General features: G+C 38.4%; 3 protein-coding genes across 3 annotated transcripts in view; all 3 read right to left on the bottom strand.

Moving 5' to 3' along the window:
- Positions 1 to 9,742: 9,742 nt before the first annotated feature.
- LOC121376877 (zinc finger protein 862-like) lies at positions 9,743 to 10,816 on the bottom strand. The gene has a single exon (XM_041504697.1). It carries the CDS (start codon positions 10,814 to 10,816, stop codon positions 9,743 to 9,745), a length of 1,074 nt encoding a protein of 357 aa, XP_041360631.1.
- A 13,659-nt stretch (positions 10,817 to 24,475) lies between these two features.
- On the bottom strand, positions 24,476 to 26,616 carry LOC121376786 (ATP-sensitive inward rectifier potassium channel 12-like). The gene is made up of 2 exons (XM_041504593.1): positions 26,380 to 26,616; positions 24,476 to 26,260 (listed from the first exon to the last, which is right to left on the bottom strand). Exons 1-2 carry the CDS (start codon positions 26,614 to 26,616, stop codon positions 25,184 to 25,186), a joined length of 1,314 nt encoding a protein of 437 aa, XP_041360527.1. The 3' UTR covers positions 24,476 to 25,183.
- A 30,367-nt stretch (positions 26,617 to 56,983) lies between these two features.
- LOC121367807 overlaps positions 56,984 to 72,089 on the bottom strand; it is an 18,602-nt gene continuing 3,496 nt past the window's right edge. Inside the window, exons 2-4 of the mRNA XM_041492188.1 lie at positions 64,479 to 64,657; positions 62,725 to 62,808; positions 56,984 to 58,519 (exon numbers count right to left, since the gene is read on the bottom strand). Coding sequence (XP_041348122.1) covers positions 57,611 to 58,519; positions 62,725 to 62,808; positions 64,479 to 64,657 — 1,172 coding nt within the window. The 3' untranslated portion in view covers positions 56,984 to 57,610. The remainder of the gene's footprint in view (positions 58,520 to 62,724; positions 62,809 to 64,478; positions 64,658 to 72,089) is intronic.

Genomic DNA, 72,089 nt, shown 5'->3' with positions numbered 1-72,089 from the left:
CTAAAATATATTTTTTCGTACGTACGAAATTATTTGAAGACAAAATCCAGTTTGAGCTTCTTACAAATATTAAGACGACCTGAAAGATATTGAATATACAGACACTGATATTCTAAACAAGAAAATATATTTAATATGTAAGTTTAATCGTAGAAATATTTTATTAGTCTGAAGATTCTTACAATGCAGCATACTCAGGACTGTCTCTTTAATAGATCGTGTAGGGGTGCCGACCGTCGGGACCCCAACGTTACGCATGTCAAGTAGGCCTATGACATACGCAGCTAAGTTGGAGACCGCCAGCATATGTAATACATGTTGCTTTATCGGCTTCCCCCAAATATCTTATCTATAAATAGACTTTGTTATTATTATTTACAAATAGAAGGTGATTAATGTCAAGCTCTCCTATCACACACACACACACACACTTCTTCAAATTCAACGATATAAATCGTTGATATAAGTTAAGTATATGGAACTTAAGTACGTTACGTTTTAAAATTCCCAAAGTAAATATGGGCACCAAATATCTATGTATAATATACACCCGCATATTATTTAAGTATGAACATTTTTATATTTACGCTGGGATATATAAAGTTGATAAGCGTCCAGAAGCATGTGGTGGTAAAGTCAGTCAGGAATATCCAGAGTTCCAGATTTATTATAATATTAAAATATATCCATTTGGAATTAATAGCACATTAAGACGGATCCACTTGGAATTAACATCACGTTAAAGCACATCCATTTGGAATTAACACATATTAAAGGTACACTGAATCCAAGAACACAAGATGGTGAACACTTTCATCAATGATGAAATATCCGAAGAATGGTTATATAACAATCACCTGTAATAATTAATGACATTTATACATATGTAAAAATCATTTTCTTTAATCACTGTTCAAATAGCACAACACAGTGACCTTTTGCATCCAGTGAAAGACAACTATGCCATCTCTGGTCTCTAGAAGTTACCACCACATCCTCTGTGAATGGGCATGTATAGTGTACCAGTTGCCATTGTAACTCGCTCTTCTCCCGCTCCAACTGGCGGACCCCCTCTCTCTCTCTCTCCTCCTGGATGACCTGCCCCAGAAGATTCTTCAGGTCTTCACCAGTGTTTGGCAGCGTGTCAAAAAGAATGCTGGTACGGTGCTTGCTGAGATTGGCAGGTTTGCCTGGACTCCCTGTTGACTGACCTCCATCAGTGGTGTCTGGGAGACTGCATCCTTGGCGGTTGGGATTCCACACTGCTGGAGCACATCCAGGAGAGGAGAGGGCGATGCTGTCCGGCAGTTGATGGTGTTGATTTTGGTGCTGGCACTGATGTTGTCTCAGATGTAGTTGCCGATGCTGTCGAAGGTCCATCCACTGCAGGGGCTCCCAAACCTGGATAGGAGAATGGAGCTGGGTCCACGAAGCTCTTGCTTGGCCTTGTGACTTTAGCCTTGATGACCCGGTCCAAAGCTTCGCTGAAATCCCTCCCCTACGGCCAATGGACACGGCGAAGATGCCGTGTGGCATACGACAGCCTCTTGTGGCTGGTACGGCAAAGATGGCATGGGATATATACGCAGATCCTGGCGTGGACTTCGGCCCAGTGGACGATGTACTACTTCTTCTTGAAGAAAAGGGCCCTGGAAGTACATCGGTCCACTGGGCCGGCGACCTATTCAGCAGGCTGTTTTACGGCCGACCCATCACCGAACAGCAGGTTCAGTTCTTCTTGCGTCACAAGCAGATCCAAAATATCCATATCCATTCCTGTAATAACCAACAAATAATTAATATTTTATCTAATTACTCTATTTAGTTGGAGATATGTCCCCTGTTTAAAACTAGGGAGAAAACCTAACGTCAGGTGAGAGAGTCTGCACGTCTCGAGTACTTCCTTCACTGTAATCAGTGTCGAAGTCCGTCCAGCTTCCTCCCTCACGTCTACACCAACTTCCTCCCCCATGTCTGTCCCTTTGGCTGGTTCTTCCGGTCCCCCATTGAACACATCTGTCTCCAACCAGTTTAGTGGGAAATCATTTGAAGAAGTTTGCTCACTGAGCGCTGACCTAATCAAATTCAGTGGATAAGTAACGTTTTAACACTGGCTTTTTCACTGTCAACACCATTTTTATTTTAATAAAACGGCAATCGCGAGCCAGTTCGCTCAGAATATGGAACTTTAACCATTTTTCTACCCGAAAATAGGTTTGTTATATTTTTCTGTTTGATTTTTCCACTGTCATTTTTCATGTTTTTAAATCGTTTAAATTTCATTCCTAATGGAAAGGGATTCCCCGTGTCAAGCATTTTGACAGGAGGCGGTTTCATCCCAGTTGGCTAGCCAATTAATGCCCGAGATACTTACCGAGCTTTCAGTGTAAATATTTTTTTGATTGGTGCAGATTATAATCCGTCATTTTTTAATTGAAAAAAGTGAAGTTTACGAACTTTCTCTCAGCGCATGCGCACTCCATATGTCTGCTGTTGCGAACTTAGTGAAAACGTCAAAGTTTGTAACAAATGTATCAATTTCTCGATTTTATGGGCTCTTATGACATTGGGATTGATTGTAGATTATGCTAAATGTTAATATATGTAATTTTTGTCTTATAAACGACACGAAGGTGTTTTTTGTGTGTCTTTTGTCTGGTAAACATCCGACATGCGTGGGCTGTACCATTGCTGCTGATGCAAGGTGTGGATGAGTTGTGTGTTCTGTGCATTTCGTGGGCCTATACCACAAACAGCTAGCAGTCTTGAGTAGGTGTTTTTCCTTTATTATTTTAGTTTGGATCGACATTTTGGAAATAACAAAAACAATATTTTTTTTCTGTGAATTTAAATAAAATTATTTCAAATATTAAAAAAATAGCGAAAGAAAAAACAAATTTGTAGGCAATTTTCCACGGTCATTTTCATAACCATAGCAACCACAAACTTCAATTAAAAGGTGGTTGTGTTTTGAAGATTTTGACGAAAACGCGATATTTGACATTTTGTGTGAAATTCATAAAACTCAAGCCTCCTAAAGTGACAAATTTTAATACGTTATATGAATTCTTTATTTATTGCAAAGGAGTAAAGATATACTATTATACTATAAATTTCGTTAAAAACAAATCCAGGGCTTGTTTTTTATTCTTGAATATTTTAGTTTGGGACGACATATAGTCAAAAAATTAAAAAAGTTTTGGAAATTTTAAAAAAGAACTATTGTTTCTTTTAATTTAAATTAAATTATTTCAAAAATTAAAAATAGGAGCGATTTTTTTTTTAGAAGTAAAGTTATTGTTGAAAACGTAGGACCGGCCTCGGTGGCGTAGTGGTTAAGCCATCGGTCTACAGGCTGGTAGGTACAGGTTCGCAGCCCGGTACTGGCTCCAACCCAGAGCGAGTTCTTAAGGGCTCAATGGGTAGGTGTAAGGCCACTACACCCTCTTCTCTCTCACTAACTACTAACCAACTAACAACTAACCTACTGTCCTGGACAGACAGCCCAGATAGCTGAGGTGTGTGCCCAGAACAGCGTGCTTGAACCTTAATTGGATATAAGCACGAAAATAAGTTGAAATGAATGAATGAAATGAAAACGTAGGTGCCGATTGCCGTGACGCGAACGATAATGAAGTGTGTGCAAGAGTCAGGTGAAGTATAATTATTTCAGTTTGCATGTCAGTCTGAAAGAAAGAACAAACTAATTGTAAACTGAAATAAACAAAATAAAACATTATGTACAGATTAAAATGTCCCTGTTACACAAACAATCAACTCCGAGTGTCAACGTGCAGCAGTATTGTACTGTAGTGCACAGGTAAATATTGTATGATTACACCCCTTCTCTGTAATGGTCTAGTCCGGCTCGGTCACAGACAGTCAGATAACTAGTCTATATTTAGACGGATGCGCGTCATAAATGATTTTTTAATCTAAAAATAGATCGCCACGCCAGCAAACTTCTAATGCAAAACATGTACAACGCTTAAGGTGATCTTCATGGATTGTTATCGGTCTACATCGTTTGTTTATCCGAAAGCCTTTTTTTCACCAGATAGAGACCAGTCCAACCGTTGCCCAGTTTTTGTTTAGCATCTGGGGGATACCAATACCACACCCATTCTCCCACTTTATAGGATCTTTTCTTTAGCTTTAAGTCATAATGCCATGTTTGACGTAGAAATTTTTTTGATAGGTTGTCCCTAACAAATTCTTGGGCCTCTTCCGAAGCATCTTGAACCCATTCCACATATTCAGTGGGCCAGGGCGGGTCTGGTTCCCCACTAAACAATCAATAGGAAGGGAGGTTTTCTACCAAGCATTAGTATATTTGGTGAGTCGAGGCCCTATATGCCATCATCACATAAGGTAGATGTTCATCCCAATCCCTGCGGTGTTCGTCTACATACATAGACCGCATCGGCTTTTCAATGCAGTTAAACTGCTCAAACATCCCATCAGACTGAGGCCTGTAAGGGGTGGTCCTGGTTTTTGGAAATCCCCAACAGTGAACAAATGTCTTTGAACAAATTACTTTCAAATTCGCGCCCCTGATCAGTGTGAATTTGCAATGGACTCCCAAATCTACAAATAAATTCGGTTACAAGTTTATCAGCCACTTCTTGAGCAGTATGATCGGGCACTGTGTATGGCTCTTTTCATTTAGAAAAATTATCACCCACAACAATAATGTACTCGTTATGATTATACGTTTGGGGGAGTGGTCCAAGTATGTCAATAGCTATCTTTTCCAGGGGTGACCCAACCTCTACTTGATGCAATGGTGCTTTCCCTAGCCAGGACCAGCTTTCTTTCGGGGGGGGGGGGGGGGGGGGGGGGGGGGGGGCACTATACTCTTTACGCCACTGACTAACATCTTCTGACAGACCAGGCCAATTAAACTTCTGGTTTATTTTATCTAGAGTTTTGTCCCTCCATAAATGTCCTGAACAGCTTTCGTTATGCAACTGTTTCATTATTTCTTTTCTTATACTTTTAGGACAAAGTAGTTGCAATGTAGGAGGTACTGCTTCGACCCGCTTATACAGCGTATTGTCTCGAATGTCGAATTCCTCCCACATCTCCACAATGTTTTGACATCCGAGCTATATCGGGCTATCTCGGATCTGTCAGTTTTATCATCTGATTCTGATTTTAATCTAAGAACAACCAAGTTCCTCCCACATCTCCACACTGTTTTACACCACTGACTAATATTTTTGACAGACCAGGTCAATAAAACTTCTGTTTTATCTTATCTAGAGTTTTGTCTCTCCATAAATGTCCTGAACAGCGTTCGTTGTGCTCCTTAAAATTTCTAATCCATTTAAGTGAAACATAAAAAAGTTTGTAAAGTTTGTTTTATTTAACGACGCCACTAGAGCACATTGATTTTTAATCTTATCATCGGCTATTGGACGTCAAACATATGGTCATTCTGACACTGTTTTTAGAGGAAACCCGCTGTCGCCACATAGGCTACTCTTCTTTACGACAGGCAGCAAGGGATCTTTTATTTGCGCTTCCCACAGGCAGGATAGCACAAACCATGGCCTTTGTTGAACCAGTTATGGATCACTGGTCGGTGCAAGTGGTTTACACCTACCCATTGAGCCTTGCGGAGCACTCACTCAGGGTTTGGAGTCGGTATCTGGATTAAAAATCCCATGCCACGACTGGGATCCGAACCCAGTACCTACCAGCCTGTAGACCGATGGCCTGCCACGACGCCACCGAGGCCGGTTTAAGTGAAACATGGTCTGTCCTAAGCAGGAATGGTCTACCCCGAAGATAATGTCGGAAATGCTTTACAAATGTGACAACGGCCAATAATTCTCGATAGGTAGTGCAGTACTGGCCCTGCGACATAGACAAAGTTTTACTAGCGTATCCTATCACATTCTTTTCCATCTTTCACTTGCGACAATACGGCTTCTGTCCCACATAAACTAGCATATGTATCCAAAACAAAACTACCCTCCCTCTCAGGGTAGGCCAGGACTGGGGACCCTGTGAGTAGCTCCTTCAGCGCCTCGAATGCTTTCTCACACCCATCTGTCCACACAAACTTCCTTTTCTTATGAGTCAAGGAAGTAAGTGGAAAGGGAATAGTAGCAAAATCGGGAATAAAGCGCCGATAATAGAGACTAAACCCAAGAAACAACGAACTTCTGAAGCATACTGTGGGAGCGGCCATTCCTTAACTGCGGCAACTTGACCCGGGTCGCACTTTACCCCATCAGCTGATACTACATGACCTAAATAAGACACCTCTTTTTGGAACAATGCACACTTGGACGCTTTTAACTGTAAGTTCGCACCTCTCAGTTTACTTAGGACCAACCTAAGGTTATCTAACGCTGGACTATCATATCATCTATATACACTAAACACTTCTCCCAGTGTAAACCTCTTAGAACTAGATCCATTAATCTTTCAAACGTTGCAGGGGCATTAGACAGACCAAAGCTCATCACACGAAACTGAAACAGTCCTTTGTGTGTAGCAAAAGCTGTCTTTTCTTTATCTTCCTCTGCCATAGAAACTTGAAAATACCCACTAGCTAGATCTAAAGTACTAAACCATTTCGCACCAGCAAGAGCATCGATCGAATCGTCGATTCTAGGAAGAGGATAAGCATCTTTATGAGTTTACACAAAATCTGACGCTACCATCCTATTTGTTAACTAAACATACAGGAGCTGACCAAGGAATAAAACTGCGTTCAATAATACCTTCCTTTATCAGTTTGTCTATCTCTTTTTCAAAGACTTCCTTCTGAGCTATAGGTAATCGACGAGGGGGCAATTTAATGGGTTTAATATCTTTACTTGCTAATGCAATATCCTCCATTTGTAAGTTGGTTTCGAATTTATGTGATCCGTTTGAACTTTTTGTTGCGACTACTGGACAAACAGGAGACCTAACATCGTCAGTATCACAATCTTGGTTATATGGTTTCTTGCTTATCTGAGTACCCTCAAATGCTTCAAACTCAACAACTAACCCTATAGCCGAATCAAGAGATTTTGGGTGTCCAAACTAAACATGTCTTTTAACATCAAGAGAACCCAACCCACTAGTAAACTGATCAGTGATCATGTCTTCCCTAGCAGACCAAGGTATTTCAGGAAATGCGCGACTAGCCAATCTACGGAGGGCATAACCGTACTCGGCCTCACCCTCCCCTTTTGAACTTTTTCGGTTCCTGAATTCACAACGGTGGGCGGCTTCACGCTCCATCGGAATAAATCTACTCCCTAAGGCAAACTTTAAAAATTTGGCGATTTGGGTCGCAGACAGATCACCAAGTAACCTTTGCGCTGTCCCTCTCAGACCGATAGAAAGCTGTAGAGCCTGTTCATTATCTGACCAATTATTCAAAAAAAAGTTACTCGTTCAAAATGGGTTATGTAATCTATCCACTCAACACTTTTTCCGTCAAATGTATCTGGTTCTTTTTCTTTTCTCTTAAGGGGATTTCTTACATACCTACAGTCACGTTAAAATCTACACCCCATAACCCTGATTCTACTCTTTCCTTGTCTGAATATTTGACATTTTCTTCCCTGTTCCTACACAATGGGCTTTGAGACTGTTGGTAACTTTTGGCCCAACCCTCGTGTTATTTCTTTATTTATCTGATCAGGAGAGGTCTGTTGTAAACCCAAATCACCGAAATTATTTGTTTTGAAATTAGTTTGGCAAGGCGCTCCCGATGTCACTTGACCGTGAATCGTCGCGTTTTCTGGTGAATGAATGACGTCATCACCCGACCTGCTTTCATCGAGAACCATGTGGTCATTTCGATATTGTGAAATGTGTACAACTTCACAACTGGGATAATTTTTAGTGTACGTGTAGCCTTTAGGCGTTTCATGAAATTCTTTGAAATGATTTCGGTACGGAAAACCATCGGCTGTACCTACTATTTCGGAACATTCATGTTCCGTATTTCTAAAGTCGAGGCTTCGGCGTGGTGTCGTGAGCATCATGTCGGCGCTCTCTTCTAGGCCTATGTCAAAAGTGTTATCGTGCTTTCTGTTCGGAATATTTACAGAATAAAATGTTTCATCATAATTTAGCCATTTCTTGTTGATCGTTTCCGAAAAAAGAACATTCTTACCACGGGAAAATACATGTATCGGGCTCGGCGGACCTTGTAGTGTGCAGAAAATATTCGAGCAATTATTATTTGAATTACAAACAATAACCCTGTGTGATATTTCTTTAGGATTTGGATTTAAGTCTACAGCAGGTAGGTGACATTCAGAACTGACAGAACTACTTTCAGTCACCATTTTGTCGGAAGTAGCGAGTGGTTCAGTGCTTTCGGGAGTCAACTCGATACGAGTCTGTCCCGTTATCGTAAACTACCTTGCAAAACTTGTCAATATATTTTTAATAAAAGCCATGATTTTAACAGCAATAAAGCAGACACATTTATTTGATAAATAAATATATATATATATATATATATATATATATATATATATATATATATATATTCAAACAGTCTACTGTGTGGTGTATGTATTCATACGCCTTGCCTTCATCAACTGGGCCAAATAAAAACCGAGAAACAAAAATGGTTCTTCTTAATATTATATGGCAGGGCTAGAAATGAAAAAAAATCTACATTCACCAGGTGCATGCTGAAAAAAAAACAGTTACATGCACCATTAAAATTCTGCATGCACCAAAAATAAGGTAAATCCTGTTAACAGTGAGGAAAATAATATTTTAATTACCTTGATTACAGTGTTGATTATCATTTTCTTTTTAATTTAACTGTCTTAATTGTCACTATCAGTATCACTGTCTGACATCCATGCTGGATCACAGTCACTGTCGAGGAGGGGTCGTTTTCCAAGGGGAACCGGATTCAGCTTCCTGCCTCTTTTGCCTGAAGTCATCCAAAGAGCTATGGCATTATCTGGATTAAAGTCAGTAACGCTTTCTTTGCACAAGTACAAAGCCACGAGTTCAGTCAGTGACTCATTTGTCAGACTGTTTCTCCAGTCGGTTTTTACCATTTTCATTAAGGAAAACCCTCTCTCACATTCCGCTGTGCTGATTGGAAGGCACAAGTACAGCTTGATAAGTGCAAGTATGTCCCTGTACTCCCCATCATCTTGCTGCAAAAGCCTCTGCCATAGGTCAAGGTATTTCATCCTTTGAACATGAAGTATTCTCATTACTGTTTTCTTCAACCCAGTCCACTGTGTGAGAGCCCTTGACAAAGCATAGCCCTTAATAGTTACGGGTTGTTTGTAGTGATTAAACATAATCTTTATTTCTTTGTCTCCATAGTCAGATAGTGTTGTTGGTTCACTTGGCAATTTTTTTGGATCTAGCACATATGTAGATCCAACTATATCATGTTCAATGATTTCTTCAAACCTGCTGACTATATTGTCATGAGTCTGTCTCAGAATTGACTCCGCATCTCTAAGTGCTGAATCCACTTCAACTGTAATATCCTGGGCGGATCCTCCTCTAGTATTCCTCTCTGACTTGCTCAGCTGTACATTCTGATAAGAATATGCACTGTCGTTCACCTCCAGCCCATTCATCATCAGGCTTCTAAGCTTTTCACGGTCAGTTAATGCTGACAAGTGCTCCCCAGCAGTGCTAACTGCTTCATGAAATGTATGAACTCCAGAGTCTTTCCTTTGGAGTGTAGTGCTGAGTGCGGACAGAACATGCAGAAATTTAAAAACATCACAAATTTGACAGACTACAAGTTTTTTAGAATACTCCTGGCCTTTTCTTTCTGCTCTTTGTTACCTGATCTGGCAGTGTTCTCTAGATGAGTTGAGTACACCTGATAAGACACCTCCATGGACTTAACAGCTCTCTCGTGGTGTGGTAACCATCGGGTCCCATACAGATTGACTGGCCTCATTAATTTGCAGTTCAGTGCATTTGTTGTTTGTCTCAATTCACTGAAGTTCTTAGCAGAGTTCTTGTAGTGCTTGAACACAGCTTGAAGAACTTCATCAAACACACTCATGTAGCTAACCATCTTGATGGTGTCCTTGACTGCAAGTTCTAGTCTATGGGCAGAACTATGGATACTAATAAGATGTGGCACGGATTCCCTCAGTGTAATAGACACCCCATTCCTATGTCCCATCATCACAGATGCCCCATCGAAAGATGCACCTATCAAACCAGACTTCCATCCAATAGCATCTCCTGACAATCTCAAATCATTTTCAAAGACTTCCACTAATGCCTCTTTGATGTGCTCTGCGTCTGCCTTTTCCACACACTTCAAAGTAATAAACTGAGTTTGTGGTCTTCCGTGTCTCAGAAATCTAACATACACAATCTCCTGTTCTCTTGTGCTTACATCTGTTGTACCATCACACAATACAGAAAAGAATTCACTTTCTTCCAAGTCTGCCACAACCTGTTGATTCATCATTTTATGAATAAATGATATAAAACATTTTGCTTGTTTGTCATTTTTGTAGCTGTCACTAATAGGTTCTCTAATTGCTTGAAGTAATTCAATTATTCTTGCAAAGTCTGTGTATGGACTGCCCTTCTGGGCTAACCAGAAAGCTATTTTAAACAATATTCTCATGTGTACTTTTTGATTTTGTTCCATTTTTAAGACTGCTTCAATTATTGGTAATTTATTGGGGGCACATACTGAGGCTAGTTCCGCCGCCTCTGATCGGACGTGTTGCTCACTTGCCTCATGAACTTTAACTTCTTGTAGTCGAATAGAACCGCAACCTGGATTACGAAAACTGTTTCTTTTGCCCGATTTATCGAATTTTTCACAGAATTTACAGTGCATTTTAACATTTTGTTCGTCAAATAATAACCACTCACGACCCTGTTTTCAATCCTCGTTAAAAGTGTACGTTTTCTTCTTCTTTGCATTAACATTGGGTACAGTGGGGCTGGGTTTCCTCTTCGATTCACTCTCAGAGAAAAACGACCTGATCGATGGTTGCTTTGACGCCATTTTTTCAAATGACAAAAGTTTAAAGAATTAATTAATGACCGCGCGTGCGTCATGCAACTTCGTTTTTTTTTAGTTTTTTTATACGAAGCTATTAGGAATTATTCGGCAATACCTATATTTATTTATTAACAGTACCGGAATGTTATACAACTGCGTTTATTACTGATTCTTGATCAAATTTGTAAATTTCACCCAAGGTAAACGCCTTACAGAAATCTATAATAGGCCTATTACAAAAACGTACGAATATTTGTGTTTTGTATTAAGCAAGTTGTCAACTTTTTTAACTCGATAAGATCTGTTGGTATAATATAAATTAGCCTACGGAATTTGACGAGAAGTTGCGATTGAAATAATCACTGGCTTACTTCGAGTCAACTACGCGAGTAACGCACCTGCACGTTCGCAATCATCTGATCAAGTGCCCATATCTGAGGTCGAAAATGTTCACGGCAGTTACAGTACTTTGTAGTGATCACAGATCTGGCGGAGTTCAATTTGTCAGTGACGACAACAACTGTGTTATGCGCGTGGATACCCCAAAGTCGGTCTCGACCACCTTCCCTAATACCGTTCACGGATATAACCGAGATATTGCCGGCAATTTTCGCAAATATATTTCACGGAAATGACCGAAAGGGAGCCATTGTTGTAAGTAGGATTATGGATACAAAATGGATGCGCCCATAAGATAAAAGTTATCGTTTTCATGTGGCGAACAGATTACGAAATGCATACGCTAAATTCAACAACTTAAGTCTGAATCTGGTAGACAACAGGATACTAGTATACGCAATACACAGTACTTGAAAAATATTAGCATGCACCGCGTGCACCCAGTTTTAAAAGTTACATGCACACGCAAAAAGCAGCATGCACCGGTGCATGGACTAACACTGCATTTCGAGCCCTGTATGGCCTTTATGCGCCTCCATACAAGCCGTAACACGTCATTACAAAAAAATTCGGCTGGTCAACTGACAAGCCCAAATAACAGACGATAGGCCTGGGACACATAGAAAGGCGGAGAGTGAATTGGAAGGAAATAATAAACATTTTTGCAAGAAATTACGATTTCAAGGTTTGTGAAAATGGAGCATGACTTATATTTGGCTTTTTTTACTTACAAGAGAACTGAACATTTCATAATGATTTGTTCGCATTTGTTAAAAACATACTTCCTTCTGTCTCTTTGCAGATGCCAACAAACGCTAGATGGCGCTTCCAAATGTTTATTCCAAAAATCGCCAAGCCCGCGGTAACTGCTATCCCGACTATACTAACTTACTTTTCACGTAAATCTACGTCTGTTGTCTTTTGCAACTCGTTTAGCAGAAATTTGACATCTAAAGCCGATTGTTAATAAATCAGTGTGCTCTAGTACGGTCGTTACATAAAACAAACTTGCAACCTTTAAAGGGACATTCCTGAGTTTGCTACATTGTAAGATGTTTCCGACTAATAAAATATTTCTACGATTAAACTTACATATTTAATATATTTTCTTGTTTAGAATATCAATGTCTGTATATTCAATGTGTTTCTGGTCATCTTAATATTTGTAAGAAGCCCAAACTTGATTTTGTTTTCAAATAATTTCGTACGTACAAAAAAATATATTTTAGGACATAAAATGAAATTTAACCTAGTACAAATAGTAGAACGATCAGAAATACATTTAATATACAGTCACTAATATTTTATGCACGAAAATATATTTGATATGTAATTACAATCGTTCAAAAGTCTGTTAGTCGATAACATCTTAAAAATTGCAGCAAACTCAGGAATATCCCTTTAAAGGAAAGAAAGAATAAACTTGATAAAGTTTGGAAACCACCATTTCCGGTATACCAACACATGGTTGTACTGTACCAAATAAAATCTTATAGGCGACAAAGTTAATCTATGTAGTTAAAAACACTATATTATGGGCCAATTCTCTATATTTGGACATGTCGATATGCACTTTCAGAAAAGAAAAAAAAACTTTTTATGGTGATTTCAATTCGTGTTGCCTGATAGCATTCAATTAAGACGAGTCTGCATATTTTCTGATATATGCAAATGCATGTAGCAACAAACCAGACGATATTTTTTCCCCAGTACCATTTCCTGTACCAGCAGGGCCGTACCGTGGTCTGAACATGGGGATGTCGTAAACTGTCCTCAGTGTGAGCACTGTCCGTGTACTCGACGGTACGCCACATTTTTGTGGAGTATAAGCATCATAAAGAAACTCGAAAAAATATATTTAGACAACGAAATGTGATGGAATCCTTTGGATTCCATAGAACATATTAGTTTCTACATGATACTGATTTTTATTCTAAATTTTAATATTATCTATCTGTGAAATTTGTATTTTTACAGTTCTTTACTCTGTTTTTATTTAACTGTTGAATTTTTATATTGATGTGGACCATTACTAAGTTTTGCTTTTATCATAGTTCGACACCCAATAGCCGATGTATTTTTCGTGTTTGGGTGTCGTCAAACATTCATTCATTTCATTTAATATATTTCTACCTACAACGGCAATAAGGAGGCAAGAAGTTTAGAAGCATATCGAAAAACAACAACAAACAGCAATAACGAAATATCGTGGTTTTAGTTATTTTCTTCTTTTTTTTCATTATTTTACTTAAGACACATTGACATATCAGCATTCTTTCGTGTCTTTTTGTCTTGGAGTAATGTCTTCATCTGAAAATATCAAGTAAATGAATGAATGAATGTTTAACGACACCCCAGCACGAAAAACACATCGGCTATTGGGTGTCAAACTATGGTAATGGGAAAAACAAAGTGATGATCAACACCAATATAAAAATTCAACAGTTAAAATAAAAACACAGTGTAAAGGACTGTGTAAAAATACAAATATCACAGATATATATAATTAAAATTTAGAATAAAATTCAGTATCACGTAAAAATTGTAAAATCGTTCTGGATGGAATCGAAAGGATCCCATCACAGTTCGTGGTCCAAATATATCTTTTCGAATTTCTTTCAGATGGGTACACTCCACCAAAATGTAGCGTACAGTCAGAGTAGAAAATATCAAGTAGAACATATATATATATATATATATATATATATATATATATATATATATATATATATATATATATATATATATATATATACATACTACTAAAACAAGAGGATTTGGAAATTAAATAAAAGAGGAATTAAAACTCAGCAAAGAGACGTTCAAGCTGGAAAGACGGGAGACCGGGACAATTACAAAAATTAGAACTTGAGATACAAATCTACGCTGATGATGGAACTGTTTTAAAATGTGAAAAAGACAACGTTAGTTTTGAACATTTTAATACATGTCGATTATTACAACAGGACGTGAATAAAGTTATGATTGGCAAGCGTTAAATTGATTTTTATTGATATACATTATTAATATTTCCAGTTAATTTAATAACTCCATCGGTTGTACAGGTCCTGGGTGAGCGATTCTGTTATTAATAGTTTGTCGGGATAATATTTTAGTTTCTTCTTGTTTTGATACACAGACTTTAGCGTTCAATATGTGACGAAACAACAATAAATTTATGTTTACCATCTTTTGGTTTCCCCAGTTTATGACTTCAGCTAATGCCTGCTGCATTGATATTCATTTGAAATGGGTTTTTTTTCATATGTCAATTACTTCTTGATTGTCTGTGACGTGTCGCGTAGTTTCACGTTATGAAACTTTAATTAAACAGTTCCTACGTGAATACTGCTCCTGTTCGTCTAATCTCTCATTTAATAAATCCATATCTTTAGTTCTTTACCAACTTCGTGCCCTGTAACTCTGCTTTTAGCTCGTTTTTATTTTTGCAAACTTATATTTTAGTGTTTCTGGTCATCCTGGTGTTTTCATTATCACAAAATGCTTTTTTCGTATTTTTTAAAAACGCACTTGCGTCTGAGAAGTCACGGTTATGGAGTCAACTTTTAGTCTATATTTTAAATGACATTTCATTGTTTCAACGTCACACACTTGTTTCACTCTGTTGTAACCTTATCCAAATGTGTTACAGGTTTGTTTGATAGGTGGGCAACTGCTTTAACGTTGTCATGTACCACAGAGGTTTCGAACACGCCTACCACGAGTCCGGTCTCTGATATGACCAGGGACTCTGGTTTTCGGATTAATTAAACTTGTCTCCAATTTTCACGGGTTGAAGCTAAGGTTTGCGACTTTAAGAATTTGTTTTTATTGTAATCCAAGAAATTGCGATATTATTTTACCAAATGTCCACTTGATAAAAACACGAACCTCCGACATAGCTTTGTTGAATTGCTGCTCTTCTAGATCTGTTAGCACCTCGATAAGGAGCCATATCGTACAGGATAGCCTGGGTCACCGTAAATGTGAAATATCACCATCACTAATTATTGTCATGTTACGTTCTTCGAGGTCTGGTAGTGATCCTCTAGGCCGAGTAAGTACTCTGCCGTTCGAGAGCGATCATAGCCGTCCGTCTAGCTCTCAAACGGCAGAGTACGCGGTCTAGTGGACAGCCATTCCGTGTTTTCGCTATAGACATATCTCTAAATGAGAGAGCGATCATAACCTTGCAAATGTCCGTCTAGCTCTCAAACGGCAGAGTACTCGGTCTAGTGGACAGCCATTCCGTGTTTTCGCTATAGACATATCTCTAACAGAGAGAGCGATCATAACCGTCGAAATGTCCGTGTTTTCGTTATAGAGATATCTGGCTGAGAGAGCGACCATAACCGTCGAAATGTTCGTTCAACTATTTGTTATCATACCACTGGGAGCGGCGACGCTTTAAAACTTAAGACCATGTACTCTTTTGTGACCATACTACTTCATTTGACAATATCTTGACTTGAAATTTTTATTTTATACTGATTTTAAATGTTGAACTGTTGTTAATAATATTATCGAAGACAATTAAACACTATGTGAGCTTATTTGTTTATTCTTCCATTACTTCAGTTCAAAATGACTATCAAAGTAACCTAATTTTTAAATAATTCTGTTTCTATGTGAAGTCTTCAATTATATCAAATGATAAGCACTATGTGTATTCCGTTTGGGGATACAGGGATGCATTACGCAAAAATAAAGAAAAAGATAATTAAGAAAGCCAGTTAAATTTATTATGTTAATGAGAACTGAATATATTTCTTGACGGTTTTTGGCAATCAAAACTATAAAATTAGCAGAATTCTTGAAAGTTGTTGTAGATGTTATGTCTCATTGTTCTTTGTTATTGCAGCAAACAAATTGGCTTAGCTGCTTCAACATTCTCCACACCCAGTAGGACAATTGAGACCAGTTTTTTGACAGGAACTGCTCATACTCCCACATCATGTCTTGCATTTACATCAAACTATTTCGAGGTTTCGAGGCCTGTTGTGCCATTGTATAGACATGTCAGGGTGTGGCTTTTCCTGTATGCGCTATGTCATCTTGTTTGGCATTTTCATCCAAAAAGATCTAAGCTTCAGCCAATGACTGATGTTCAATTAAATCCGTCGAATCAATGTTTATGTGTTGTGATAATGGAAATATACTTTGTGTATGTTTTTGTTTTTGCCACCTAATTTATTTATTTATTTATTTCAACTTATTTTTCGTTCTTATATCCAATTAAGGTTCAAGCACGCTGTTCTGGGCACATACCTCAGCTCTCTGTGGGTTAGTGAGAGAGAAGTCGGTGTAGTGGCCTTACACCTACCCACTGAAACGTTAAAACTCGCTCTGGGTGGGAGCCGGTACCAAGCTACGAACCCTGTACCCATCAGCCTTATGTCCGATGGCTTAACGACGACGCCACCGAGGCCGGGTACCACCAAATAAAAGTATTTCAATTTAAAAAATACACCACCCTATGATCGGTAGCCAAATAATATAAGCATGGTATGTAAACACTTCTCTTTCATCCTCCTTGTTTCACAGTGTTGTGCTGCCTCATTAGTGCAGCAATTGTTTCATGTGTTTATTCTTCGACACCTACAGAAAACACCATGGTAGCTGAGCTGCTAAACACCCACATTTCTCAATAAAACAGATGGTTTACAGACCTGATAGGTTGCTTATTGAAGAGGATTTATGTGGGTGGTAGCATGATTCCACAGTGAATAGCTACTGATAAAAACTGTAACAAGCAATGGGACAACAGCAGGAACATGCAATATGGTTGCATTTCATTAGCTGTATGAAAATCCCCTTTCAAATTAATGTTGCTCCTAAGACATAATGGATTGAAAAATAATAATCAAAGTTCTATCTATATGCATATTATAAAATATACTTATTTAAATTTGGATGATAATAAGGACAGAGTTATCAGAGAAGCCATATGATGTGTTGGTAAGTTAGTATCATAAAATATAGTCTTTTTCAATGTAGAAATGGGAAAGTGGATGAAATGAGGGGGGGGGGGGGGGGGGGGGCACGGGTAGGGGAACAAAAATCAGTTGCACTAAAATCGGAAGCTGTTGTTGAGAAAGTGATGTGCGCACATTTTGAAACATCTATAGACATGCAAATACCACACATTGTGTTGGTAAAAATGCGAAGCATCTATACCACGTTCACTGGTAACTACTCCAGCTAGACTGGTGGCATACCTTACGTCGTGTAGTGTACGTAATTATATTGTTAGCCCACCAATAAATGGGTGGTGTTTTTAAAATGGGATCCTTTTTTTTGTGATGGGCAGCAATTCTGATTTGGCAATACATGTATATGTATTTCTGGCGTATGGATATGTAGCTACGTAGTTCATTTGGTTCTGAAGGATACTGACAGTATTAACATCAGAGGATTTAATCTCTACCATAAATGTCAAGAAACTGAAAATAGAACGTCTGGGGGAGTTTTCCATTCTTGTAAATTCCCCAGAGTAAAGTCACATTAACTCCAAATTTACAAGCTATGGCTGTTAAAGTTACGGCTCATAAGACTATTACTCTATGTTCAGTTTATTTAGCCCCTCGAAACAAGTATAAATTTTACCCTAGGGTCAGCTCCCTACTCCCTTTATTATCATGGGAGATTTTAATGATGACCACACTTTGTGGCGATGCGATGACATAAATAATAGAGGTAAACAATTAGAATACTTAATTCTCTAAAATAACTTAATACTGTTCAATGATAAAAGTCATACGGTGCATCCTTTCATCCTGCAGGTGGTTCTTTCACGTCCTTCTGAACATGGATAGGAGCCACTCAAGTATACAGTCTGTTGAAGGATAAAGATTCGCATATGGAGACGAAACGGTCAACTCGGATCTTTAAAAGTGTTAGCCTGGATAAAAGAGACTAGGAATATTTTGATGATAACGAGTCAGATGATAGTCTTGATTGCATTTCCACAGGGCAAGTGATGCCCCAAAATATCAATAATGGCATTTGCTCATTGACCTTTTATTGCAGAACAAACATATACCACTTGCGCTTGTTAATTTGTCCATTTCAGAACGTAAACGTGGGTTTTCTGGGTGACAGATGCACCTGGAATTGGATGTTTTACCATCGACATGGATAGCAGTGAAGTGTCTGAAAACGAAACTCTATCTTACAGAAACCTTATAATGTGGAACCTATTTGAACCAAGATGTTCATTCCATACCTTTCAAGGTTTTACTAAGTTATATGACCTTTTGACCTCTGGTGACCTAATTAATCAGCCAATCGTGTAGCAATGCATATCAATCGTTACGTCATGCTACTAGCTGAAATGTGTGTCGTAATATATAATCCTACCATAAAAGGTTTTAGATTTATACGGCATTATGTTTCCACTATGCTTAAATATCGGAAATTCTGACAAACCGCCATATCACAAAAATCGTGCATTATATATTTTATGTCAGAACGATTTGACTAAACATGTTGTTTTCCTCTTCTGTTTGGCTAGAAGTATACACAGACTGTTTAAAAGACTTGATAAACCACATTTTATGGACATAAGAGAGAAGTCTAACCGAAGAAAATGGACCAATTTTAAGCTTCGGTAAATCGGCGTGACCTTTTGACCTCTGATGACCTAACTAATCAACCAACCTATGTAGAAATGCAGATCATGATTACTTCATGTTATCACCATCAGTTTGAATAGTAATCTATAAACCTACCGTTGCAACATGCCTGGATAGTATGTATGTATGTATGTATGTATGTATGTATCTATGTATGTATGTATGTATGTATGTATGTATGTATCTATGTATGTATGTATGTATGTATGTATGTATGTATGTATGTATCTATGTATGTATGTATGTATGTGTGTGTGTGTGTGTGTGTGTGTATGTATGTATGTATGTATGTATGTATCTATGTATGTATGTATGTATGTATGTATGTATGCATGTATCTATGCATGTATCTATGCATGTATGTATGTATGTATGTATGTATGTATGTATGCATGTATGCATGTATCTATGTATGCATGTATCTATGTATGCATGTATGCATGTATGCATGTATGCATGTATGTATGTATGTATGTATGCATGCATGCATGCATGCATGTATGTATGTATGTATGTATGCATGTATGCATGTATGCATGCATGTATCTATGTATCTATGTATGCATGTATGCATGCATGCATGCATGTATGTATGCATGTATGCATGTATGCATGTATGCATGTATGTATCTATGTATGTATGTATCTATGTATGTATGTATGTATGTATGTATGTATGTATGTATGCATGCATGCATGTATGTATGTATGTATGCATGTATGCATGCATGTATGTATGTATGTATGTATGCATGTATGTATGTATGTATGTATGTATGTATGTATCTATGTATGTATGTATGTATGCATGTATGCATGTATGCATGTATGTATGTATGTATGTATGTATGTATGTATGTATGTATGTATGTATGTCGGAACCAGTTGTGTTCCTCTTCCATATACACAGAAATATACAAACATAGTTAAAAATGTTTCATAAACCACATGTTACAGAAATGAGAGAAGTTTGACCAAAAAATGTCTCAGGTTTCAAGCCCCGGTCCAAAATGGTGACCTTTTGACCTCTTCAGACCTAATTAAAAAAAAAAATTTTTTTTTTATTTTATGAATACCCAGTAGGGATCAGTAGTGTTAATATAATGGGTCATTTGTTATTCTATCTTGTATATTAACTGAACTACAGACATTTTAGTTATCCCTACTCCTAATTCCTTCATGGCGCAGATTTCAACACTGTTATTAAATTAAACATTCCTGAGTTTGCTGGAATTTTTAAGATGTTATCGACTAACAGAGACTTTCTGACGACTGTAATTACATATCAAATATATTTCTGGTCATTGTAATATTTGTACTAGGTTAAATTTCATTTAATTTCCTAAAAAAAAAAATCCAGTTTGGGCTTGTTAATAAGACGGACAGAAACACCTTGAATACACAGACACTGATACTCTAAACAAGAAAATATATTTAATATGTAAGTTTAATCGTAGAAATATTTTATTAGGCGGAAACATCTTACAATGCAACAAACATGGGAATGCCCCTTTAAAAACATCAAATGTTTTAAAAATCGGAATAGATTTAGCAACTAAGAAACCTAATTCCAGACCTGTTGGGCTTTTTCGGTTAAATAAATACCCACCTAGCTCTTGGACTAATACAGTTTGTCCTTTTGGAAGGAAGGAAATGTTTTATTTAACGACGCACTCAACACATTTTATTTACGGTTATATGCCGTAAGACATATGGTTAAGGACCACACAGATATTGAGAGAGGAAACCCGCCATGTCCACTTCATGGGCTACTCTTTTCGATAAGCAGCAAGGGATCTTTTATATGCACCATCCCACAGACAGGATAGTACATACCACGGCCTCTGTTACACCAGTTGTGGAGCACTGGCTGGAAAGAGAAATAGCCCAATGGGTCCACCGACGGGGATCGATCCTAGATCGAGAGCGCATCAAGCGAACGCTTTACCACTGAGCTACGTCCCGCCCCTTGTCTCTTTGTAGGAAGATTACTAAATGGAATAGGTGCTATTACACGTAAGACATGTAAAACACCTCGAATTATGATTGTATAACACAAGTAATATAAAACGCAATAAGTATCATATCTGGGGTCGGTGCGTGATTTTTCTAATGAGTCGTGGCAGGGATCCTTGATTTTTGAAAATAGACTTTAAAAGTCCTTGACAGGTAGACGGGATAAGTTTGCATTTTGTGAATGTTCGGTAATATACATGTATATTGTTTAGCAAAAAGATAGCCAGGGGTCCCCGCCTGGAGAGGGGTGGGTGCAACTTTTAAAAAGGGCCTCTACAGTATTCCAAAGTATACATGCTATATACGCATTCTACACCCTCACCCCAATTTATATTTTAGTTCGCAGTTTTTCCATCTGACAGAATAATTCCCATGCGATTGCCTGATTCAGCATCAATCTTTACTGCTGAAACCTGGGCAATCATTAAATCCAAATATATTATTTTTACAGACTCACTTTCGTGTCGCCAAACCTTACAGTATGTGAAATTGGAGCATCCCTTAGTTGGGATGGTGATACGAAAGTGTGTCGTTTTATCAATTGCCAATAAAGATGTTATATTGTGTTGGATACCCAGCCATGTTAGCATTAAGGGTAACGAAAAGGCATATGTTGCTGCCAAGTCTGCTTTGAACTTGCCCCGTGTCCATGTTGGTGTCCCAATCATTTCGATTCCATCCAGAATTTGTTTTACAATTTTTACGTGATACAGACTTTTACTCTAAATTTTAATTTTATATATCTGTGATATTTGTATTTTTTCAGTTCTTTACACTGTTTTTATTTGACTCTTTTTATATTAATGTTGATCATCACTTTATTTGTTTGATTTACAATAGTATGACATCCAATAGCCGATGTATTTTTCGTGCTGGGGTGTCGTTAAACATTCATTCATTCATTCATTCATTCATTCATTCATACATACATTCATGTTGGTATACACTGATTTTAAATTTCATATTAAGGCACTAGTTTGCGACCATTTGGTTGTTGAAAATTGACAACCTGTTGCATACAGTAGTCTCTAGCCTTGACCCAACATAAAAACATGACATGGCTAGAGGACAATCCAGCTAGGGATGCACAAAACAAATCCATTAACTGCAAACTGATACTTTATTTAATGGCAAATTGTAATCTGCAGAGACACCTAGAACGGAAATGTGAGAGGGTAGGTGTTAGCGTTGCTCATTTCGTACTTGTTCTTTGGACTATTTTTAAATAAGTTCATACCCTTTACATGTTTTTTTCAAAAGTTTGTTTTGTTTAACGGCATCACTAGAGCACATTGATCATCGGTTATTGAATGTCAAACATTTGGTAATTTTAAGTCTTAGCGAGGAAACCCGCTACATTTTTCCATTAGTAGCAAGGGATATTTTATATGTACCATCTCACAGACAGTATACCACATAACACGGCCTTTGATGCACTGGCCGGAACGAGAAATAGCCCAATGGGCCCACCGACGAGAATCTATCCTAGTTAGAAATGGTAAACTGTTGTCACTTCAAAACTAATGAATGAATAAATATTTAACTACACCCCAGCTCAAAAATACATATCGGCTTTTGGGTGTAAAATGAATATGATTATTTACATAAAATTTGTTTTTATATAATTATATAACATATAAAACAACATAATAATAATAATAAAAAAATAAAAAATCCTATCGCAGAATTTAGCGGGAAGAAGCGTGTCCCCCTCAGATCCGCCACTGATATAAACATTGTAAGAAACCGTGGGCTTAAAGCTCGGAATCCTCGGTTATCGTTCCATTACGCATCATGCAGGCAATACGGACACCGGAAGTAGGGAAATCAGGCATGACTTCACTTCAAAGGGCTTTCTTTCTTTCTTTTTTTTTACACACATACATACCACAGGAGCATCCTGATTTATTAATCGTGTTTTTAATCATCGGCTATTGGATGTCAAACATTTATTAATTTTGACATACATAGTCTTAGAGAGGAAACCTGCTGCATTTTTCCATTAGTAAAAAAAAAGTAAAGTTTGTTTTATTTAACGACGCCACTAGAGCACATTGATTTTTAATCTTATCATCGGCTATTGGACGTCAAACATATGGTCATTCTGACACTGTTTTTAGAGGAAACCCGCTGTCGCCACATAGGTTACTCTTCTTTACGACAGGCAGCAAGGGATCTTTTATTTGCGCTTCCCACAGGCAGGATAGCACAAACCATGGCCTTTGTTGAACCAGTTATGGATCACTGGTCGGTGCAAGTGGTTTACACCTACCCATTGAGCCTTGCGGAGCACTCACTCAGGGTTTGGAGTCGGTATCTGGATTAAAAATCCCATGCCTCGACTGGGATCCGAACCCAGTACCTACCAGCCTGTAGACCGATGGCCTGCCATGACGCCACCGAGGCCGGTTTTTCCATTAGTAGCAAGGGATCTGTTATATGCATCATCCCAAAGACAGAATAGCACATACCACGGCCTTTGATATACCAGTCGTGGTGTACTGGTTGGAACAAGAAATAGTCCAATAGGCCCATCGATGGGGATTGATCCCATCAAGCGAGCGTTTTGCCATTGGGCTACGTCCTTTGTGTAAAGTTAAAGTTTGTTTGTTTCGTTTAACGACACCACTAGAGCACCTTGATTTATTAATCGTCGGTTATTGAATGTGAAACATTTGATAATTTTGACAGTCTTAGAGAGGAAAGCCGCTACATTTTCCCCATTATTAGCAAGGAATATTTTATATGTACTATTCCAGACAGGGTAGCACATACCACGGCATTTGATATACCAGCCGTGTTGCATTGACTGGAACGAGGAATGGGCCCTCTAACGGGTATTGATCCCAGACCGACTGCGCATCACGCGGACGGTTTACCATTGGGACCATTCGTGCACCAATTGCCACATAAAGAAACCGGCTGAATCAGTGTTATGGATAGGAGTGTCAAAGTTCAAATTACAACACTTCGTTATATTCACTTTCACTTTCACTTTCACTTTCCCACTCATAATTTGTCCCTAATTAACTATGGAATATATATATATATCATATATGTATATCAAGTCGTACATGCATATATATATACAAGTAAACAGTTGCTAGCATATTAAAATATGTATTAAGCACACTATATACAACGGACGTTGCCATGAGCCAAATTGAGGGGAGTGATTAGTTGTTCCCTAACTTAGATTATATATATATATATATATATATATATATATATATATATATATGTGTGTGTGTGTGTGTGTGTGTGTGTGTGTGTCTATATTTATCTATCTATCTATCTATATATCTATCTATACATATATATATCTATATATATATATATATATATATATATATATATATATATATATATATATATATATATATATCAATGATTATTTCTTTTTTATATCCAACCTGGATACACCTGAGCTATCTGGCTTGTCTGTCGCAGATGATATGTTAGAAGTTAGTGAGCCGTGCTAGGGTGTCGTTAAACATTCATTCATTCTGTTCGTCTTTTGGCTGGTGAGAGATAGAAGTCGATGTAATGGTGTTACCTTAAATTCGACCCAGAATTAATTTTAATGTTTTTTAAACACTGATTTCTATACAAACACTTAAAATATATTTGTACAAAGTTTGAAATATAATAATTGTTGAGGACACTTACATATTATAACAATGTTTATACATACTAAATCCCCCGATAAACAGTACATAATATTTTATTTCAGAGTTGCGTATTTAGCCATCGTAGAGATTAAAGGTAAAGTTTAACGACACCACTAGAGCACAATCATTGATTTATTAATCATCGGTTATTGAGTGCCAAACATTTGGTAATCTTTGACGTATAGACTTAGAGAGAAAACCCGCTACATTTTTCCATTAGTAGCAAATCTTTTATATGCACCATCCCACAGACAGGATAGCACATACCACGCACTTTACCACTGGGCTACATCATGCCCCTCGTAAATATTAAGGATCATTATCCAAAGGAATGATTTGTCATGTTTTATCACTGGCGTAGGGTGGGCTTGGCGGGTCCCCCACATTTTATATTTTTCTGGATACCCATAACACTATTCATAGATGGTGGTTTCCCCCTACCCCTTCCCTGTATAAAATCCTGGATACGTCAATGTGTTTTATTCTAACAAGCAGAAGCTTCTTTGATCTGGTACTTGTCGCCTTCTGGGTAATTTCGAAAGCGTTTCTGCACTCATATTTGAAATATCTTGCACTGCTGTAACATCGTCAAAATGCTGGAAATCAACGGGAAATTTGGACGTCGACGAATCTTGTTTGAAAGTATGCGCAAACTCATAACCCCACACTATTTCATCCTGAAGATACGACGTCCGTGCTTGGAAATTGAGGCTTGTGGAAGAAACCACTCCCTCCATGATGACTATTATTTCAAACTCGCATTTCTGCATGACGTCCCTTGACATCTGGAACAGTGGACTCGATTTGTTGATCTTGTGGAAGATGGTTGCGGGCCACCATAGTGTCAATCGAGAATCGATATCACCGTGAGTGCCCATTCGCATTTCACGAAAATTGTACGGCCATATTTTATTTCCAAGCTCGTCCTTTCGCAGGACAAACAACGCTCTCATATTGGCCTCGACTATCTCCGATAAACGAAGGTTGCCAACTCGGATCATTAAGCACAATTCTCCTTGGACGGTAGAAATGCAGGCCAGTTTGCTAAACGCGATCGTTTTCGATCTTTTCCATGGTACCTGGATTTTACTAAGAATTGTTCCAGCAAAGAGGATTTGTATGAGTGTACCCACGAGAGATTGGACGGCCAACAGAAGTACTCCCAGAGGACACTCCTCGCTGACATATCGATAGCCATAACCAATCGTTGTCTGTGTCTCCATGGAGAACAGCAACACCGACACGAACCCGTCACAGTTCCAGATACAAGGTACAGGCTTGGATGCATTTGCACTGACGTCGTCAAAGTCGCCGTGAAATTTGGCTATCGCGAACCACAGACCCGAAAACAGGAGCCAGCTGGCCACGAACCCAGCGAAGATCAACGCCACCAGGTAGCGCCATCGCACATCCAACACAGACGTGAAGAAATCAGACACGAACTTAGCATTGCGTTCTGGGATGTTGATGTAATTCACGTTGCAAGACCCATTCTTTTCCACAATTCGTCTTGTGCGTACCTCAGTGGAAGATTTGGCAGTACCTGACCTGAGGGACTTTCTTCAGATGCTACGCGTCCTGGTCTGGGTTTTGTTGGACCCTCAGTGGCAGATTTAGCAGCACCGTTGGGACTTTCTACAGATGATTGGAATCTTGATCTGGGTTTTGTTGGTACCTCTGTGGTGGGTTTAGCAGTATTGGTAGATCTTTCTTCAGATGAAACGCGCCCTGATCTGGGTTTTGTTGGTCTAATGGTAGTCTGTTTTGAATCGAAGTCTGCAGATTGTTTGCTGTGGATACTGCAATCCTGAGACGAGGACACTGATAACAGTTCTATCTGTCTATGCCCCGAGGAGGACACGCCGTACTGGTTCTCTGCTAGAACAAACGAGACGGTAGACGATTTCTTCATTGTTCACTTGTACAGAAGAAGGACACTATATTTAGAAAGAAAGAAAAAATAATAAGCTATTTGTATTGGGCCCAACGGCATTTGATCAACGATATACATACATGTTATACATAACACCATACAACTAAAAGGATCGAAATATCTCAGTGGACCCATTCTCTGGTTGTGAATTTACCGTTCCAACCAGAGCCCCACAATTGGTATATTACAGTAGACCTAACATTCTTATTAATTAAATACCTTTTCTATGGGCTTTTACACGATAAAACCACTTAAAATAATAGTATTAAGTATTTGTTGCGACCATTCTGTCTAAAACATATCAAATTTCAAACTTTTAGCCAAATTGGCTCAATAAAACAAAAGCTAGAGTGAGCCCGGGGACTTTTAGTTAATAGCGCAATTAAGATCTACGTATGAATTTGTAATTACTATGGTACTGAAGTGATCAAGATGAACTGGTAATCACAAGATATTCAAATATATGTGCATGTAAATCAGTTTTTCTTTTTCTGCTGTACTCGGACGAGAGACCGAAAAGAAAAACAGGCTTTCTCAGCTGTGACTATTCAGTCTGGGCCCGTTGTCAATCATACCTATTTTCACTAGTGCAGAAACCATACGCTATGATGGAAGGTGTCAATCATAACCATTTCCACGAGTGCAGAAATCATACGCTAGGATGGAAGGTGTTAATCATACCCACTTTCACGAGTGCAGAAACCACACGCTAGGATGGAAGGGTTTAATGTCGGCGTCTACTTCTAAAACGGGGGGGGGGGGGGGGGGGGGGGGGGTATTTTAAAGCTCCTACGAGATTTTCAGTTTTATTTTTCTTTGTGCACAACTCCTGACACACTCTTCATGTTTGGTTGCATTTGCCATAGATTGACACCCAATGGCAGATGTATTTTTCGTGATTGGATGTCGTTAAACTTTTATTCATTCAACTCCTTACACTGTTTCAATTTAACTGAGTTTTTATATTTAAATTGATCACTGGTGTACACATAGTTACCTTTGACACCCAACAGCCGATGTGTGGGTTTTTCGTTTACAGTTTTTGTTTCGTGCTGGGTGTATTGTACAGACTCACTTTCGTGTCTCTAACAATTACAATATACACAGCTGGCTGGGATGGTGATACGGAAGTGTTTATTTTTATCGTTTGCCAATAAAGATGTTATATTTTGTTGGGTACCCAGCCATGTTGGCATTTAGGGCAATGAAAAGGCAGATTTTGCTTCCAAGTCTGCATTGAATTAACCAGTGAGATCTGGTGCATTTACGTCCATCTAATTAAAAAAAATTAATTTAAATTTAAAAAAACAAACAAACAAAACATTCGTGTGTTATAATATACTGCAACATTCATTTATTTATGTCTCATGGTATAATTGTCCAACTAATTTTGTTTCTTTCCCAGCAAAATGAACACTGTAAGTGAAGGTAAATACATTTTAAAATTTGGTATATAAATCAAAATGTTTTAGAAACTTACAAATTAATTCTGGGTGTAGAAAGCAGAAGACCTTACCGGGGTATGTCAAAATTACCAAATGTTTGACATGCAGCAGCCGATGATAAAGACATCAATGTGCACTAGTGGTGTCGTTAAACAAAATGAAAACAAACTTTAATCTTACCTGGACCAGGGTTTATAGCTCAGTCTGCATTTTGCGTGAACGCGTTATCAAATGATTGTAGGTCTCGTCTGGTTGACTTTTATTCAAACATGAAACCGGACCAAGTTACCAAGAACAAACGGGGCCTTGAAAAGGTTCCCGTCAATGGGTTTAGGACATTTATAGCCTGGACTAGTCCATGTCTAATATGCGTATGGGGGGGGGGGGAGGGAGGCTGCTTATTTTCCCGAATTAATCGAAAATTCCCGAATCTAGATAATATTTGGGGGGCTTTCATATTAGCATTACTGCCAAACAGCTATATAGGGTTACAAACGAATCACTAAGCATTTGTACATAGATCGCAACTAATTGTGAGGAGAGAATAATGAAAATGCATGCTAAAAAGGCCTCAGGTTAGCACAATGTGCCCGAATAACTCTATCGTTTTTACCCGAATTTGAGGATTTGTTCCAGTACTAGGGTGGCAGTTTCCCCTGCCCTCCGTACGCTTATGTTAATATGTGATTATTTTGATATAGAAGATGGAGGGGAATCCTCTGCCATCATTAATGACAAAGTGTCTTGGTGCGATGGTATTTAGGATCGATCGTCCATAGAGGACACTTGTTTCATAGGCTTCGGAAGCGGGATGGTCAGGTGGCACTGGCCGCAAACCCTGTAGATAAAGCTTTGTCCCCCCCCCCCATACCCCCAGTTAAAAATCAATTTAATAAAGGTAAAGTTTGTTTTGTTTAACGACACCACTAGACTAGATTGATTTATTAATCATCGGCTATTGCATGTCACACTTTTGATAATTATGACACGTATTCATCAGACGAAACCCGCAAGGGATCTTTTTATGCATTTTCCCCAGAGACAAAAAAAGGCAAATACCACGGCCTTTGACCAGTTGTGGTGAACTGGTTGGAACGAGAAAAAGTCAGTAAGGTAAATGGATCCACCGAGGTGGTTCGATCCTGCGATACAGGCATCTCAAGCGAGCACACAACCGACTGAGATAAATTCCGCCCCCTCTATGGGAAAGTGCATATAAAAGATCCCTTGCTGTTTATTCAGTGCCTCTGACCAAAGAGCTGGCAGTGGTCCGAATATATGCCCAAGACGCGCATGCGCTATAACAGCTTGTTCTGAATGTGCATTAAAAAAAACCCTTAACCTTGACCGTATTCAGTAATGTATATGTATATGTATATACAGTAATGTATATGGCAGCATCACTTGTCCTAAATGGCGAACACAAAAACCATAAAAAAAACCCCTATACCTGCAGCTACTGAAAGGCATCAAATAGCCGTGGCTTAAAATGTGCTCAGGTGACGTTAAACAAACATTCCTTTCCTTTTTATAGTGATTGTTGACGGACTATAGGTGACCTTTAAAGTTTGTTTTGTTTATCGGCAGCACTAGAGCACAATGATGTATTCATCATCGGGTATTGTATGTGAAACATTTGGTAATTTTGACGTATAGTCTTAGAGGACAGTTCGTTTGGTTTAACGACACCACTAGAGCACATTGATGTATTAATCATCGGCTATTGGATATCTAACATTTGGTAATTTGGGCCAATTATTCTAAGAGAAAACCTGCTGAAATTTCCATTAGTCGCATGGGATCTTTTATATGCACCATCCCACAGACAGGATAGTACATACCACGGCCTTTGATATACCAGTCGTGGTGCAGTGGCTGGGACGAGAATTAGCCTAATGGCCGACCGCACATCAAGCGAGTGCTTTACCACTGGACTACGTCCCACCCCCAGTCCTAGAGGACACCCGCTACATTTTTATGTTAGTACTTTGGGATCTTTTATATATATACCGGCCTTGGTGGCGTTGTGGTTAGGCCATCGGTTTACAGGCTGGTAGGTACTGGGTTCGGATCCCAGTCGAGACATGGGATTTTTAATCTAGATACTGACTCCAAACCCTGAGTGAGTGCTCCGCAAGGCTCAATGGGTAGGTGTAAACCACTTGCACCGACCAGTGATCCATAACTGGTTCAACAAAGGCCATGGTTTGTGCTATCCTGCCTGTGGGAAGCGCAAATAAAAGATCCCATGCTGCTAATCGGAAAGAGTAGCCCATGTAGTGGCGACAGCGGGTTTCCTCTCAAAATCTGTATGGTCCTTAACCATATGTCTGACGCCATATAACCGTAAATAAAATGTGTTGAGTGCGTCGTTAAATAAAACATTTCTTTCTTTCTTTCTTTCTTTTATATATTTTCCCACAGACAGAAAGCACTTACCACGATCGTGGGGCACTGGTTGGTACAAGGAAACATCGAATCAGAGAATGGATCAACTGTTGGGTTTCGATCCCGCGACAAAAGCACCCACGGCGAGCGACCTACCGACCGAGTTAGTCCTCGGCCTTTGCCATTGAAAGCCTAACGTGAAACAAGGTACTTTGTTCTGTAAACATGTGTGTGTGTGTGTGGGAGAGGGGGGGGGGGGGGGGGGGGGAGGTATAACCGCACGAGACATGGGAGGACTGCCAACCTCGTTCTTGAGCAAAACCTTAAATTCGGGCAAAAATTATACAGATATTCGGACAAAATGTGGTAACCTGAGACCTTTTTACCATGTATTTCCATCATTCTACCATCAAAATTAGTTGTAATCCACGTAAAATTTTTTAGAGATGCGATTGCAACCCTATATAGCTGGTTGGTAGTAATGGTAATATGAATATATGTTGTTATGCAGATTCATTTTCTTTTAATTCGGGCAAAAGCCAGACTGCTCCTCTACAAAAATGGACCCCGTACGCTTATGGGTGGGGTGGGGGGGGGGGGGGGGGGGGGGAGGGCATCTTAATACTTTGTTTCTGTACTTTTATTTTATGCTATTGTCGGGATTTGTAACTTGAGAGGAACAGTAATTCAAATAGACGACAATTAAATCGAGAAAATGGTTCATTCGTCTAAAGGCGGCATCACACGATACTATGTAATCAAAACCGCGATAGTCGCAAGAGAAAACCCATAAATAAAACGGGTGTATTAACAGTTGTCAAGTACTAGTGGATGAGCGCAGCTTAAAAATCGGGTTAATTGTATCGCGTGACATCAAAACGCACAGGCAAAACATAGCCAAGTGGTAAAGCGCTCGCCTGATGCGCGGTCGATCTAGGATCGATCGCCGTCGGTGGGGTCATTGTGCTATTTATACTTCCAACTAGTGTTCAACAAGTGGTATAACAATGACCGTGGCATGTACTATGCTGTTTGTTGGGTGGTGCAGATAAAAGATGTCTTGCTGCTAATCAAAAAGAGAGTCCATGGAATGGCTGCAGCAGGTTTTCTCTCTAATCATTACCTATCTGCTCCTTACCCATGCATATATCTGACGCCATTGAACCGTAATTAAAGGTGTTGTTAGTGGCGTTAAATAAAAAATGTATTTCTTTCTTTGAAACTCACTGCAACGATAGTTCGGGACCGTTAACACATATGTCCATGAGTGAAGAAACCTGAAGCCGTTTCTTTCTTTTTCTTTTTCTTCTTTTTTCCCTTTTTTTTTTTTTTTTTTTTTTTTTTTCTTTCTTTCTTGTTTTTTGTTTGTTGTTTTATTTTGTTTTGGGTGGGTTTTGCGGGGTTTTTAAAAATAAATTTGTTTTTGACCAAACCTTCATAGGCACCAGTAGCGAAGAATGACGCACGTGCGTTTTCAGCATTATTAAAATGTTATTTCCTAATTTAATTAATGCTATTTAAATTACGATAATTTTAATATTAATTATCCGACGCCATATAACTGTAATTAAAACGTGTTTCAAATGTGCGACGTCAAATTAAAACGTTTCTTTCTATGTTCTTTTAAACTCACAGCAGACATTGTTCGGGACCGTTAAAGAGACATTCCTGAGTTTTCTGCAATTTTTAAGATCTTATCGACTAACAGAGACTTTTTAACGATTATAATTGCATATCGAATATATTTTTCTGCATAAAATATTACTGGCTGTATATTAAACGTGTTTCTGGTCGTTCTAATATTTGTACTAGGTTAAATGCCATTTTATTTCCTAAAATATTGTTTTTTGGTACGTACGAAATTATTTGAAGACAAAATCCAGTTTGGGCTTCTTACAAATATCAAGACGACCAGAAAGACATTAAATATACAGACTGATATTCTAAACAAGAAAGTATATTTAATATGTAAGTTTAATCGTAGAAATATTTTATTAGTCGGAAACATCTTACAATGCAGCAAACTCAGGAATGTCCCCTTTAATGAAGAACATGTCCATGAGTGTAGAAACCTAACACAGTGTTTTCTCTGGGTGTTTGTTTGTTGTTGTTGTTGTTTTTGTTGTTGTGGGGTTTTTTGGTGTGTTTTTTTAATTTGATCAAACCCTCGTAGTCACCAGTTTTTTTTATAGAATTAACAGTGTCGTAGCCAGTGTGGGTGAAATCACAATATAAAAGCCTGGCTACATCAAGGTACACTGTAACTGCAGCCGCGGAATTCAGAATAAAAATAGATTTCAGTGTCTTTCATACAGAAGCCCTGTTATTGGTCATGTCCAGTCAACGTGAATCCAGAGGCGGACATGGGGCGCCTTGTTTGCCGTGAGGTTCGACCCGTGAAAATGGATGATGGGATCCTGGTGATTGAGTTGAGGCATACCTGCGGGTATGACTTCTGACAATACATCACTTTGGCCCGGAGTTCAAATAGACGGGTGGTCAGGTAGGCCCGACCTGATCAATCGGCTGGTCACGCCAAGCTCGAGAGCATACAATCTTTGTTTTGTTTACATTTAGTCAAGAGCAAACATTTTTTTATATACCATATGTATTTGTTGCTCTTGGGGCGGTGGCTAGGGTCAATTGGGTGATTTTGTTTTCTTAATGCCCAAGTATATCAACCATGTATCCCTGGCATGGATGCCTGCTGGTTATCCGCAGCACCATGTCCCCTTGTTGGACCCGGTGGTGGGTGGGGGCATGGTTGATGAAAACTTTTTCAAATGTAATATGGATCCAACAAAAATTATACCAAATACAGATGGGACCCTTAAAAGGGTCCACACCGAAGTTTCGGACTTCTTGTCTTCCGACGAGGAGTCCATGAAATCGAAAACTAGTGTGAAGAAATCCAAAGTGATTTCTTCACAAAACTGGCCAAGGTTTCTCGTCATCAGTGGAACTGATGACGGAGCCTTGAATAAACGTTCACCCTTTGCCATTCAAAAGGCAATTGTTGGCTTGGCTGGTGAGCCAAAATCTGTCAAAAAAATTAAGACTGGCCTTTTGGTTGAATGTTTAACCGAAAGGCATTCTACTTGTCTTCTCAAGTCGACAGTTTTTTGCAACGTAATTAAGGTAACTGCGCATTCCTCCCTTAATTCGTCAAAGGGAGTTATCAGATGCAGAGATTTGGAAGGTGTTAGCGAGGAAGAAATATGCCAAAATTTACGTACACAAGGAGTTACTGCTGTGAGGAGGATAAAGGTTCGTCGAAACAATGACTTGTTACCGACGAATACTTGTATCCTCACCTTTAACGTCCCTACCCTTCCTCAATCTGTCAAAGCCGGTTACCTTAATATTCCTGTTGAACCCTTTATTCCAAACCCCTTGCGTTGCTTCAAATGCCAGCGGTTTGGCCATGGTCAGAACACATGTCGTGGAAAACTTACATGCGCTCGTTGTGGTCAATTTGACCATGACAGCAAGACATGTAAGAACTATACACTTTGTCTCAACTGCAAGGGCAACCACTGTGCATACTCGCGGTGGAAGCTGGAAAAAAGAGTTCAACAGGTGAAGGTACAAAATAAACTGTCCTTCACGGATGCCAGGAGGTTGGTGGAGACAGCAACACCTACAGTCGGTGACAAGTCATATGCAGCTGCAGCTGCTGCCAAAGTCGCCACTAAAAGTGTTGCAGTCAACACAGACCTCACTTGGCATTGTGATGAAGCCAAGTACAAGAAACTGTCTGATATTGAGAAGACGCAAAAACAGGTGCAAAAAGCAGCACAAAAACAAAAAATCACACCCCAGAAAAAGGAAATTGAAACTCAAGTGACATTGGATTTTAAAAATCCACCAAATAGGTCGAGCACTAATCTCCCTAAGACAGGCAATGTCACAAAGAAATCTCCAAAGAAAGCTACAGAAGTACTGTCTGGTAGGCTGAAAAAGATCGAATTACGTTCGGTCCCGATCAGCAATATGTATGATACTTTGGCTGATATCGGTGATGATGATATGGAGATTTCATCTCCAGATCATTGCCGATCACAAAGACCACCAGCAAAGCCAAAGATAAAACCCATACTTCCTCCCGATGGAAAATAAAGTTATCCAGTGGAACTGTCGTGGGCTTAGGCCCAATTTTGATGAATTAAGTCTTCTAATTCAAAAGTATAATCCTCTTGCAGTGTGTCTTCAGGAAACTTTCCTGAAGGATACTGACAGTATTAACATCAGAGAATTTAATCTCTACCATAAATGTCAACAGAGTGAAAACAGAGCGTCTGGGGGCGTTTCCATTATTGTAAATGAAAACATTCCCCAGAGTGAAGTCATATTAAAGTCGACTTTACAAGCTGTGGCCGTAAAGGTCACGGCTCATAAAACTATTACTCTCTGTTCAGTTTATTTACCCCCTCGAAACAATTACAATTTTAACACTAGGGACTTTCAAGGTCTTCTTGATCAACTCCCTACTCCCTTTATTATCATGGGAGATTTTAATGCACACCACACTTTGTGGGGATGCGATGACATAAACACTAGAGGTAAACAATTAGAAGATTTAATTCTCAAAAATGACTTAATATTACTTAATGATAAAAGTCATACATACTTTCATCCTGCAAGTGGTTCTTTCACATCCATTGATTTAACCCTTTGTAGTCCATCACTTTGTCTTGATTTCTCATGGAAAGTTTGTCCAGACCCTTGTGGTAGTGACCACTTTCCAGTTATTTTGGAGAATGATGGACCTCCATCACTTGAAAGAGTTCAGAGATGGAGGTTGACAGGAGCAAACTGGGATCAATTTCGGCATCTATGCAGCACTCGACTGCAACAAACTGCCATGACTGGTGCCGATGATCCCATGTCCTTGTTCACCTCCATCTTGAAAGCTATTGCAGAGGAAACTATTCCTAAGACTTCGGCAGTACCGAAGCGTTTCAATAAACCATGGTTCAATGAGACATGCAAAGATGCAATCAAAGAGCGAAACAGGACCCTCGAGAGGTTCAAACGCGAACCTACCGGGGATAACCTGAATAGTTATCGCATTGCTCGGGCAAAGGCTCGTAAAACTATCAGACAGAGTAAGAAATCATCTTGGAGAAATTATGTCTCCAAGTTGACTTCTCAAACATCTGTGAAATCTGTCTGGAATAGGATACGTAAAATCAAGGGAAAAGAATCCAATAATACAGTTCGCCATTTGTGTGTTAATCGTGACATTGCCAATGCATTGGCAGACAGTTTCTCCCATAACTCTTCTTCTTCTTTCAGTACAGATGCTTTTACGTCTGTCAGAAATAAAGCTGAAAAGCAACCTATTAACTTTTCATCTGAAAATGTTGAAGTATACAACAGGCACTTCTCTTTGGAGGAGTTGCAGGATGCTCTACGTAGAGCCCATGATACTTCGGTAGGACCAGATGAAATACATTATCAACTCTTAAAACACTTAACTGAATCATCCTTAATGGTTCTATTAAATATCTTTAACAAAATCTGGATTTCGGGTGACTCCTTCTGATTGTAGAAAAGCCATTGTCATTCCTATCCCTAAGCCTGGTAAGGATCCAACAAATCCTACCAGTTATCGCCCTATTGCTTTGACAAGTTGCATTTGTAAAACCATGGAAAGAATGATCAACCGTAGACTTGTCTGGTATCTTGAGTCCCACAAATTGCTTACTAACGTGCAATGTGGGTTCAGGCCTAGACGTAGCACGGCCGATCATCTTGTTAGATTATCCATAACCAGCATTTGGTATCGGTCTTTTTTGACCTCGAGAAGGCTTATGATACCACGTGGAAGTATGGGATTTTGAAAGACCTCCATGGCATGGGCCTAAGAGGCCGTATGCCTGGCTTTATCTCAAATTTCTTACAGAATAGGTCTTTCAAGGTACGAGTGGGATCTACGTTATCCGATTCTCACTCCCAAGAGATGGGTATGCCTCAAGGTAGCATCCTGTCAGTAACTTTATTTTCCGTGAAGATTAACAGCATCACCCAGTGTTTAAAACCTGGCGTTGATAGCTCGTTATATGTCGACGATTTTCAGATTTGCTACAGGTCGTCCAGTATGAGTATCATTGAACGTCAGTTGCAGCTTTGTTTGAATAAACTTCAACAATGGGCAACTGACAATGGATTTCGATTCTCAAAGTCAAAAACCGTCTGTATGCATATCTGCCAGAAAAGAGGTCACCATTTAGATCCTCGGCTGTTTCTGGAGAAAACTCTAGTTCCATTTGTGGAGGAGACCAAATTTCTGGGGGTTATTTTTGACAGGAGGCTATCTTTTGTTCCTCATTTACAGTATGTGAAAAAGAAGGGCTTGAAGGCCCTCAATATCTTAAAGGTTATTGGCAAGACTGAATGGGGGGCAGACCGAAAGGTTATGCTCCGACTTTACAGATCTTTAGTTCGGTCTAAACTTGATTATGGGTGCATTGTGTATGGGTCAGCACGTAAGTCTTACTTGCAAATGCTAGATCCTATACACAACCAGGGACTTAGGCTCTGTCTTGGTGCTTTCAAAACATCTCCTGTGGAGAGCTTGTACGTCGATGCACACGAACCTAGTTTGGGTGCTAGACGTTCAAAGCTTTCTCTGCAGTATGCTACAAAGATTAAATCAATGCCAAAACATCCTGCACACAATGCGGTGTTTGATAATAAATATATGAAATTATTTGATGCGAAACCGAATGCGATTCGGACATTTGGTCTTCGCATTAGGCAGTTTTTATCAGTTTCCAACATTGATTTAACAGACATTTTGGAAATGCCTTCATATTTTATTTTGCCACCTTGGTGTATCAAACCACCAAACATTGTATTCAATCTTGTGCATCTAAAAAAAGATCGCACAGATGCAGTTATTTATAAACAACATTTCATGGAAATCCAAGAGAGGTACTGTGATTACATTCCTGTTTACACAGACGGATCACGGGATGGGAATTCTGTGGCTTGTGCTACAGTTTTTCCATCAGACGCAATAATTTCCATGAGATTGCCCGATTCAGCATCAATCTTTACTGCTGAAATTTGGGCAATCATTAAAGCCCTGGAACAGATTAAGGATTCATGTGCATCCAAATATATTATTTTTACAGACTCACTTTCGTGTCTCCAGGCTCTACAGTACATGAACTTGGAGCACCCCTTAGTTGGAATGGTGATACGAAAGTGTGTCTTTTTATCAATTGCCAATAAAGATGTTATATTTTGTTGGGTACCCAGCCATGTCGGCATTAGGGGTAACGAAAAGGCAGATGTTGCTGCCAAGTCTGCTTTGAACATGCCCCGTGTCCGTGTTGGTGTCCCCTACAGTGATTTTAAATTTCATATAAAGCAATATATCTTTTCGACTTGGCAAGACGATTGGGACGGTGCGGTTGCGAACAAGCTTCATTCTGTCAAAGCAGTCCTGGGAGAGTGGCAGTCATCCTACAGGCGATGCAGGAAGGATGAGGAGGCCAAATATATTCGTATAGAGGAGGAGGTGGAGAGGGGAGGGCACTAACACATTTTTTTTTTACAGTAGAACAAAAAACGTACATCATTTTCATCAAGTGGAATTTAGGATCGATCTTCGTCGGTGGGCCCATTGGGCTATTTCTCGTAACAGCCAGTGCACCATGACTGGTATATTAAAGGACGTGGTATGTGCTATGCTGTCTGTGGGATTGAATGAATGAATGAATGAATGAATGTTTAACGACACCCCAGCACGAAAAATACATCGGCTATTGGGTGTCAAACTATGGTAATGCAAATAAATAAAGTGATGATCAACATCAATATAAAAAAGAACTGTGCAAAAATGCAAATACAAATATCACCGAATTTTACGGACACCGAATTTTACTCTAAACTTCAATTTGTGCTGTATTGGCCATTCTCAAAGAGAATGTTACACCCCTGCACCACAGTGAGGTTACAGCACACGCAGGGGTTTACAATGATTAAATGCATGCGTTTAAGTAAACAAAAAAACAACAAACAAAACAAAAAAACAACAAACAAACAAACAAACAAACAAAACCTTCATAAACTGGGCACTACATTGTAGGGTGTATACGTATTTAGGAAGGGGAAGGGCAATACCATTAAAAGGGTATAGTTTGTATTGTTGTAAATGAAAAAAGAGTACAAGATCATAGTTAAAGGGACATTCCTGAGTTTGCTGCAATGTTTAAGATGTTATCGACTAAGAGAGACTTTTTAACGATTGTAATTAAATATCAAATATATTTTTCTGCATAAAATATTAGTGGTTGTATATTAAACATGTGTCTGATCGTTCTAATATTTGTACTGGGTTAAATTTCGTTTTATTTCCAGTTTGGGCTTCTTACAAATATTAAGACGACCAGAAACACATTGAATATACAGACACTGATATTCTAAACAAGAAAATATATTTAATGTGCAAGTTTAATCGTAGAAATATTCTATTAGTCGGAAACATCTTACAATGCAGCAAACTCAGAAAAAACCAACATATCAAATTTTAATGGACACACACACGTACGCACGCACGCACACACACATTTTTGCTTTTATTTAAATAAGGGCGGGACGTAGCCCAGTGGTAAAGCGCTCGCTTGATGCGCAGTTGGTATAGGATCGATCCCCATTAGTGGGCCCATTGGGCTATTCCTCGTTCGTACAGTGAACCACGACTGGCATATCAAAGACCGTGACATGTGCTATCCTGTCTGTGGGACACGCACATAAAAGATCCCTTGCTACTAATGGAAAAATGTAGCGGGTTTCCTCTCTCAGACTATATGTCAAAATTACCAAATGCCAATGTCACTGTGACGGAGTGGTGTTAAACAAAACAAAGTTTAACTGTTATTTATATAGAGTAGGACAAAATGATTTCGTCATGGAGTCTGCTTTCTACGGGCCTGTATACACATAATATACTCTTCAAAAAAAAGTAGGGGAACTCTAATAAGAATTTACAATTGCCAAACTTGGTAAGGTATATTAGCTGTGGGGATTGGTTATATGATAATACTGAATTAATTGGACAAACATTACAACCGGGAGTTCAGTATTACAGTAGGTTTTATGACCACCAAAGATCTTGAAGGACGATTGGGGTCAGAAGTGAAATTTGAAAGTTGACGTGGGTTTTTTTTTATCAGTAAATCGCAAATTCAAACAATAAAAATTACTAAAACAAAACAATAACAACTGTATGATCAACAGAATGAAAACTATTGAGAGAAATAAGGTTCCATGGTGATTAATCGACCTTCCTGGAAATTGTCAAAATCGAGAATGACACGCCACGCACGTGTACGGGGCAACTGCGTGAGGCATGTGCAAACTATGGAATGTGTTGCGGTGTGTTGATAAACAGACCTGAACGTTCTTTACTAGGGTGTCTGTGGTCAAAACGTCTGTTTGGTCTAATAGTTGTTATTAACATTAATATTTCAGGTTCCCCTACTTTTTTTGAAGAGTATATATAAATAAGTATTCGAAATAGGAGAAGATAATTATAATAATTTAAACGATATTAATATAATCATTGGTTTATTGCTACCGCGCTACGTTTAGGAGGTGAAACTATATGTATTTGGGTCAGGTCGGTCATAATAACGCCAGGCTTTGGTGTCAAATGATCACAATGCACAATCCCACCACTTGACAACTTACACGAGTCCGAAACGATAAAATCTCTAGGGTTACTGTGTAAGTGACAAAACACACGTTTACTCATACCAAAGCCGATGACCCCAGTCGTTTGTCAGTGTGAAATATTTTTGGATATTACAGCTTTAATAAAAAATAAAAAAAAATCATTAAAGGCGACGCCACACGATAAGGAGAAAGAAATATTTTATTTAACGACGCACTCAACACGGCCTTTGTTATACCATTTGTGGAGCACAGGTTGGAACGAAAAATAGCCCAATGGGTCCACCGACAGGAATCGACCCTACACCGACCGCGCATCAAGCGAACGTTTTACCACTGGGCTACGTCCCCCACACACACACGATAAGAGTGCCTTGTACGAGAATAACCGATTTTTAGGTCAGGTCAGGTCAGGTCATGTCAAAGTGTTTAACGTGCACAGTCAGAACAAGCTGTTGTAACGCACGCCTGTCCTGGGCACAGGTACCGGCCTCCACCTGCTTCGCTGTCCAGGACAGAAAAGGATGGGTGGAGTGGAGAGGGGACCGCCTTCATTGGCAGGTGCAAGAGAGCACCAGCAGTCCAATCGGAGTCGGTAACAGAAGGAGGGTGGTTTTGGGTGCTGTAGAATTTAGAATGTCCAGTAGGATTAATGCCAAATGGACAAGGTGCGCAGTTTTTAATGAAGGAAATTAAGTGCAATTTTGAACGGTCCGTCGAAAAATAAAGAGGGTATTCTTAGGGCCCTTCTCTTACAAGGCACTCCTATCGTGTGGCGTAGCCTTAAGCCGTTAAAGGTGCATTCTCAAAATGGTACTTTTTTAAAAACGTTTTATTATTTTTTAAAAAATTTTTACCGTTAAAGGGTCATTCACTAGATTGCATGTGCCACATTTGTTAGTTTTTACACGTATACTGCTTACAGGTAGTACTAAACCAAATAACTTCCGGCTGGGTCAAAGTGCGAGGTGCACCGAACTTTTGATAGAGAAGTGAACACCACAAGTCCTGTGATTGGTTATAAATGTGAGTGTGTTGGTTGTAAAAAATAATAGTTTCATCTGGGTAAAACAAAATTGCAATTTTATTTCATCTAGTACCAATGTGTCAAGTAGCCTTGTGCTTGAAACATGTATGGGGTACCTGTAAAAAAAAGTACTCGAATTTTGTGCGAAACTAGGGTAGTCATAGACGCTACCCGTTATCTCAGAAACGAGCAGCTTGACCCCCATTTTTTCCTGATTCATTTTAAGTGTAAGGGGTGGTAGTATTTATATCCGTGGCGTTTATGTCGGTTGATACATTGCAGGTAGGAGTTTTAGCCACATATGTTACTATTGTCGTCTATGGGATTTGATTTGGTAGTATACACCCTATAGCACATATTCAGTGCATAATAAAAAATATTATGATTTTGTCATTTTATTTAATTAAAAAACTATACTGGTTGATAAATTAGCCATCACTCGATCATGCAAGTTCACAATGACCTTGACCTTGACAATAATCTCTGTACATGGCTCTGAATGGAGTTTGAATCAAAGTTAGCACTGAAGAAAAGTTGGTTTTGGCCTATAATTCATACTGTAAAGATTTCAATAATTTCTTTTTACATGGTATTTGACTTGCCATATACAACTGCTCTTAAATATGGTATTATATATAAGCAACCTGAACTAAGATTTTAATAGCAATTTATTTTTATATTAAAAATAGCATGTCCCAATAGTGGGTTAATGTCTTTAGTTTCCATTAACATTGTTAATTTTTTATGTATGAAATTCTGAAAACTCAAATTTGTAAAGAAGTTGATTTTTTATTGTAATTTTGACATATTTATAGGGTGCTAAGTTATATTTTAGACAAATTTGTAGTTTTATGCAAAATTTAAAGTAAATTTTAAGAAAAACTTTACCAAAAACATAATTAAATTTGTTGTCACTATTGTGCCTTCTGTTCTTATTTGTACATAACAATAAGGTTGTTAAACATATACTTAGATCTCCAGATAACTTTTTTTTTTTTTAATAATCACTTAGTTAGCTCTCATGAAAAGCATTTTGAGTTTTATACTAGATTCAGAACCAATTTTTTCAGATCTGATTATCTGCCTTGGATTAAGTTGATAATTTATTTTATTGTTAAAGCTGTATTACCTAATGTTACTAGCTAAATAAAATGCTGGATTACAGATTGTAGGAATACATCTAATGTACATATTGTATTCATCCGGATTAGAAAATAATGCAAGAAAATAGATGTTCGGGTAATTTTGTCATGTAAAATAGTTTTTTTCAGTAATTAATCAAAAATAAATGTGTTAAAGCTGCATGATTATTCCAGATATCACAACTATTAAAACCTCCAACTACAGTAGGCTATAAATAAAATATAGTCAGGAATATTGGTGGCTGCCAATAGTTTTGATGGTTCATTATGAAAATCAGCATGGCTGATGGATTTGAAATTCGCACACCTGGTAACTTGAAGACACCCACAACCAGCATACAGGATTTCCTCCCAACACTAATGTTCAGGACATTAAGTCATTACTTCATACAGGTACAGTCATGTTTGTGTTTCCTTCCTCAGACAGTGTATTTTTTTAATACTGATATTTCTTTGATGTGCCTGTTAAGGTCTTCATAATCTAGGGGTCAATCAAGTGCATGTGTTTTAATGGAATTCTTTAAAGGGGTAGAGGTACTCTGACTATCTTTGTTGTCTCTACATATATACCTGAGTACACACACCCAACTGAAAGTAAATATCTTCAGGAGTTTTATTTTAAAACATTTTGTTGTTTAATATGACATATTGCATTTGTACAAAACTATATGCAATATATATGCTTTTTGAGGTGTACATTATATTAGGTTGCACTGTAGAAACAACAGTTTCAGTGAGGTTGTCAGTTTATGTCAGAATACACCAGATCCTGGTTGTCATAAAGACACATAGCTGGGCACTTTTTGAAAAATGTATGTTATCAGTATAGGTAGTACTAAACCAAACAACTTCCGGCTGGGTCAAAGTGCGAGGTGCACCGAACTTTTGATAGAGAAGTGAACACCACAAGTCCTGTGATTGGTTATAAATGTGAGTGTGTTGGTTGTAAAAAATAATAGTTTCATCTGGGTAAAAAAAAATTGCAATTTTATTTCATCTAGTACCAATGTGTCAAGTAGCCTTTTGCTTGAAACATGTATGGGTGTCACGGGGATTCTATAATACCCGTAACTGAATAAATCACGATTATCAAAATATCTCTCCTAACTGTATATCTATTAGATCTCTCTGTAACAGGCTGTTAAACCCTAGTATGGCTCGTCTCTAGGTATGATCAGAGATACGATCTTATATAAAGTATATATTATTATAGCACGTTTAGCTCACTAGAAACACAACAAAACACAATACACTTTGGAATCTGTATTATCCTACGCTGACAAATGTACAGCCGTAGTAGTTAATTAATAACAACAAAAATAACAACCCAGAACTGATCACTTAATTAGTTAATCTCTAGGTGTCTAGTTACACAATATGCGAATCACTTCACCGTTACACCACACCCACACGTGTGATAATTGAGAAACGCTTCCAGGAGAAGTTAATTAATAAAGGAATTACAACACCATTCCTAACTGGTTAATTTTTAATTAACCCTTACTACTCGTTCAGTAACGTGTGATAATTTAGAAACGCTTCCAGGGGAACTTAATTAATAAAGGAATTACAGCTCTATTCCTAACGGGTTAATTTTTAATTACCCCTAACTACTCATTCAGTAACCTTGTAACACAGAATTAATACTGGTACCGATCACAATAAAGACAATAACCAACAGTGTACCTAGGTCGTCTAGGATGACTGGCTAAGCTTTATATTACCAAATACTCGTATAATGTTAGAACAAAAAGTCTACGATTTACTTCGTCAGATGACCGAAGACACTGTCTAAAGAATAATGGTATAATACAGTATTAAAATATTTAAAGTCACATCAGTCACATCAAGGTTATACACAGAGCAGAAATGATATTTACCAAAGTCCAAACGGACTAACGTTCCCGGGATGCTTCCTTTTCCGTCTCTCTCGATATCTCTAAAAACTAGCTATTTATTATAAATCAGAATACGCCTGGGGGTACAAGGCGGTACCTCCCCCTATCATCCGATATTCCAACTCTACTAGAGTCGGTATATTTCTCTCTGATCGTCAGTCTGGCTGTCGCCAACCGCGAGCAATCTCCTGGCCATAAACAGCACTACCGGAGATATTACGTAACTACTAGCCACATGGCCTCCGCAGCTGTACTAAGTGCATATTGGAATGCCCGATCGCGCGAAGTATTACGTAACAAGTTGCCCACCTGGGCTACGGGCAATGAAACTGCACACGGCCCTCTAACACAATTAAAATCGCCACAGGCGAAACAAATTTAAGAGCATGTACCGTCACAATGGGGTACCTGTAAAAAAAAGTACTCGAATTTTGTGCGAAACTAGGGTAGTCACAGACGCTACCCGTTATCTCAGAAACGAGCAGCTTGACCCCCATTTTTTTCTGATTCATTTTAAGTGTAAGGGGTGGTAGTATTTATATCCGTGGCGTTTATGTCGGTTGATACGTTGCAGGTAGGAGTTTTAGCCACATATGTTACTATTGTCGTCTATGGGATTTGATTTGGTAGTATACACCCTACAGTAAAATTAAAGGGACATTCCCGAGTTTGCTGCACTGTAAGATGTTTCCGACTAATAAAATATTTCTACGATTAAACTTACATATGAAATATATTTTCTTGTTTAGAATATCAGTGTCTGTATATTCAATGTGTTTCTGGTCGTCTTAATATTTGTAAGAAGGCCAAACTGGATTTTGTCTTCAAATAATTTCGTACGTACGAAAAAGTATATTTTAGGAAATAAATTGAAATTAATACTAGTACAAATATTAGAACGATCAGAAACACGTTTAATATACAGCCACTAATATTTTATGCAAAAAATATATTTGATATGTAATTATAATCGTTAAAAAGTCTCTGTTAGTCGGTAACATCTTACAAACTGCAGCAAACTCAGGAATGTCCCTTTAAGCAATTTCCCAACTAGGAGCGGGACGTAGCCCAATGGTAAAGCATCGCCTGATGCGCGGTCGATCTAGGATCGATCAGTGCCAACCAGTGCCTCACAACTGGTGTTACAAAGACGTGGTGTGTACCATCATGTCTGTGAGTTGCTGAATATAAAAGATCCTTAGCTGTGATCAGAAAGAGCAGCCCATTTACTGGCGTCATCGGGTTTCCGCTCGTTAAATAAACAATTCCTTCCTTCCTTTGTAACTACATATTGACGCATTTTAACAATAGCAGTAACACATACACGTATGTCTTTCAACAGTCTTTGTCAAAACGCTACGGGCTGGACGTAGCTCGATTGATGTGTGGTCGGTCTGGGATTGATCCCGGTCGGTGGGCCCATTGGGCTATTTCTCGTTCCCGCCAGTGCACCATGACTGGTATATCAAAGGCTGTGGTATGTGCTATCCTGTCTGTGCATATAAAAATATCGCTTGCTACTAATGGAAACATGTAGCGTGTTTCCTCTCTAAGACTATGTCAGAATTACCAAATGTTTGACATCCAATAGTTGATGATTAATAAATTAACGTGTTCTAGTGATGTCGTTAAACAAATCAAAATTTTTTTTTTTTTTAATATCATACACGTATGTCTGTGTCAAAACGCCACGAATTGTTAGTAGGTACCATAACTTGAACAAGCGCGGACATCTACCTCACTGCAAGCGCCCGCCTGAGATACGTAGGTCGTAGGTTCGTGCCCCCTCGGTGGACCCAGTTTTTAATTGGGATTTGTTTATATTCAGTCCCACCCAGTGCCCCTCGAATGGTATATCAAAGGTTGTGGTATGTGCTGTCCTGCCTATGAGAAAGTACATATAAAGGATACCTTGCTGCTAATGGAAAACAAAATGTAGCAGACTATATGTCAGAATTACCAACACTTTCTTTTGAGGGCGAAATATATATAATGTTACCTCCCCTACCCGGTTATACAGCCTAGATCCGCCCCTGATAACGTGGGACATTTTCATTCTGCGACATCCTCGTTTTGATTGTTACTACACCGTACAAGAGTCGAACATGTCTTTGCTAACGAGAAACGTGCGTGCAATCATGCGCGTTTCTTTATATATTGCCAGTGATTATTGTCCCAGTGCTAGCATTCAATATTCAAGTGACCTTTCATTATAACGATAAAATACCGTCCTGGCTCTATATTCATAAACGTACACAAGTCAAAGAATGATATTTATCTATACACTTTGACTTAAGTAACTGTGAATACAGATCCTTGTATTTCTGAAACATGAGTTGAAATTGTGAGATCTGTAAATGAAGATCAGAGAGAGAGAGAGAGAGAGAGAGAGAGAGAGAGAGAGAGAGAGAGAGAGAGAGAGAGAGAGAGAGAGAGAGAGAGAGAGAGAGAGAGAGAGGAGAGAGAGAGGAGAGAGGAGGGAGGGAGGGAGAGGAGGGAGGGAGGGGGAGAGAGGGAGGGAGGGAGAGAGAGGGAGACAGAGAGAGAGAGATTGAGAGGGAGACAGAGAGAGAGATAGAGAGAGAGAGAGAGAGAGAGAGAGAGAGAGAGAGAGAGAGAGAGATTGAGAGGGAGAGAGAGAGAGAGAGAGAGAGAGATTGATTGACAGGGAGAGAGAGCGAGAGAGAGAGAGAGCGAGAGAGAGAGAGAGAGAGAGATTGAGAGGGAGACCGAGAGAGAGAGAGATTGAGAGGGAGACAGAGAGAGATTGATTGAGAGGGAGACAGAGAGAGAGAGAGAGAGAGGGGGGGGGGGGGGGGGGGGGGGGGGGGGGGGCTTTAACAAGCCCCTATACCACTACGGTTTCACTGATTGAGATATTTGGTGAATAGACGATCTGAGAAAGTGGCTGGTCACATGTGACAATGTCGCTGGTCTTAAGATCTAAGAATGTTGCTTGTCAGATATTTGAATCTGGTTGGTTAAATGTATGAATATGGATAGTCGTGCATTCTTAGAATGTTTCGGGTGGTCAAATGTTTGAATATGGCTGGTCGTAAGATCTAACAATGTGTTTTGGTCAAATGTGCGAATATAGCTTAGCGTAAGATCTAACAATGTGGTTGGTCGAATGTGAGAATATGGCTTAGCGTAAGATCTAACAATGTGGTTGGTCGAATGTGAGAATATAGCTTGGCGTAAGATCTAACAATGTTTTTTTGGTCAAATGTGAGAATATAGCTTAGCGTAAGATTAACAATGTGGTTGGTCAAGGTGAGAATATAGCTTGGCGTAAGATCTAACAATGTGGTTGGTCGAATGTGAGAATATAGCTTAGCGTAAGATCTAACAATGTGGATGGTCGAATGTGAGAATATAGCTTGGCGTAAGATCTAACAATGTGGTTGGTCGAATGTTGCTGGTCAGATGTTTGTTTCTGGCTGGTGAAATGTGCGACTATGGATGGTCGTAAGATATATGCATGTGGCTGGTCAAATGTGCGAATATAGCTAACCGTAAGATCTAAGAATAAGGCTAGCCAGTTGTTTGAATGTGACTGGTTAAATAAACGAATATATATCATCGTAAGATCTAATAATGTGGCTGGTCAAATGTAATGTCAAATATAACTTTTCGTAAGATCCAAGAATCTGACTGGTGAAATATGCAAATATAGCTGGTCGTAAGATGTAAGAATGCAGCTGGTCGTAATACTTTAGAATGTTGCTAAGCAAATGTTTGAATCTCTCCGGTTAAATGTGCAAACATAGCCGTAAGACCTATGAATATTACTGGTTAAAAATGCAAATATAGCTGTAAGATTTAAGAATGTGGCTGGTTAAAAGTGCAAATATAGCTGTAAGATCTAAGAATGTGGCTGGTTAAAAGTGCAAATATAGCTGCAAGATCTAAGAATGTGGCTGGTTAAAAGTGAACATATAGCTGTAAGATCTAAGAATGTGGCTGTTTAAAAGTGCAAATATAGCTGTAAGATCTAAGAATGTGGCTGGTTAAAAGTGCAAATATAGCTGTAAGATCTAAGAATGTGGCTGGTTAAAAATGCAAATATAGCTGTAAGATCTAAGAATGTGGCTGGTTAAAAGTGCAAATATAGCTGTAAGATCTAAGAATGTGGCTGGTTAAAAGTGCAAATATAGCCGTAAGATCTAAGAATGTGGCTGGTTAAAAGTGCAAATATAGCCGTAAGATCTAAGAATGTGGCTGGTTAAAAATGCAAATATAGCTGTAAGATCTAAGAATGTGGCTGGTTAAAAATGCAAATATAGCTGTAAGATCTAAGAATGTGGCTGGTTAAAAGTGCAAATATAGCTGTAAGATCTAAGAATGTGGCTGGTTAAAAGTGCAAATATAGCTGTAAGATCTGAGAATGTGGCTGGTTAAAAATGCAAATATAGCCGTAAGATCTAAGAATGTGGCTAGTCGTAAGATCTAAGAATGTGGCTAGTCGTAAGATTTAAGGATGTTGCAGATAGATGTGCCAATGTGGCTGTTCAACTTTGCTAATGTAACTGGTCGTAAAATGTGAAAAATGTGGCTAGTCAAATGTGCTAACGTAGCTGATTAATTATGAGGTGCTATGAAGTGGGACAAGGCCACATATATATAGGTCAGATACCACAGACAAATGCACTAAGTCGTTTACACCGTATAGTATTGTCATTATTCTGTTCTCACATTATGCACGCCCTCAGCCCCCCCCCCCCCCCCCCCCCCACACACACACACATCTTACCGCTTAAATACAAGTATACGCATCGTCTGGAATTACGCACTTCCAGGTTATTATCAAAGCAGAAGGTATAGATGCAGACAATCTAATTAAAATTAGCTCCACTATTACATGTGGATCTAACAGCAGCCAGTTGGAGCTTATGTCCACCAATCAAAACCTTACTTGCAGAATCATGCCAGTGATTTGAAAATAATTTGAAAACATTCCGAATTATCCTGAGGGTATACGATATGTTTCATGTGAATTACGAATGCCTTATTTAGACCAGTAGAACTAATTTTAATCAGATTGCTAACAACACTGCGTAGTCTCCAACGTCCAAGTAACATTTCGTCTGTAAATAATAATTTAAATATTGACCAATCACACTTCGCCTTATATAACGTTATTTGGGAGCATACAAATTCTGTTTGTTTATTTTTTGGTTCGATGCAGTGCGGGCACAGAGACGAAAAACAGACGCAAATGGAAAATGGCCCTTGCATCTCTTATTCTGTCAATTAGCCATTGATTATTCTTTGCTTATTGCTTTCCTAAGTCGAATATTAACTATCCTCATATCTGTCTTTTGAACCTTTGTTTGCTGACCCCAACCAATCCTCCCCCCTCATCCCTGCGTTTCCCATGTACAATCATAACTCTGGGGAGTGGAAGTTAGGGTAGTACCGGTGTAACAGCCCAAAATATACCCCCCGCTAAACTATACCCGGGGTTAAAGTGGGCTAGCCTGTTTTATACCCCTAACCCTAACCCTCATTTTTTTATTACTACAGTGTGTAACCTGTATACAAAATAAATAAATAAATAATAATAATAAACGCTTTAAAAGAAAAGCAACCTAGGTATATTCTGGCCTAGCCTGTTTTATACCCCGGGGTATATTCTGGGCTAGTCCAGTTTATACCCCGGGTATAGTTTGGCTGGGAGTATATTTTGGGCTAGTCCAGTTTATACCCCGGGTATATTTTGGCTGGGGTATATTTTGGGCTATTACACCGGTTGTACGTGACATCGATTTCATGCGGTTTTATTCAGTCTCGTGTGGTTCAATATTCAGTTCCAAGAACTAACAGATTTTAGATGGTGGTGGTGGTGGTGTGTGTGTGTGTCTGGGGGGGGGGGGGGGGTAGGGGGGGCAATGTAGGATTTTATAAAATTTAATACAGTAAAACAAGAAAAAAAGGTTTGATTGGTGGGCCCATGGACCCCTTTCCCACCCCTCGCTACGCCACTGGTTCCAAGTAGCAATAAGTAGAAGGGCGCCTTGCCCATCGCCGTTTATTGCTACCATGTCTTGGTTTAAAGTACACACACATGCACGCACACATATATTATCTTCTCAGGTGGTGTAGCGTCAACTACGTAAACTTTGAATCACTGGCGTAGCCAGAAAGTGGCCATGAAACCATGCCCCCACCAGTAATGCCTCTTTTTTGTCAACCATATTTTCCTGTCATCCCATAACACGACTAATAAACACTGTGGTTGCATACGCACGCACACACACACATCCATCCACACACACACACGCACGCACGCGCACGCGCGCGCACCCCTGGACTGTAAAATCATGTTTTGAATTTTCAAATGAAGACTAAATTTATGGTTGTGATGAGGGTTTACTGCCATGGAATAAAAGTTAAAGTTTGTTTTGTTTAACGACACCACTAGAACTCAGTGATTTATTAATCATCGGCTATTGTAAATGAAGTATTTGGTCATTTTTGACACCCAGTCTGAGACGAAACTGCCGTTGGAAAAGACCAATTATATCTCATGCGTATGACCTCATTTATTTCTGGTATATATCACAACCTTACAACTAACATATTCTTCATAAATGGTTAAAGTAAAATATGCTGATGCTAGAGTCAGACTACCAACTGTCACGACGAAGTTGGCCAACTCGCCGATCTCTCGACTTCTGCGAGTGTCCAGTTGCTAGTCTGAGCACTCTTACAATCGATTAGGGGCAGGACGTAACTCAGTGGTACAGCGTTCGCTCGATGCGCGGTCGGTCTTGGATCGATCCCTGTCGGTGGGCCCATTGGGCTATTTCTCGTTCCAGCCAGTACATCATGACTGGTATATCAAAGGCCGTAGTATGTGCTATCCTGTCTGTGGGATGGTGCATATAAAAGATCCTTTGCTGCTAATCGGAAAGAGTAGCCCATGAAGTGGCGACAGCGGGTTTCCTCTCAATATCTGTGTGGTCCTTAACCATATGTCTGACGCCATATAACCGTAAATAAAATGTGTTCAGTGCGTCGTTAAATAAAACATTTCTTTCTTTCTTTAATCTGAGCGTACATCGTGAGTTGGGACAATTACAACGCAACTGTCGAGTTGGCCAACTTCGTTGTGACATTTGATAGTCTGATCCAAGCACAATTGTGGAATTTGTAATCGGAGGACGAATTAGTTGTTGCGAAGAACATTATATCCGCATCATTAGTGGCATACCATTAATATTTAATGATGTAATGTGGTATTACTTTCCTAAAAGTATGTTCGCAATGCAGTGTCCAAATGTCATTGTACGAAAAAATATGTATTGTTTTTGCAGTGATTTTTTAAAATGCGCGACCTCGAAAAGGTTTTGACATTTTTATGACTGGTTTCTTTAGGCAGACTTGTAGAAATCGGGGCGGGGTAGGGGGAAGGCTGTGCCTCTCCCACTTGAGTACGAAATGTACAAATAAAGATAAAAACCTGCCTTGTGTCCCCCCCCCCCCCCCCCCCCCCCCCCCCCCCCCCCCCCCAATATACTATTTCCTATGGGCGTGTGTTGTAACCGTTATGAACTTTACAAAACAGGTGTTTTGTTAGCTTTTCAACGTTGGTATTCATTATACAAATTCGTAATTTGATACTACATAGCTTAAGAATACATAATTTGAATTATATAAAGTTTATGAAAATTATTTATATGACAAATTGCAAATGAGTTTTATATAATATAGCAAACGCAGCAGTTAGATTTGTAAAACGGATATGAGAAGAGAAAAAAATATATTTAAATGATTTTGTATAAATATTCCTCATACAAGCTAAAGCAATAACACCTGAAAATTGGGTGGGGCGTTTTGAATGAAGTTCATTGTATGTTGAAACAAATAGTGTTTCATTTCAAGTTCTCAATGCCACACCCCTGTTAGCAAAATGAATGATTGCTTAAAGTTAATACGCGAACTAAAAATAGGTTACACAAAATTAGATTTCTCACAATTTTCAGAGGCTTCTTCATAACCCAAATTAAAGGCATACTGTCACGGATTTAAGGACCTTATTTCTCTAAAAATGGATACTAGCTATAAATTACATTAATTGTTGGAAACCAAATCTAGCTATTGCATCACCTTAACTGAACCATGATGGAGTGAAATCCTAGTCAACCCTCTCGGCAGTTTTAGTTTTAGAATTATGGACCATTGCCATAATTCAATTATTTTTACAAAATATCATTAATAAATGGAGTGTGGTGGTTATGAAGATGGTTGCATAAAGTACATTTAGGGACAAATCAAATTATTTTTGTTCAGGTAATATGTTAGACCATTAAATAGGTCAGTGGCCTGTGACAATATGCCTTTAATGTTCTACCCTTCTTTTCATTCGAAAATATAATTTGTCAGTAACACACTTTCATGATCAATGAATATGATACATGATCTAATGTGTCAAAGATAAATATGTCTAGGAAGATTAGGCCAAAGGATATTCGCTATAGGCAATTTTTAAACATAAGATATATGAATGAATTACGTTAGATAGAGCACCCATACCATTTCCAAACCCTCCTAACTACATTGTACGTCATAGAGGTTGACGTAATGAGGCGAGAAAAGGTTTTAAGTATACGTTTGTGTTGACTATTTACTTACTTTGTTATTATACAACAAACCTGTGGGAAAGTGCATATAAAAGATCCCATGCTGCTAATCAAACCAGTTGTAGCGGGTTTCCTCTGATGACTACGAGTCAGAATTATCAAATGTTTGACATCCATCAGCCGATAATTATCAATCAGTTTGCTCTAGTAGGTTCATCAAAGACATACATTTACGATTACGTTGTTGGTAACCATGGAAACGCGTCTGTAAAAAAAAAAATTGCACTACTTTCAGACTAGGCATCCACCCTGGTGATGACCCCTATAGACTCCCCTAACAGCTGATACTATTGGCATTTTTCTACCCGAACACTTGTACTAACTCAAATTTGGCTGGTAAACCTTGTCATTAAAGGGACATTCCTGAGTTTGCTGCATTGTAAGATGTTTCCTACTAATAAAATATTTCTACGATTAAACTTTCATATTAAATATATTTTCTTGTTTAGAATATCAGTGTCTGTATATTAAATGTGTTTTGGTCGTCTTAATATTTGTAAGAAGCCAAAACTGGATTTTGTCTTCAAATAATTGTGTACGTACGAAAAAAAAAACATATGCTTGGGGAATTTTTTTTTAATTTAACCTAATGCAAGTATTAGAACGACCAGAAACACGTTTAATGCACAGCCACTAATATTTAATGCAGAAAAATATATTTGATATTTTCGATCGTTAAAAAGTCTCTGTTGGTCGATAACATCTTAAAAATTGCAGAAGCAAACTCAGGAATGTCCCTTTAAAGGGACATTCCTGAGTTTGCTGCATTGTAAAATGTTTCCGACTAATAAAATACTTCTACGATTAAACTTACATATTTAATATATTTTCTTGTTTAGAATATCAGTGTCTATATATTCAATGTGTTTCTGGTCGTCTTAGTATTCGTAAGAAGCCCAAACTGGATTTATTTTCGGAAATAAAACGAAATTTAACCCAGTACAAATATTAGAACGATCAGAAACACGTTTAATATACAGCCACTAATATGTTATGCTGAAAAATATATTTGATATTTAATTACAATCGTTAAAAAGTCTCTGTTAGTCGATAACATCTTAAAAATTGCAGCAAACTCAGGAATGTCCCTTTAATTAATGAAATTAGCTAATATAAACCAAACGAACATTTTTTTAATGCATTAGGTCATCCCCTATAAAGTAGGTTGCAGGTCTTGGTTTTACTACTTCAAGAATAATGACAGTACGTTCCAAGTAGCATTATATCCTGTGACAAAAAACAGTTTGTTTTGTTTAACCACTAGAGCATATTGATTAATTACTTATCGGCTATTGGATGTCAAACATTCGGTAATTCTGAACGTATTCGTCAGAGGAAACCTGCATCATTTGTCCTAATGCAACAAGGGATCTTTTATATGTACTTTCCCAGAGACATGAAAGCACATACAACCAGCCTTTGACCAGTTGTGGGGCACTGGTTGGAACGAGAAAAAAACCCAATCAGCTGAATGGATCCACCGAGGTGGTTCGATCCTGCGACGCAAGCACCTCAAACGCGCACTCAACCGATTGAGCTATATCCCGCCGTTTATCCTGTGACAATGCATGTCCATTCTGGCAACCTTGGATTGTGTTTATTCTTGCAGGCAAATGCAGCGACTACCTGGCAGACATTCGACGACAGACAGACATTACTCCAAAACGAACTGTAGAGTCCTCGTGACTTTATCAGATGTGTCAACGTATCTTGATAGAAACAGGAAATTAGACGTGTCAAGGAATGGCGCTAAAAGAAGAGGAGTCGTGTTTCACGAATTCTTCTGTCATCAGTTCTCCATTATTTTCAACACTGGGCTCGTGTTGCGCTACGTAGTAAATGCAGGATATGAACAAGAAAAAAACTTTGCTGAAATGATGTCATATGAGACTTTGACCTTCAGTAAGCAAAATTAGTAGCTGTTAAAGGGACATTCGTGAGTTTCAGGCTCGTCGGAGAGGGTTTTTTTTAAAGGGACATTCCAGAGTTTGCTACAATTTTTTAAAGATGTTATCGAATGAAAGAGATTTTTTAACGAGTGTAATTACATATCAAATATATTTTTCTGCATAAAATATTAGTGGCTGTATATTAAACGTGTTTCTGATCGTTCTAATATTTGTACTAGGTTAAATTTCATTTTATTTTCTAAAATATGTTTTTTCGTACGTACAAAATTATTTGAAGACAAAAGTCCAGTTTGGGTTTTTACTAATATTAAGACGACCAGAAAAACATTGAATATACAGACACTGATATTGTAAACAAGAAAACATATTTAATATGTAAGTTTAATCGTAGAAATATTTTATTAGTCGGAAACATCTTACAATGCAACAAACTCGGGAATTTCCCTTTAATGGTAGCTTGTTTCTCTCCGTTTTTGTTTGGGTGTTTTTGTTTGTTGTTAGTTTTGTTTGTCTGGATTTTGTTTGTTTGTGGGGGGTTTCGACCAATATCAATTCTAGTTTTTATGTCATAATAAAAGAACGAGTATATGATGTTTTTAAGCAAAATGCCTATAGTACAATAAGGACATCGCCAAAGGGATTGCTATATCAGCACTTATTATTAAATGGATTTACTTTGCAAACCTACCTTACAAAACCAATAGAATCTCGCAATTTAAGACAAATAACAAAAATGAGAATTTGTGCACATAAATTAAATATTGAGTCTGGTAGGTATAAAAATATCGAAAGGGCACAAAGAATATGTACTTTATGTAACTGTAATGAGATTGAGGACGAATTTCATTTTATCCTTCAATGTCCAAGATACGAAACTTTAAGAAAGAAATTCATTAAAAAATACTACTTTAAGCATCCCAGTACTTTGAAATTAATACAACTCTTATCAACCGGAAACAATAAAGAGATAAACAACCTAGGAAAATATTTATTACAAGCAAACAGAACTAGGGATCAACTATTACTGGAAATAAACTAATATGTTCTCATTTTATCATTACCCTAGCCGCTGAGGATAACCTGTAAAATAACTTATCTTTATTCTGTTTTGTTTTTTCTATTATATATGTGTGTTTGTGTGTTTGGGTGTGTATTTGTGTCTGCGTGTGTGTGTGTGTGTGTGGGTATGTGTGTGTATATATGTATATATGTAAGTCACTCTCCACCATTGTTCCGCACTATTGTATATATTAATGTTTGTTCATTGTTATAATGCTGATAAGTTGAACAACTTAAAGCAATAAAAGAACTTGAACTTGAACTTGTGGAGGGGGGCGAGTGGTGCTTGTTAGGGGGTGGTGGTGGTGGGTTGGAGGGTACGGTGTTTTTGTTTTATTTGCTTGCTTGTTGTGTTTTTTATTGTTGTTTTTGTTTGTTTGTTATTGGGTTGTTATTTTGTGGTGGGGGAAGTGGGTGATGAAAGCGGAGTGCTTGTTGGGTTAATTTGGCGGATGCGGGTGGGAGTGGGGTGCGGTGGGGTGGCGTGTTGAAGGGAGCCTTGTGTTTGTTTTGTTGGGGTTTTGTGGGTTTTAGGTTTTTGTGGGGTTTCTTGTTGTTTTAATCGTTGATTTTACCGACTGAGCGAGACTTCTGACAGCACATGGTGACGCTTGATCTAGATCACGTGAGAAGAAACCCGCTTCCACCACAGTCTACTGCCACCAATTGGTTCCAAGAGATGCCTTGTATGCACTTCTCAACAGACACGTAATGACATGACACAACATCTTAAATATCAATCGTTGAGCACTGGTTGTGGTGATCCACCGATAAGCTATCCAACGACACGTGCGAGCATTCAGTGCATCATCCACCGATGTAGGTACCCCCTATATGTAAAGGGATGAATTCTCTGTGCATGTTTTAGACAGTTCGCAGGGAGTACAGCAATTTTTGGACTATACTATAATACATTTACCAAAACATTTCCACATAGTTTTATTTATCTAGTTATTTTATTTATATTACTTCTTTTTTTTGGATGATGGTGGTGGTGATGATGATGATGATAATGATGATGTTGATGTTCTCAACAAATGTATAACATTATGTTGACTGCCTATACAACTTATTATTATTATTAGTATTAGTATTAGTATTAGTATTATTATTATTATTATATTAGTATTATTATTTGATGACGATGATGTTGGTATTTACAACAAATGTATGATATAGTGTGAACAGCCTATCTAACAAAAAATAGAATAACATCATCGTTACCGCAGTCAAAAATTCATATCTGCACAAAGCAGTCCAATGGATCTTTTTACAATGTCATAACTGCTGCGGTAGTGGGACTTCCAGTTCTCAGAATGATTCATAACTCCTGATCTGCATGCAAGAGGATTTCCACTCCGAAGAATTAGTTACACAAATTTAAACTGGGACATACGTGGAACAGTCTACAGCGTGGTGGGTTTCCTATTTCTAACAGATGATTTCCAATACGACGCTTTATTTTCACCATGGATGCAGCCTCTGTCGCACATCGTGTGTATTTCATAAGTAGCAATACCCCGTAAATAGATTTTTGATTTCGTCATAAAAGGTTTCTTTTAGACGAAAACACTATCCATGTGTTCAAAACTGTTTTGGTGTAGAAAACCTGTACCTATACGCTTCAAAGAGGCTTGAACATGTTCCCGTTCTCAAATCCTACACTATCTAGCATAATGGTGTCACGAGAACAGGATCCCAGCCGTTCGCGAACGCAATTCGAATTCACGATTGAAGTCATTTCTTGAGAACAGGGTACTAAAGCTCTGCTCTTACCAAGTGTCGCTGTCCATATTCGCCTGTGGTAACCTGCTGTCTACAGAATATGTTCCTCTGTACAAGTTTTTCTGGCCATCCAGAGCAGACGGCTTGTATCTTTGACCCGAAGGATATGGCGTATAACTATTATTGACATCAAACAGATGTGTATTTCTGTTCCTGTACACACCAACGTTTTGGTTATAGTCTGTGGTGTGCGTACTCTGAACATCTCCATACAAAGACCTGTTTCCACGTTCCTGAGTTCGCCCATAGTTGACGCCACTTTGCAAATGTCTTAACATCATGTTATCTGAACCGTATCTTGACAAACCCAAGTTACCGCGTTTTTGGTTTACTCTTCGCTCTGGGCGATTTCTAAAGACATCTGTATTACCCAGCATTCGATGAACTGGCCTTTCAAGACTAAATCTGGAGTCTATGTCATCAGGCCTTTGAATGAAAGTGTTCCCACGTGGCATGCGGTTATTCACTGGCAGCAGAGCGTTCTTCAGCTGTGCGTCAGTGAGCGATGTAAGTCTTGAGGAATCGACGCTTGAAATCGTTTGTCGAGTCGTGATTCGATTCATTCGTTTGTCTCCACGTCTCCCGTCGCTTGCGCTTGGTGTCCTTTTGCCAGACACGTCGCATGAAGTGATGCACCCGAAGACAAACCTATAGTTGGCAAATATCCAGAATCCCAGGACGCTGATGGCACACAGGAAGCTCTCCAGGACTATGTCCGTGATGGCGAGCGCTAGGCTGGCTTTCCTGCGTGCCTGGCACGCACGGTATGGAATCTTTTGGTTGATCTCCTTGGCGCTTGCACCCAGAGTGCAGAGGTAGGTCCTGTAGCCAGCCGCTCCAATGCTGACGAAACTCAGACACACACAGAGAATGCAAAGGAATCCGTACAGAAAGACCTGAAAAATAGGAAGGAAGGAAATGATTTATTTAACGACGCACTCAACACATTTTATTTACGGTTATATGGCGTCAGATGGAAAATAGAGAATACTTAAAGTGAAGTTTGTTTTGTTTAACGACACCACTAGAGCACATTGATTAATTAATCATCGACTATTGGATGATAATGATTAATTAATCATCTTGGATGTCAAACATTTCAACGACACTATTAGAGCTTATTAATAAATCATCAGCTCGGATATCAAACATTTCGTGTAACGACACCACTAGAGCACATGGATTAATTAATCATCAACTGTTCGATGCCAAACAGTTTAACGACGCCACAGGAGCACATTGACAAATTTTCAGCTATTGGATGTCAAACATTGTATTTTATGTTACACCACTAGAGCACATTGATTAATTAATCATCGACTGTTGGATGCCAAACATTTTAATGACACCACAACACTGACAAATCTTCAGCTATTGGATGTCAAACATTTTATGTAACGACACTACTAGAGCACATTTATTCATTAATCATCGACTGTAAGATATACAGCATTTCATAGGTCTGGCATATAATCTTCAAGAAAGCCCGCTATATTTCTTTTTCATTGGCAGAGAGAGATCTTTCATATGCACTTTCCCACAGACAGGACAACACATACTACGCCCATTAATAAGCCAGACTGGCTGTGACGGGTAATATTCAATGGATTCGTCCGTGTGGTACACTCCTACGACTCGAGCTGGTGGTTACGTAATACCTAACGTGTCACGTCAGGAATTAGTCTTCGAACTGAAGAAACAAAACATACCTGATTTTTGCAGAAACATCGCAATGTTCTAAGGAACTTCTGTAATAATAGCCATCCCAGTAAGCCAGTAACAATTATATATTATTTTTCAATACAAAATAAACCACCATTGTCAAAGTGTTGAAATAACTATTATGTTTTGTACATAAATTAACCCATGTACTGAAATAATAATCGGAGTGTTTTCTTAGTTAATTTGTCTTTTCTTTCCGTGGCCAGTACCTGTGGTTCCTGATTGGCAGGTGTATATTTACACGGTCCCCAGACACTGTGTCTAGACGCACTAAAAAGACGTGTCTCTTTTAAGATCACAGGGTATTGTGTTATAACCGCACGGATACCCCTCTATTCGTAATGGACATTATCAGCTGCCCTGCATTATTACTGTAAGTAATTCTGTAAAACCATTGCTTAAGTAGACTTTTCCATCTAAAATCACAAAACTGACCAATTACGTCGTCTTAAAGAAAAGAAAAGTATCACTTGCATATCTTGAGTGGTCATTTTTGCTCGAACGTACCCTACCAATAGGCCTAATAATATGCTTCTTTTTTCTTTTTTTGGATTATTCAAAAAAGAAAAATACTATAACTTGATTTCGTTCTATTGATGCAAATTGAAATATATTTAGTTAAATAGTTTATTATACAATCAAGTCATTCATGTTGTTTTACAAGTCAGGTTGATGAAAGCGAAGCGCCTTGTAGTAAATTAGAGCGTTTGTTTACACTGTGTATAGAGCAGATGGACGGAGCTGACGTCACTTCGCCCCAAGCTATACCACCGGACGTTTCAAAAACGAAACAAAATGGCTACTCCCAGTTAGCAGGAATAATCTTCTTCTTTTTTTAATTAATTCTAAAATTACGCGTTTTTCATTTGTTAAACTGTCAGTATGTGTTGGTGGTCCGGGTATGCATCTTTCCAACACATAAGACTCTTGTTTGAGTTGACCCTACCTTTAATGCTTGCTAAAGTTAACAATATTATAATTGAACTGAATATCAGCCCCAGTACTGAAACAAAATATAGGGGGGTAGCCAGAAATTTTCTTAGCCCGAGCGGAGATATTCGGGGGGCCTCCCCCTGTGAAAAAGTTGAAAATCAGGACGCCTGTAGATCTGAGCCTTTTCGGCTTTTTTTTTTCTTTTTTGTAATCTTTTTTTGAGTAATTTTTAAAAGGATAGTTTATAGAACAATTACAGACAGCCTCGACCTATTCCCGGATTTTGTTTTTGCATTAGGCACATGTGTAATGTGGGCCTTTGAAATATATACATAATCATTTGGAGGGATTCCTTTTTGCCGTTTGCGTTGGCTATGCTACTTTCACTTTATCGATGGTACGTCTATACTACAGTGACGTTCCAAATGTCAATTTTTGTGACACTTTTGGATTCCTGTTTACGTTAAAACTGTTTTTAATATATGCAAAATTATAGCCAATCCAATATTATATCTACATATATACCTTTAAGAGATAAAATAGCAGGAGATAATTTAGCCGTCCCTAGCGGTCTGAGCACATTTCTTTAAAACTTTAAAAAAAAGTTTAGACTGGTCGCAAGTTACAAATGTTGAAATATAATGTAGTTTACTGGTTTGCTGCGCATCAAGTATCTAAAATTCAGCCTAAAACATTTGTCAGAATACTAGTACTAGTAGTAGTATGTCTGGATGAATAAACTTCCTGTAATCGTGAAGTTTGCAAGTTTTACTTTCGGAACGTTTACAGGTCATGACGTAACCAATTTGCGTTTCGCGTAAATTTAATTTTGCGTAACCGACACGCGAACAGAACGGCGGTTCGCGTGAAATATTGTGCCCTGCCGTAACATTTAACCGTTTTATTAATTAACTATAAGATTATACTTGTTGATATTAAGCAATAATGTGCATTATATATCGTTAAATATGCATACCAGGCCAAATGCCTTAATTGTCCACTCCTTTGAAGCCATTTTTGGGGGGGTCAAATGTTTTCCTTTGTATTTGTTTTAACTTTATGTTTCAGCTAAAAACTATGTATTTAAAATATAATTTCAACGTAATTTTGAGGTAACCGATCAGGTAACCCACGGGTTTCGCAAATATAATTCACGTAACCGAACAATTGGTTACCTAGGTAAAAACCACGTGAACCGACTTCCGGTTCCCTCAGATTTCGAAATATTGTCCCCTGATTATGTGAATGTGTGTCTTCATCCCCTGGGTAACATTCATTTGATAATCCAGACGTTATGATCCCCTGTTTCTCAAGGCAAATAATAGTTCTACTATGAGAGTGGTAGACAATGGGAGATCAGTTCTTCTGACGGACCAGACTGCTTCTAACTATAGGCACTGTTACTGGAGTTGATGCTAAACACATCTAAGTTTAGTAAATAATTACGAGTAATCATGAAAGTAATCGCTGATTACGATTACATTAGCAATGTAATCGATTACGATTGCGATTACATGACATTCTCAAACAATGTAATCGATTGCGATTACATGAAAACATGTAATCGATTATAATCGATTACGATTACTGATTACGATTACCCCATCTCTGAAATATACACTGTTTATTTCATCTACAAACATGCAGCATATCTGGATAAAGTTGTAACCATTACTTCTCAGACGAACGTGCGTTTTAAGATATTTGAGAAATGCATTTTGGGGTATTACAATAATCTGGATGACCGGAACCATTTCAAGTGTATGAAAATTAATATTCTAATTAATCAAATTTAAGTACTTCTAAGTTAAATTATCAAAATCGGCTTTAAAAGTGAAACTTTGGTCTGCCACTAAAATACGTCTTGATTTTTATATTGATGTTAATTATCATTTAAAGGGACATTCCTGAGTTTGCTGCATTTTAAGATGTTCCCGACTAATAAAATATTTCTACGATTAAACTTACATATTAAATATATTTTCTGGTTTAGATTATCAGTGTCTGTATATTCAATGTGTTTCTGGTCGTCTTAATATTTGTAAGAAGCCTAAACTCGATTTTGTCTTCAAATAATTTCGTACGTACGAAAAAATTATATTTTTGGAAATAAAATGAAATTTAACTTAGTACAAATATTAGTACGATCAGAAACGCGTTTAATATACAGCCACTAATATTTTATGCAGAAAAATATATTTCTTCGATTAAACTTATTTATTAAATATTTATTTGATATGTAATTACAATCGTTAAAAAGTCTCTGTTAGTCGATAACATCTTAAAAAGTGCAGCAAACTCAGGACTGTCCATTTAATACATTTAGATAATTTAATTTACACATTTTATGTATTTTATGTGCTTGGGTGTCGTTAAATATCTATTCATTCATGCAACATCAAATTATTTACTAAATATGGATAGATAAAACATATCATACACATACGTTGTACTTAGCTTGCGACCTCAGCAGCTTGTTATATATATTTTCCTTTGAGATCTTATACGCCAGGCCACCAGTGAATATAGTCTGAAAAACAACAATAAAAGAAAAGAGAAATAAAAAATTTCAAGATTTTCAAAAGTTACGTTTTAGTTTTGTTATTATTATTGTTATTATTTTTGTCTTCTTCTTCTTTTTTTTGGAGGGGTGGGTCGGTGGGGTTGTGGTGTTAAAATTACCTCCACCACTATAAATTTGCACCCAGTATTTTGTTAACCTTGTTTTGGCACGAATATATCATGGGTTTGCTGCCATTTAACGTTTCCGAATAATTTTGACATACTCCCGCTAAATAATTTCAGCAATATTTCTATAAAATACTTGTAATTCCGTCCTTGAAATATTCTTCTATGCACATCTACTATGTGAATTAAAGCGCCCCTTTGTTTACGGAAGCTATAGAAAATGTTTCAAGGAACATTCCTGAGTCTGCTGTATTGTAAGATTGTTCCTACTAATAAAAACTAATAAAATATTTCTGCAATTAAAATTACATATTAAATATACATGTAGTTTCTTGTTTAGAATGTCAGTGGCTGTATATTCAATGTGTTTCTGGTCGTCTTAATGTTTGTAAGAAGCCCAAACTGGATTTTGTCTTCAAATAATTTCCTATGTACGAAAAAATATTATTTTAGGAAATAAAATGAATGTTAACCTAGTACATATATAAGAACGACCAGAGACACGTTTAATATACAGCCACTAATATTCTATGTAGAAAAATATATTTGATATGCAATTACTATCGTTAAAAAGTCTCTGTTATGCCCGGCGCAGACGAGCGTTTTTTAAAGAGACATTCCTGAGTTTGCTGCAATGTTTAAGATGTTATCGACTAACAGTTTTTACGTAATTCTGACTTTTATTCTAAATTTTAATATTCTATATCTGTGATATTTGTATTTTTGCACAGTTCTTTATAACTGTGTTTTTATTTGACTATTACATATTTATATTGATGTTGATCATCACTTCATGTTTAGCAGTTACCATAGTTTGTACACCCAATAGCCGATGTATTTTTCGTGCTCGGGTGTCGTTAAACATTCATTCATTCATTCATTCATTCAATGTGCGAATTAAAACGCCCCTTTGTTTACGGAAGCTATAGAAAAGGTTTTGGTGCATCGTGCGAGAACACTAAAAGTGGCAGTCCTCTTCATACAGGGTTGAGACCATATATCATGGCCAAGATCAGCCATCTGTAAACAAAACAGCTAATAGTGAGTATTGACTGCCTACTCTCACGATTCTTATCATATCTCAAAGATACGATACTGAATATAATATGCTTTTATCTGGCGGGGTGGAGGGGAGGGGGGGTGGGAGTAGATGTTATGGTGAGCATAGTTTTTACTTTCTAGGAAGGTTTCCCCGGAAAACAGATTTAAAAAAAAATTGTTTGAGCAGGGGGGGGGGGGGGGGGAGAGAGTTCGACCCCCGAAACCCCATAATATTTTTTTGTATTTTGTGTGTGTCTCTGTCTGTCTCTGTATGTCTGTCTTTCTCTCTCTCTCTCTCTCTCTCTCTCTCTCTCTCTCTCTCTCTCTCTCTCTCTCTCTCTCTGTATGTGTGCGTGCCTGTGCGTGTGCGTGTGTGTGTGTGCGGGAGGGACGTATATTTTTGTTCAGTGTGTGTGTTTGTGGGTGGGGATGTTTGCTCTCTTTATTTCTGTAAAATGGTGTTTAACATACCGTCAGTCCACTAATTATGTCTGTTCCTGTGACGAATGGAAAGGCGGGACTGAGAGATTCCACGTACACCGTGACGATACCGGCGCAGACCACCATACCTCCCAGCAGCAGGTGAGGCAAAACCATAGCGCTGAACAATCGTACCGCCTTGCCTCGTTCGTATCGAACGTGGGAAGACGCTGAAAGACATAATGACCGTTAACTGTAATTCCAATAACAGTATAAAAAACAACAACAATGCTAACAGTGTTATAGAAACTAGTCCATATTTAAAGGGGCTATCCAGAGTTTGCAACGATTGTTACATATTTCTAAATAATGCTAGTGTCATATCATCAACTGCCACGACGAAGTTGGCCAACTTGATGGTTGCGTTGTAATTGTCTCGACTTACAGTGCATTATTAGCTCAGATTAACAACTAATCGATTGTAGGCGTTGTATACGATGATAGCAACTGGACAGTCTTAGAAGTCGCGAAATTGGCTAACTCCGTCGTGACAGTTGGTAGTTTTATCCTAGCATTATAAACCCCTTTTCTTACACAGCCGTTGGTGAGAACATCATTAAGTACTTTTGATAACACATAGTAATAACACACATGCGTATAATAACAATTTAATGAATGAATGAATGAATGTTTAACGACACCCCAGCACGAAAAATACATCGGCTATTGGGTGTCAAAACAATTTAAAGACGTACGACTAACTGCCTTTAGGTGATGTCCTGGTCACGACAGCCATACTGTCATCCAATGAACAAAAAGCGAAATTGATTACTCTGTGACGTATAGGTTAACCTGGAACTGATTAGTCTGTGACGCGTAAGTTACCTACACGCGCAAGGGGTGTAAATATATTAGTTTAAATGGAAAACACTTTTAAATTTGTTTAAAACCTGATTTTATTTTAAATTTTTTGGTTGAGAGTATGTAAGAAACGTAATACTACATTCGTGTCCGTTCTAACGTCCAATCTTGTAGTATTCTCTATTTTAGAATTAAAGTTACATCTTGAATACAGGTTATTGTTTCGAATATCAGTTGTCGTTGTTGTTGCTTTTTGGGGGGTTTTGTACATCGAACGTGTTTCTGGTCATCCTAATATCTGTAGTAGATCGAATTTCATTTTACTTCCTATTATTAAAAAAAGGTTTCTTACGTACAAAAGTATTTGGAGATAAATTACAGTTTGGGCTATCTAAACATTAGGATAACAACAACAACAAAAAACAACAACAAAAGAAACCAAACCATGGAATACACAGTGACCTCTCGAATAAGAAAATGTATTTAATGTGTAATTTTAGTTATTAAAGGGACATTCCTGAGTTTGCTGCAATTTCTAAGATTTATCGACTGACAGAGACGTTTTAACGATTGTAATTAAATATCAAATATATTTTTCTGCATAAAATATTAGTGGCTGTATATTAAACGTGTTTCTAAAATATAGTTTTTCGGAGAAATTATTTGAAGACAAAATCCAGTTTGGGCTTCTTACAAATATTAAGACGACCAGAAACACATTGAATATACAGACATTGATATTCTAAACAAGAAAATATATTCAATATGCAAGCTTAATCGTAGAGATATTTTATTAGTCGGAAACATCTTACAATGCAGCAAACTCAGGAATGTCCCTTTAAAAGAAGGGAAACCTCAGGACAGACCCTTAAAAGTCCATTAACGTAGAACTTTAAGTACTGGATTTCTCTGTTATTTACAATTATTTATGATAAATACCTACACATTAATCGATGCCGCATGAAAAAATCAGTGCATAATTCACAAGACAACATTTAAAGTGCAATGTGCTGCCATTCCTTGGTAAATATGTAACTAATAAAAAAAACATAAAATCTGCAGCGTACATCCATTAACACAGTAACCAGTCGCTGTGGATATAGGTCTATGTTATGTACGCGATAACTATGTCGTTGCGCATTTAAAGGCACTATGTCATACTTACAAGTGCTATAAGGCCAATATTTTACTCTGCTTAATACAAAATTACAAATTAATTTATCCTAGACATAATATATCTCTAAAAAAAACCTATCTCAGGAATATCCAAGCTGTAATGTTCTGTAAATACGCATTATAAACAGTTTCGTTCGGTAAAACAGTTTTGTTTAAAGGGACATTCCTGAGTTTGCTGCAATTTAAGATGTTGTCGACTAACAGAGACCTTTTAACGATTGTAATTAAATATCAAATATATTTTTCTGCATAACATAATTTTTTTTTTATTATTATTATTAGTGGCTGTATATTAAACGTGTTTCTGATTGTTCTAATATTTGTACTGGGTTAAACTTCGTTTTATTTCCGAAAATATTATTTTTCGTACGTACGAAATTTTTTGAAGACGAAATCCAGTTTGGGCTTCTTACAAATACTAAGACGACCAGAAACACATTGAATATACAGACACTGATATTCGTAGAAATATTTTATTAGTCGGAAACATCTTACAATGCAGCAAACTCGGGAATGTCCCTTTAATATTGTACAGTATACCATAAAACAATAATTATATAGTAGCCAACGCGCTTATAATTTGCTAAAAAGTCAAAGATTTGTGACGTGACATATTTTATATCTATCTATCTATCTGTCTGTCTGTCTGTGTGTCTGTCTGTCTATCGGTACATATATATATATATTATTTTGTTTTCATAGTTTAGGGCAGTACCTAGCGCTCTGGGGGTGGGGTGAAAAAAGGGTAGTTGCATCCTTCGCAAAAATAGCTATACAAAACCCCGTATTATTTTCAGTTTAAAAATGACCATTTTGTCTACTTTGAGGTGATCTTCTATTGCTGTGCCCAGATTATTTTTGTACTGCCACCCCCCCCCCCCCCCCCCACACACACACCATATTTTACGATAGGTTCGGTCCTGAATATCTATTTATGAGGGCAACTGCTCCATAACCTCCTGTTATAGTTTTTTGCCGTTGACTCGCAGTACAACTAGGTGATGATTTGCTTTTATTTACTCAGAAAGGTATTCACATTCACCTGGTGTAGTGACTTGACAGGAAATGTCACAAACAAAAACTGTACCAAAGCCTCGGGCGAAGGCTGGGGAATTATTCATGTCATTGTTGTCCCGTCAATCAATTTAGCTTTCATTTGCGATTCACCAAGACCACTGAGTAACGTGTACTATTGGTGTTTAAACCGTTTCCTAGAAAGGGTGGAGTAGAGTCTAATTCAGTCTGTAGAACGCACCAGAGGCGGATCTACGATGAGACCGGAGGACCCCTCCCCACTAAATTAAAGGGACACGACCTAGTTGTTAACCATTACGCCGTTGTTTCTCGCTATTAAACCCATTTTCTCACAAATAAAATTGCACTTTACTTACATTTTATTATTTAGAATATACATTTCCATTCACCTGAAGTGTTTTTTGGTAATCCTGGTAATCCTGGTGTTTGTAATATCACAAAATTGATTTTTCGTATCTCTTTAAAACGCACGCGCGTCTGAGACAAAACCGTTGAGTAGACAAGGTCTAATCTATTTTTAGAGGGGATCTTCCCGTTTCAACGTCACAGACGTTGGTATACCACGTGACCGTTATGATTTTGGTTCGGTTCATTTTCTCGTGCACGGTTCGCGCAATCAACATCCGATTGTTTGTCATTTGCTTGTCGTTCATTTGTGAGGTTTTTCTTCCCAGTTCGTGAACATTTTCATTAACAATAAAGTTCAGACAAGTAAGTATTTCAATACAAAACGTTACAAACCTTTAAAACCAATAATTTTGCTAAGCCTTACGATATCTGGAGAGGGGATACAACCTTGGGGTGGGGGTGGGAGTGGGCGGTGGGGGTGGCAGGGCCGTAGCTAGGATATTTTGTTTGGGGGGTGGGGGGGGGGGGGGGGGGTAACTGAGTAGTTAATAGTCTAAAACTCCTTAAACAGTTAAGAAGAGAATTTTCTTTAAGTTTGTTTAATGCTTTCCGGATTTTTTTTCGGCCCTGTTACCTTTATTTAAATAGAGTAGGACAAAAAAACAACTTACATTTTCGTCCTGGAGAGGGGAAGTGCCTCCCCAAATCTGGTTCCTACATACTGTACTACTACTACTACCACTACTACTACTACTACTACTACTACTACTACTACTACTACTACTACTACTACTACTACTACTACTAGTACTACTACTAGTACTACTACTAATACCAACAATAATAAACGGTGCATCTAATTGCTAATAACAACAGGTTAGCCACTAGTACCCGGTGCAGAATAGCAAATGTAGGCTAATTGCGGTTTATATATAAAATTTATTATTTCAAACACTGTAGTATAGTCAACATGGTCGGTGACGGACTATCATCGTCGTCTTATTCCGGTTCAAGTATCATGATTTCTGCAGCAGCCACTTCCTCAACAGAAGCACCCATGTTGGTAAAGTAACTTCCTGTTCCAAACTCATTCCTTTCGCTGTCCAGGACAGAACAGTTGGAACATGTCCAGGAGAGGTGAAAGCAACTCACCCCAAGTCTGTGTGCACTCTTGGAAATGTGTCGTGACATAGGCATTTCTGTGCTTTGAGCGACATCTACCGGTGACATCAGAATACTAACTTTCAAAATTATTTCAAGTAATTCGGTCACGGGGATTCCCATGGTATTTATCGATATAAAACCTGTTTTTTCACTCTATTTTATAAAAACGTGATCTAAGTGTGTTACAGTTTTGTAGATTAACCAAAATTAGAATAACTTTTCGCGGGCTGAAACTAGGGCGTGCGACTTTAAGTGGCTATGGGCTTTTTTCTCAATTGGTCCATATCCTCTTTCACCGAAGTCTCCCCACCCCCACAAAAAAATTATGGATCCGCCCCTGCACTCATCTGTTCTGATTGGGTTGAAGGGTCCAAACCTCTTGGGAAAATGCATACAAACGATTCATTGCTACTACCAACAAAAACCTACTTTGAGTTGGCGTTATCAAATGTTTGCCTTCCAATAATTACTTAATCGATATACTCTAGTGGTGTCTTAAAGCAAAACACAACTTTATCTTTCCTTTGAAGACGGTGCATCAGAATTATCAAATGTTTGACATCCAATAGTCCATGATTAATTAATCAATCTGTTCTAGTGGTGTCATTAAACACAGTCTTTACTTTTCCCGAGAAGACTGTTCAATCGATAATGATCAATCGGTATGCTCCAGAAAGCTATCTTTTAACTGTTGCAGAATTGGATGTTAATATTCAGGAGGCGGACGCAATCGGGATTCAAAACGTGTTTAATTTACGACGTCACACCGACTGAAGTTCATGAAACATTGTCGCCCAAATTTAACAGCTTCAGCCACCGTGGTCGATGTTTAAGGGAAAAGGTGTTCTGAGTGTAGTGTACACCAACAATGACAGTTTCAAATAAACATGGTGCGATCATCATTGAGATTAAATAATCATTTGTCACATCATTTTCCACTATTCTTATCGGGTTCTAAATAATGTGGGAATAAGCACGCATTTCAGCCTCTTTACTTTTTTTCTTGTCTCCCCCCCCCCCCTCTCCGTCCCTCCGCCTCTCTCCCCTCTGTCTTTCTCATTCTCCCCTCTCTGTCACACACACAAACACAAACACATACACACACACACACACACACACACACACACACACACACACAGTAACGTGGCGCTATTTCAATTGTATTTCTGTTATATTAATTTGTTTATTTATAAAGGTAATATGTATTTTTACGTAGTGACGTCCAATGTAATTTTTAGGGAACACGTCCCCCCCGATCACTTCCTTTGTATCCACTCTTGCTGCCGTCTCTCTCTCTCTCTCTCTCTCTCTCTCTCTCTCTCTCTCTCTCTCTCTCTCTCTCTCTCTCTCTCTCTCTCTCTCTCTCTCTCTCTCTCTCTCTCTCTCTCTCTCTCTCTCTCTCTCTCTCTCTCTCTCTCTCTGCAATGTGGAATAATTTTAATAATTAAATTTCTGTTATATTATTTTGTTTAATTATTTATAAAGAAAATGTTCATTTGTAAAATCTTTACAAGGCCATACCTTGTCTAAAATAAGTAATGTTGTAATGGGAGAAAACACTTTTTCAGATCGGGAAAACACTTTTTCAGGTCGAGAAAAAGGGCCTTTTTACCTTAAAAAAGGACCTTTGTGTGTCTTTCTGGGGCGTGCAACTGCTCCCCCTAGCATATGTAGTAGATACACCCCTTGGCAAATTCTATTGCCGCTTAATTTGTATGGCGATAATAAATATTGTTAACTACGTAGTCCCCTCATCAGTTTTACTTACTTCAAAATGTCGCAGCCTGTCGGTTGACAGCAGGAGGAAACCAGTGGACACCAGCTGGTACCGGTGAACATGTAAGAAGAATGCGACGTAGCCAAGTGTTAAAGCACACGCCTGATGCGCGATCGGTCTAGGATCGACCCCCGTCGATGGGCCCATTGGGCTATTTCTCATTCCAGCCAGTGCACCACGAATGGTATACCAGAGGCCGTGGTATGTGCTATTATGTCTATGGAATGATGCATATAAAAGATACCTCCAATGTTTGAGCTAGACCAGTTTTTCAAGAGAGTATGGGGGGTGAATATTTGGGGCGTCTGGTAGAGCCAACGCAGCAGACAATTTGTCTGGCATGGGCCATTTCACACTCAGTGGGGTGTACTTGTTCATTTAAACTTGGTTTTACTTGGTACCTCCAATGTTTGAGCTAGCCCAAATTTTGGGGGCCTTTCTGGGGCGTCGGGGGGGGGGGGGGGGCGTTTTGCAGCAGTTGGCGTGTCTGTCACATATGACCTCATTGTAAGGTTGATAGTGTGCACAGTTTAGAAGTGGTTCTGACTGGTACCTCCTATGTTTGAGCTAGACCCATTTCAGGGGCTAATTAAGGGTAGCCAGGGTTCACACGTAGCAGGTGGGCCCCGGCAGAAATCCATTTCTGTAAATGTCAAGTTACTCCGTATGTGTTTCACTATTCAGATATTAGTACCTCGTTCGTCTGAGCTCGAGGCCCTGGGCTCCCGGTCTATTATGGCAAATAACATGTGGCAGAAATAATATGTTTAGGTTAAGTTCAGCCAGGTGTTTGTCGCTCACGCTTGCTAGATTCGGCCACTTTGGGAACCATCACTTGCTATTAATAGAAAAATATAGCGGGTGTACTCTCTGAGACTATATATATCAAAATTACCAAATGTTTGACATCCAATAGCCGATGATTAATAAATCAATGTGCTCTAGTGGTGTCGTTAAACACATTTTAAAAATAATTTAGGAACCAGTGAAAACAGTTGACAAACGTTAAAGGGAAAAACTCCTAGTTGAAAACCCAGAATACTCAATATTAAAGGTTATAAGAGTTGTTCCCCTTTGTTTATCGTCTGCTAAGAAAGAAAGAAAGAAATGTTTTATTTAACGACGCACTCAACACATTTTATTTACGGTTATATGGCGTCAGACATATGGTTAAGGACCACACAGATTTTGAGAGGAAACCCGCTGTCGCCACTATATGGGCTACTCTTCCGATTAGCAGCAAGGGCTCTTTTATTTGCGCTTCCCACAGGCAGGATAGCACAAACCATGGCCTTTGTTGA

The sequence above is a fragment of the Gigantopelta aegis genome, chromosome 1, assembly GCF_016097555.1.
Source record: "Gigantopelta aegis isolate Gae_Host chromosome 1, Gae_host_genome, whole genome shotgun sequence".
Lineage (NCBI taxonomy): Eukaryota > Metazoa > Mollusca > Gastropoda > Neomphalida > Peltospiridae > Gigantopelta > Gigantopelta aegis.
This window is presented reverse-complemented; position numbering and strand designations above follow the sequence as displayed.

Bases quoted from the DNA above. Each gene is read 5' to 3' on its own strand.
- LOC121376786 (XM_041504593.1), bottom strand. From the start codon at position 26,616: ATGAAGAAATCGTCTACCGTCTCGTTTGTTCTAGCAGAGAACCAGTAC. The intron at 26,261-26,379 runs GTACCAACAAAA...ATCTGAAGAAAG, and splicing joins CTGCTAAACCCACCACAGAG to TCCCTCAGGTCAGGTACTGC.
- LOC121376877 (XM_041504697.1), bottom strand. From the start codon at position 10,816: ATGCACTGTAAATTCTGTGAAAAATTCGATAAATCGGGCAAAAGAAAC.